General features: G+C 35.3%; 6 protein-coding genes across 11 annotated transcripts; 4 read left to right on the plus strand and 2 right to left on the minus strand.

Annotated features, from left to right (window-relative positions):
- Positions 1-3,512: 3,512 nt before the first annotated feature.
- Positions 3,513-7,943, plus strand: LOC109803049 (transmembrane emp24 domain-containing protein p24delta9). Its single transcript, XM_020364507.3, has 4 exons — positions 3,513-3,876; positions 4,384-4,596; positions 6,827-6,903; positions 7,651-7,943. Exons 1-4 carry the CDS (start codon positions 3,667-3,669, stop codon positions 7,793-7,795), a joined length of 645 nt encoding a protein of 214 aa, XP_020220096.1. The 5' UTR covers positions 3,513-3,666; the 3' UTR covers positions 7,796-7,943.
- A 1,651-nt stretch (positions 7,944-9,594) lies between these two features.
- On the plus strand, positions 9,595-18,949 carry LOC109802449 (pentatricopeptide repeat-containing protein At5g48910). Of its 2 annotated transcripts, none has more exons than XM_020363826.3 (2): positions 9,595-11,435; positions 11,910-13,954. In XM_020363826.3, exon 1 carries the CDS (start codon positions 9,806-9,808, stop codon positions 11,270-11,272), a length of 1,467 nt encoding a protein of 488 aa, XP_020219415.1. In that variant the 5' UTR covers positions 9,595-9,805; the 3' UTR covers positions 11,273-11,435; positions 11,910-13,954. The 2 variants fall into 2 exon arrangements, with proteins under 2 accessions (XP_020219415.1, XP_082929193.1); XM_083073067.1 differs by having other exon boundaries at positions 11,274-11,435; positions 11,910-18,949.
- A 2,636-nt stretch (positions 18,950-21,585) lies between these two features.
- LOC109801794 (Pentatricopeptide repeat (PPR) superfamily protein) lies at positions 21,586-24,438 on the minus strand. Its single transcript, XM_029272227.2, has 2 exons — positions 21,760-24,438; positions 21,586-21,677 (listed from the first exon to the last, which is right to left on the minus strand). The coding sequence occupies exon 1, from the start codon at positions 24,209-24,211 to the stop codon at positions 21,830-21,832; it is 2,382 nt and encodes a 793-aa protein (XP_029128060.2). The 5' UTR covers positions 24,212-24,438; the 3' UTR covers positions 21,586-21,677; positions 21,760-21,829.
- A 557-nt stretch (positions 24,439-24,995) lies between these two features.
- Positions 24,996-32,226, plus strand: LOC109801727 (pectinesterase 31). 2 transcript variants are annotated; one of them, XM_083073068.1, is made up of 8 exons: positions 24,996-25,197; positions 25,661-25,718; positions 28,909-29,152; positions 29,274-29,378; positions 29,993-30,070; positions 30,429-30,616; positions 31,343-31,516; positions 31,834-32,226. In XM_083073068.1, the coding sequence occupies exons 3-8, from the start codon at positions 28,910-28,912 to the stop codon at positions 31,994-31,996; spliced, it is 951 nt and encodes a 316-aa protein (XP_082929194.1). In that variant the 5' UTR covers positions 24,996-25,197; positions 25,661-25,718; position 28,909; the 3' UTR covers positions 31,997-32,226. The 2 variants fall into 2 exon arrangements, with proteins under 2 accessions (XP_082929194.1, XP_020218431.1); XM_020362842.3 differs by lacking the exons at positions 24,996-25,197; positions 25,661-25,718 and having other exon boundaries at positions 28,717-29,152.
- Positions 32,227-32,738: 512 nt separating this feature from the next.
- LOC109802411 (vesicle transport v-SNARE 11) lies at positions 32,739-35,646 on the minus strand. Of its 2 annotated transcripts, XM_020363778.3 has the most exons (6): positions 35,442-35,530; positions 34,753-34,855; positions 34,514-34,572; positions 34,228-34,416; positions 33,176-33,346; positions 32,739-32,918 (listed from the first exon to the last, which is right to left on the minus strand). In XM_020363778.3, exons 4-6 carry the CDS (start codon positions 34,405-34,407, stop codon positions 32,769-32,771), a joined length of 501 nt encoding a protein of 166 aa, XP_020219367.1. In that variant the 5' UTR covers positions 34,408-34,416; positions 34,514-34,572; positions 34,753-34,855; positions 35,442-35,530; the 3' UTR covers positions 32,739-32,768. The 2 variants fall into 2 exon arrangements, with proteins under 2 accessions (XP_020219367.1, XP_020219365.1); XM_020363776.3 differs by lacking the exon at positions 34,753-34,855 and having other exon boundaries at positions 35,442-35,646.
- Positions 35,647-38,100: 2,454 nt separating this feature from the next.
- Positions 38,101-58,840, plus strand: LOC109802752 (hyperosmolality-gated Ca2+ permeable channel 2.3). Of its 3 annotated transcripts, none has more exons than XM_083073066.1 (11): positions 38,101-38,323; positions 39,651-39,970; positions 40,233-40,382; positions 40,952-41,015; positions 41,127-41,336; positions 53,265-53,453; positions 54,975-55,273; positions 55,455-55,752; positions 56,828-57,112; positions 58,098-58,331; positions 58,470-58,840. In XM_083073066.1, exons 2-11 carry the CDS (start codon positions 39,720-39,722, stop codon positions 58,629-58,631), a joined length of 2,142 nt encoding a protein of 713 aa, XP_082929192.1. In that variant the 5' UTR covers positions 38,101-38,323; positions 39,651-39,719; the 3' UTR covers positions 58,632-58,840. The 3 variants fall into 3 exon arrangements, with proteins under 3 accessions (XP_082929192.1, XP_082929191.1, XP_020219744.1); XM_083073065.1 differs by lacking the exon at positions 38,101-38,323 and adding an exon at positions 38,356-38,466; XM_020364155.3 differs by lacking the exon at positions 38,101-38,323 and adding an exon at positions 38,356-38,466 and having other exon boundaries at positions 55,476-55,752.
- Positions 58,841-60,948: the final 2,108 nt, after the last annotated feature.

Below are 60,948 nucleotides of genomic sequence, written 5' to 3' on the forward strand. Positions count from 1 at the left end.
GAGGCGCGGGATGAAGGTCACATTTTGAAATTTAGCTAATGAAGATTTTGAAATTTACCTGGTGCGCGCTCACGTTTTAACAGGTTATTTACGTCGGCCCTAATTGGGTCCGACGTGAATTTTAACATCTACGTCGGACACAATGCTTAGCCGACGTAGATGTTAAAATTTACGTCAGACCCAATTAGGGCCGACGTAAATAATTCAACAAAATTACGTTACATGCCATCGCATTTTTATTACGTCAAGTATTTTTATATCCAACGTAAAATGAGTGACGTAGTATCCTAATTTTCCACTAGTGATATATCTATTCTAAAGTTACATTATAAAGTGCATTGTTTTGAGAATGTCAAAGATAGTGGTGAGAGTACTTATATATCTAAAGAAAGAAAAAATATAAACTAATTGTCTTTTTTTTTTATAAAGATTTTAGTTGAAAGAATTGAATTTATTTAGAAATTTTTTTATAATGTAAATTATTTTTTTTACATTATTATTGAATTTAGTATTTGTTTAATTTATACCAAAGAAGAATTGGATAAAACTAGTTTTTTTTATATAATATTTGAAAGAAAAATAAATGTATAGACAAATATATGTGAGGAAAAAATAAATATGTTGATCATATGTTTAAATTGGTGGTAGAAGGTGGAAGTGGAATGATAAGTTGATCCATATTATTTCCTATATCTACCCTAACATTACTAATATTTCAAATGTTTTTACCCTTAGTATAGTGGACAACTAAGGGTTTTGGGTAACCTAAAGTTGAATCAATAGCTAATGCATGGCTTCCAAAATAGCCAATTTGTACAAGTTGTTTATCCATAAAATATTGTAGGATATACTTAAATTCATCACATTCTTCAATTTCATGACACTTACCAGGATGCAATCCACACCCTTCATCTTTGTCAAGGCTTCCTACCAACATCCCAAACTTAACCATTTCTTTAAAAATGAAATTTAGAGGAGTTTTCACATCCTTTACCCTCTTTATCATAAGTTTTTCTTCACCTTTTTCAATAACATTATCGTTTGGCCTTCCACGACCTGGTAGTGGATTATCCCAATATTAAGACTATCCTCTTTGAAGTTCAACCACCCTGCTTTAACCAAATTTTACACCTTGAAATTCAAAGCTCTACAATTCTTAAAGGAATGATCAACAACACCTGCATGATAATTACATTTGGAATTAAAATTGTATCCACTATGATATGGTGGCTCTATGGGTTTCGTTGGGCAAGGTAATACTAATGATTTTGTAGTAGGAGAGGGAACAACTTGGTATAGGACATATCGATAGGGTCAAACTTAATTGGTTTTCAGTCTTGAGTGTTTTGGAGTCTTGTTTGGCTAGCACTTTGGTTCCATGGTTGATTAGATTGAGGTGGTTTTGTGGTAGGTGTTGTGGGTGAAACATGTGGAGCTTGGTGGACAAGTGGATGAGGATAAGGAATTTGTGAGATAGTAGTAATGTTAGGGTAGGCCATGTGAGGGGTATATAAATGGGAGGGTTTGTTGTTAGGTATCAGGAGAGTTGAACATCACTGCATTGGTATCTCTTTCTATTTTCTTTTCTGAACCACTTGAAATTTCCCTTGAACGGATCATTTCAGTAGAATCAAACGCAATCTTTCCACACCTTATGCCACTTTCAATCCTCTCCCTAATGATGACTATATGTTGGGATACAAACAAGTCCCACATCGATAAAATAAAACTAGAAATAATAACTTATATAATACAAACATACTTCAATGATCGAGAGACCTTTTAGGTAATGACCAAAAGTAAAATCGTGAGGGCTTAGACTCAAAGCGGACAATATCTCATCATTGTAGAATATGTTTGTATAATAACCTTATAAAAACAACCCTCATAAAATATCTCCTCAGACAAGTACCATAAAATAACCCCATCACTATATTAGAGAAATTTGATGAAATATTTTCAATCATCTTATCATAGAATGGTGCTCACAAAGTATCAATAAGCAAAGGTACCATTTCTTTGTTAGACAAAGGAGGCTTCGCCTATGCTACCACCTCTCTCCACCTTTGAGCATATTCCTTAAATATCTCACTGTCCTATTTATACATGCTTTGTAATTCAAATCTATCTGTATTTAAACATGATTTGAGCATATTCTTTTTCTTGATGTTGGCCAATAATATTTATGATTGCATGTTCACATTTATAGTAAGAAATATCCCATTATTTCCTATTTTTATGCCACCACTTAACCACATATTATCTCTTCGATCTCAAAATATTGAGATATTTGATCAAGTCAATCATTTATCTTCTTCTGTTTAATCAATTGATTCTCTCACGTATTTTGATTCTATTCTTTTTTTAATTTTAAATTCAAAATATTATCAAATAAATTTTTTTATTCACAATAAATATAGAAATAAAATATATATAATAAAAGATGGATCATAATTCATTCCATTCTAATATTTAGTCTAATACTAATTATAGTTATACTTAATCTTATGCTTTGGAATAAGAGATACATAATAGTAAAAATATTCATCTTTTAATCAAATAGAAATGTATATGAACATAACAATTTTCAAAATATTTTTTTTTTTTGATGTAGCAATACCTTGCCTATAGAAAATGATCTATTTTTTTTAATTTATATTTTATTTTTATATAGATGAATGCATTGTGTCTATTTTTATCCACTTATTTTTATTTTTTTATTTTTATTTTATTGTTGCATATGATATACTAAATTTGAACTTCATTTTGGACTACCCTTATTTTGCATATTAACATGTTTTCTAATATACAAACCACATCATGTTTGTTTTACACGTTGCTTATTTTGTAAGTTAGCCACAAACATATTGATCTTTACTTTTAATAAGTTAAGATTTAATACATCATTTGGTTCTTAAATATTTTGTAAATTTTTAATTAGGTCCTTAAATTAAAAAAATTATAATTAGACTCATCATTTTTATATAACTTTTTGTATTTTAATTCATGTAGTCAGAAATTTATTTACAATTCAATTTTTTTTACTAAATATTATTTATATTCTCACACCTAAATAACTATATTAGATTATTATTTCATGTCATTATCTATGTTATCAGGTTTTAATTTTCATTTGTTAATTTTTTACTAATTTATAATTCTAATGATTTAAGAGATTATGAGTTTATTTTTAGAAGTGAGAATTAAAATTAATATACATAAATGTTGACATAAAATAATAATTTGATATAATTACCAAAATGTGAAGATATGAAAAAGTATTTTGTAAAACTTTATAAATTATAAATGAATTTCTAAGTCTAAAGACTAAATTATAAAAATATAAAAATTAAGGGCTTAATTATAATTTTTAATTTAAAATCTTAATTAAAAAAAAACTAAAGATCAGATGTATATTAAACTATAAATTTTGTACCAAAAAAAAAACTATAAATTAAATTTTTGTTATATTACTTAAAAAAACCAAGAAATTTCTGTTAGTGGCGGTAGTTAATCGTTAGATATGCATTTCCCGCTTCGAGTTCGGCACAGCTCTCGTCGCTTGTGGTTTTGATTCCCGTCCTTCTTCGTTCCCAAACAAACCCTAAACACAATCCCTATTTTCTTTACCTCAAATCCCAAAATCAAGAAGATTTCATTGCTGTAATGTCCAATCCAATTAATCTTCTTCTCCTTCTTCTCGCCCCTGCATTGATGTGCACAATTGTGAATTCGCTGCAGTTAGAGATGAAATCCGGTCACCCCAAATGCATTTCCGAGGACATCAAGAGCAATGTCATCACCGTCGGCAAGTATCACGTCGTTAATCCCAACCCTGGCTACCCCATTTCCGATTCTCACACCGTCACTGTCAGGGTATGCATATATATGCATGCTCATCATGATTCACTCGTTTAATTTCGATTTTCAATTTTGGAAATTAGGGTTCTATTTTTCCAATTATATATTTTCTTTTATTATTATAAATAGCCTGAAAATGTGCCATGTTTTTGTAAGTATAAAAAATATTATAGAAGAATCCAAGTCTCACGACTACTAGAAATATGATAAACAAAAGTTTCATAATTAAAGGACAATTTTTAAGTTATTTTTTGTAGGATTGAGTTGGACTCAAATATATATTTTAAGATGAAATTAAGAACAAGAACAATTGAATCTCAAAACCGATAGTTTGGTGTCTTTTTTCATTTTGTTTTTTGGTTTAGTATAACTCTTGCTCACTTAGTCAGGCCTAACTTCAATTGCAACTTTATACTTGAGTCGAGTATCGAACCCGGTCCTTGTTTAGTTGGTGTCTAAATGTATGTTATGAGGTTTGTTGATTTTTTCGGAATTTGAAATAATGTGACACTTTTTGGGCAGGTGCGTTCGCCTTATGGGAACGGTCATCACTACGCGGATAAGGTGCATTCGGGTGATTTTGCATTTACTGCAGCTGAGGCTGGTGATTACACTGCTTGTTTTTCGGTGCCACCGGATCTCGACCCCGGGGTAACTGTCACCATTGATTTTGTTTGGAGATCGGGGATTGCTGCCAGGGAATGGTCTGGTGTTGCCAAAAGAAGCAAGATTGAAGTAAGTCTCACCAGTAGTAGAATGTTCCTTCACATAAAATCTGTTATCTGGAAACTAGAATACTATTATGTTAATATATACATTACATACATGTATGAAAAATAGAATATTATATAAATATGTATTGTAGAAATAATTTTTAGTTAAGTTATTCCGGTTAATAACTTATGAACCTCTCTAATTGTATTAATGATAAAAAACACAAAATAAGCATAATTTATAGCAGGTCGAGTCTATGCGGTGAAAAAAATGAAAGTTGTCTTTGATGATGCATCAAGAGAAAGAGTAGTAGCATGAAAACTGTCAATCCTTTCAAATGATTCTCATTCATTTTCTCCAACTCTTTCTTAAGATAAGACAAGATTTATATGTATAAAAACTTAATCTTTAACTCTTCTAAAGTTGAGACTATTTCCTTTTATAGAATAGATTATTTTCGCAACAAGACAAGGATGGTGGTGAAAGGTGTTTCAACGCGATGATTTTAAGTTTGGAAGTTGAAGCACCGTTTAAGACCGGCCACTCCTTTGTTTTAAGTTTCATATATACTTTAGGGAATCAAATGACCAACCTTTTTAGGAGTACTCATGTTTCAGAGCACAAAATTCATGTTTATGTAATGTACCGTTGGAGGAGCATTTTGGAGTCTTAGAAATTCACCACAATTAGTTCTTTGTTATATTAGGACCGATTAAACTAAATGATGTTTATTTGGCATTTCTTTACCTACCGCGTCATATACAAAGAATTGCTTTGTCCTTGTTTAAAGACAGAGAAGAGTTATTATGAACTTGAAACAACAATCCATCTATAAAATGTCATTAGCATGTGTAACATGTTTTAGACACAATACTTGTTAGACATGTCTTGATATGCCTGATATCTCTTTACCATTTCATAATTAAAAATTATTATTTTTTGGTTTGAATATTTCTTTGACACAGTTTTAATACCTTTCTAACATGATTTAGATATAAGTCAAGAATGAGTTAACACACGCTTTTAACTAAATATTAATCTAACACTTCTATTATATATATTTTCTTAAAAAAATTCAACTTATTTATAAATATTGTAATGCTCATAATATTTTTTAATCTATCGTGAAATTCATTTTCATAAAAATAACTTATTATTTTAACTTTTATAAGAGATATGGTTGATTATCTGAGAGTTATTATCATATAATCATATAAATTATAAAGCTTGTTAAAAAGCTTAATTCATTTTATCTTATTTTCTTCTTATATAAGTGCTTGTTAAGAAGTTTATTCAAATTATGCTTAGATAGTGTTCGAAATTCTGTTTCTTGTTTCAATAGAGCACCTTTAATTTGTTTGTTTTTCTCTCAAATATATTTTCATAATTTTGTGGAAGTGTTAATTTTTTATTTTTATTTTTTTGGCATCTACATATTAAATTGTTAGTGTTTACTACCTTGATACATATCTTGCATTTCTGCTCATCTAGTTTAGCCAATGCAAACAAAGAAACAAATCATCTTATGCATAAATCAAATTGTTTGAGCTTGAACATAGGTAGATTCTGCTTAGCAATCACCTGCAATTTCATCATTAGCTCTAATTTCTTTTTGAATTTATCAGCTAAATTAGGAAGAGCTTATTAATGTTCTGTTATGTTTTTCTCAAGCAAATTGGATTGGCAACTTGTATGTGAAGATTATATTTAGTCAATCAATAGCAGATAGGGCTAATATCATAATGCTCTTTGTTGTTTACCTTGTTCCTATTTTAAAAGTTTAATTCTTTGTTTACTTTTCTATGATAAAGTTACACATTTATATTGTATAAAAGGCCAAGTCAATGGAACTTCTGAGAATAATTTAGGTTGCACGAATAGGGATAAGGAAAAAAGGAGCTAGCAGAACCTGTTAGAGAAAGGTTATAGGTCATTTACTCATATTTAATGTCACACCATGATTGGGGATCCATATTTTACCTCATTTTGCCCAGTTGTTTCTAAAGTAAGACGTTAAAGCACACTTGTATGAACAGTTAACATGTATGTTAGTGTGATTGATCATTCCAGACTGTCACTAATATATTTCCTAACACCTGAAAGATTTATCAGGAAGGAAGTTAATAAACATGTGAATAAGTAAGCTAATTCTAACACTTCAACACCCTTGAAAGGGAAAGGGATGTTTGATTTACAGATCTAATTATATGGTCTTGAGTGTTTTCTGAAGTGTTGTTTCTTGGCATCTTAGGTCATGGAGTTGGAGTTAAAGAAGTTGTATGATACTGTCTCATCTATCCACGATGAGATGTTTTATCTTCGTGAAAGGTATAAACTCATGGTTTCTGCATACAAGTTTACTGGTGCTATTGGTGTCTTTGATTTAGCAAACAATGTTTCTCCATTTCATCTGATGGGAACTAGGTTTTACAAGGCTCATTCAAAGTCTTTTTTAAATGCAAAGTATATGAAACATATTGTTGTTGGCGCAGAGGAAATTGGAATATTTTTCAGAGACGGATCTCTCTCTATATGCCTTGCATTAACTATTGCCAAGTGTTTACACCGTTTAAGAGTGATCTGATCCATGTCGTCATGCAAAACTATATTCTATTAATTGTCTTATTATACCCAAAAGAAAGGTTTGGATGAAATCACTTAACCTATTAACCCTTTAATCCCAACCAATTAACAAAACCAAAATAAGGAAGGTTCAAGAAAATCTGTGATACAAGTGTTTTTTGTTCACCAAGGGTATAACAGATTGTTGTGGTCTTTCTTAATTTAACGTGCCATAACCCTAATCATTTCAGCTGAAACTTTCATTTTTTCATGCTACAAACATCCTTCTTTTAATGTCCTACCTTCTTTACTTACATGTTCTGTGAGGGTCATAAATGTGACAATAAGCCAAGGAGGGAAGCGTATATAGATAGATGAGACCCCTATTTATGTTTAAACTTTGTAAGGTTTGACTTCACATAGTTACACACTATTGGAGACTAATCTTTAATTTTATTCATTCTGAGGAGAGTTTTCCTAAACTTTGATGGCATTTACTCAATGTGGATATAGGGAGGTAGAGATGCAAGATCTTAACGACGAGACTAACGCCAAGATGTTTACCTTCAGTTTCCTTTCAATTTTGGTTTGCTTGTCTGTAGCTGGTTTGCAACTATGGCATTTGAAGTCATTCTTTGAGAAGAAGAAGCTCCTCTAAGATGGATTTTATTCATTTGATTCTTTTTTCCACTTGACTGGCTTTTCCTAAGGTATCCGTATACATAATTAGATTATGTCAATTAATAATAAAAGTGATGTCATGCTTTAATATACACTATTTTTTTAGGTATATCTTTGCACCTCAACTGATTTTTATTTTGTTCTTTCTGTATTTATTTTTTAACTTTGTATCTATTTTATTTTTCACTTATTTATTTTTAGAATGTGTAACTTCTATAAACTATCATAAATAAAATTGTCCACAGATGAAAAATACTTATAACAAAAATTATGGTCATGTTTGAATTTTTTTTTTATTTTTCATTTTCATTTTCTATTCAATATACCCTCTTTTCTTCTTTTAACATTCTATCTGTACCTTTATATTTATCCAAAATAATATAAATGGAGCCATGGAGTCCCTTTCTTCCACCAGTAATTCGTAATGATAATTAGTAGTCGCTACCAAATTTTGATTATATTGATGGTAAGCAACATTGACTTGGTAGATTTTAGTTTTTCTTTTTGGATTTTTTTTTTTATTGTTTTAGTGGACCATATTCAGCATCATCTTTTTTTTTTCTCCATTTGTGATCTAAAAAAAAAGACTATTTTTAGGTTGAGTTATATTATTGTCTAAAAAGGTATACAATTAGGTTAAACCTATATTTCTTCCTCCCCAGCTCCGCATATACATTTACAACTCATTTTTTTTTTGGTCTTTTTTTAATATTATTTCTATTTCAGTGTTTTGAAAACCAGACTGAACCGATCAGATCATAAATCTGATGAAGCAATCTAGTTTCTAGTTTAAATCAATCACAAAACTAAGCCTAAGAAAAATGGTTAAATAAAAAAGTTGGTCAAAATTCAGTAAATATGCACTCACAAAAAACCTCATAGCAGGCCATTAAAAAAATGTTTAATCCAATGTTGTTTATTTTTTTAGAAAAAGTTAAAAAAAAAAATTAATATAAAATATATATTCTTTTCTTTTCTATTCTAAATGAATACTTGTCATCTTTGAAATTTAGAGTTATATAGTATATTTGATTTAAACTCGTACTTTTCTTTAATGATATATGTGATGGAGTACGAAGCCGACGAGGTGTTATGACATAATGAAATTGTTTGCCTAGAAAGTTAATGCAAAGTCTTCAAAAGCAAGTAATTTTTCTTAATTGTAATAATTAAACTAGTCCATTAGATGCGAGGAAATCTCCTTAAAATGGGTTATCAACTAAATAAAATTTAAATGACAAACATGAATTAAACTCACATTTATAAAGATATAATTTCTTCTAAATTCTTGATCACTAGTTCTAATTCACTTTTTTTTTCCAGGAAAGTTAAATAATATATTAAATTGGTACAAGATATAAAAACCCATATACAAATTATAAAACGAGTAAAATACAGTAACCAGATGTTTTTCCTACTGCTTCAATTGGTTACTATATATTTATATCTTTCATAGATTATATATAAAAGATAACCAACCAATCACCAATAACTAACCCATCTAAACGAGCATTAACTAAGACATGCATATTAATTTAATCATTATTTTAACTCATTGTTCTAATTCAAATTAACAATTTATAATCTGAATATTATAAAATCCTGTAAAATGATTTTTTCAATTTTTGATATTATAAAATTATAATAGTGCATTCTTAATACTAATTTATAAATTATTTAATTATTTTATTAATGTCAATTTAATCATTATTTACCACTATATCGTTGAAACAAGGCAGAAAGTAGAATAGTAGTTGAAATTATTCACATTTCTTTCTTTTTCTAATCAAGAAAGTATATATACACAATTTTTTTCTTTTAAATTATATCATTCTCACATATAACATCTTTTTGCAAATTCTTTGTTTTTCCCATTGCCTCTACGTGATATCACCGAAACACAGCCAGATTTTATGTTGCATCTCGATTCTTGTGATGTTGGGTATCTGATCCGAGTAACACTGGTGCGTAGCAGCAACAAATAACAATGGGAACCGCCACTGTTGCGTCCACACTCGCCCACATGGCAGAGAGGTGCACGTGCATGCGCGACCTCAAGCTCCTCCACGCGCATGCCTTCCGCACGCGCCTCCACGACCACGCGGTGGTCCTCGGCAAGCTCTTCCGCTTCGCCGCCGTGTCGCCGCTTGGCGACCTACGCTACGCCCACCGCATGTTCGACCAAATGCCCCACCGAACGACCTTCTTCTACAACACCCTCATCCGCGCCCACTCTCATTCCCAATCCCCTTCTCTCTCTTCCCTCTTCTTCAATCTCATGAGGCAAAACGACGTCGCCCCGGATCAGTTTTCCTTCACCTTCTTGCTCAAGTCCCGCTCCAGAACCACCCCTTTGACCCACCCAAATGATATACACGGTGCCGTTTTGAAGTTCGGGTTTTGCCGCCACTTACACGTCCAGAACGGCTTGATACACTTGTATGCCAATATGGGCATGGCCCTTATGGCAAGAAGGGTTTTTGAGGATGTTTTGCAGCTGGGTTTGGAGGTTGATGTTGTGTCCTGGTCGGGGTTGCTTGTGGCGCACGTAAAGGCTGGTGAGTTGGATGTTGCACGGAGGGTGTTTGATGAAATGCCCCAGAGGGACGTGGTTTCGTGGACCACCATGTTGTCGGGGTATTCGCGGGCGAGGCGGCCCATGGAGGCGTTGGAGTTGTTCGGGGAGATGAGGCGTGCTGGGGTGTGGCCGGATGAGGTTACCATGGTGAGTGTGGTCTCGGCTTGCACGAGTTTGGGAGACGTGGAGACGGGGAGGATGGTTCACTGGTTTGTGGAGGAGAATGGATTTGGTTGGATGGTTGCGCTTTGCAATGCGCTTGTTGACATGTATGGTAAGTGTGGATGCTTGGAGGAGGCGTGGCGGGTGTTTCATGGGATGACGAGGAGGAGCTTGATCACGTGGAACACGATGATGACGGTGTGCGCGAACCATGGGAATGCTGATGATGCATTCAGGTTGTTTGAGTGGATGGTTTCTTCTGGTGTTGTGCCTGATTCAGTGACACTTCTGGCGCTTCTGGTTGCGTATGCTCATAAGGGGTTGCTGGATGAGGGGATTAGGTTGTTTGAGAGAATGGAAAGGGACTATGGGGTTGAACCTAGGATTGAGCATTATGGCGCTATGGTTGATATGTTGGGGCGTGCGGGGCGATTACAGGAGGCTTATGATCTGCTTACAAATATTCCAATTCCATGTAATGATGTTGTTTGGGGAGCTCTGCTTGGAGCCTGCAGGATTCATGGTGATGTTGGCATGGGGGAAAAGGTTATAACGAAGTTGTTGGAGTTGAAACCAGATGAAGGGGGATACTATATTCTGCTTCGTGATATCTATATTGCTGCAGGCCAGACTGTAGAAGCCAATGAGATGAGGCAAGCCATGTTTGCTAGTGGAGCAAGAAAAAACCCCGGTTGTAGTTGGGTGGAAGGATAAATTTTAGGTGTGGATCCAAGCAATCATCATGCAAGGCAATAGTGATACCCTTTGTGTATTGCAGGCTGTAGAGTTGTTCGCATGGAGTTCTCCATAATTCTGATTTTTGTCACTTCATTGTGATTGCGGGCAGCTAATCGGCAATTGGAATGGATGAAAAAAGGTATAAATATGTCTTTAGTACCTCAATTTTTAAAAAAAATTATTTTTAGTCCCTAAAATTTAGAAATGATCTTTCTAGTTTTTGCAATTTCAAAAAAAAAATTGTTTTAGTACTTAAATTCAAATTTTGTTAAAGAATTTGTCAAATATCATTACATAAAATCTACCAATCGGTGTTTTTATTAGTAAAACATCATATTAAACATAATTAATAGTGTATTACTATCTTGATCTGTCATTTTCAAATATATTCTTGGTGATCTAAGGAACTAAAATAAGATTTTGAAAAATTATATAGGTTACAAACAATAATTTTAAATTTGAGAGACAAAAACAAATTTATCCTAAATTTAATGAACTAAATATATTTAAACTGTTAAAAATATTACTTTTAGATGACCAAATAATTTATAACTGTTTTTATTGATTGTTCTACCTCAAATTCAACTCATTTGATAATTTCTTGGAGTCTCAGAATTTCTGTTAAGCCATTGGCATTTGGCGCTGATGAAGATTTTTGGGAGGTATTTATTTCTGTATATATCTCATGAAGCAGCAAGTGGGAAATTATTCTTGCAAAAATGAAAGTTGACGGTTTTGTTTAGACAAGCATAAGCTGGTATGAGACTCTTAAGCAATGTGCATCTACCAAAACTAGGTATGTGGTTCAAAGTTTGAGACCGACTGTATTTTCTTTTGAGCAACAATGGCTAAATACAGATACTGTAATTAGTTATAATATAATGACCCAATACAATGTCGTGCTGCTGATTCTCGAGGGATTCTCACGACCCAGTGTGACAGACCTATCATTCACATTTTGCTGATCAGATTTGTTTTTCAACTTAAAAGTTTTCTACAAAAGAATTATGATATTTTACTCGCCTGATAATACAATGCAATAAGCACTTTTTTAATCTGTTTGGTGTGAAGCCCGTGTTATAAACCTTCTTAATGGTTCATAGTTGTTTATACAGTCTTATTTATTGTTGTAGTTCATTTTTGCTTTCCATATTGACATTTGTTGTATGTCCCTTTCAGATCGGTCGTTATATCTTCCATAGTTTTAAAAACCGGACCGGTCATCGAACCGGTTAAGGTACTGGGTCAGTGGGTCAAAGGTTGAACCGGTGGGTCACTAGTTGAACCGCATGACTCGATTTTTATTTATTTTTATTAAAAAGTATTCATATTAAATATATTTTATACTTATAAATTTTAATAAATTCATATCTTATTTTAAATTTCAATTTTTCTATCTTATTTAAAATTATTTTTATTTTTATTTTGTAAAAAAATACATAAAAAAATTACATGTTAAACGGTATATTAATACAAATTAAAAATATAAATAATATGTACATATATAATATGCTTGCAATTAATATCAAAAAATAATATATGTAATATTTACATAGATATTGCATTATTAAATATATAATTTAAAATTAATAATATACTATAAAAGTTATTTAAGTTGTATATATTGCAAACAAATATATTAGAACAAGTAGTCATTGTTATATTTAATAAGACTCTTTGCTTTTTCATTAAGAGATTCAATTTTCATTATTATTTTTGTGATTTATGATCCCTTAAAAAAATGTAAAAAAAAAAAAAAAAAAAGTGGTTGAACCGGTTTGACCCACCGGTTCACCGGTTGAACCGAAAATTTGACCGGTTCAATCTGGTTTGAAACGGGTCGACTGCTTAACCGATCCAACTTCAGATTCGGACCGGCTAGACCACCGGTTCCCGGTCCAACCGGTCCGACCGGCCGGGTCGGTCCGGGTTTTAAAACACTGATATCTTCTACCAGGGGAAAATTCGGACAAGGCAGTTGGAACATACCAATGCATTAATGTATATCTTCTGGGACGTTTTTCTTTTAACTATGTAAAATTTAAATAGAAATGGGCATTATTGATTATACAAGTTTATAAGAGTCTGTTTCCAAGTTTAATCCGTTGGTCCCATTGTCTTTTACAATATTTAGAAGACTTGTCGATAGACTCCTTAATCAATTTTTTTTTTTTTTATTTCTATAAAAGCTTCTTTCCCCTACTCATTTTCTTATTTTATTAATGATAATAAATAATGGTATCAGAATACATAAGTGGAAAACCTCTACATCAAATAGCATTCCACAGCACCATATCTTACCAACATTAAATACATAGTTTTTTTTTAATATAAAAGTACAAGAAATAGAAACCAATGACCTAATGGAATCAGCATATATTATATTTTTTTAATCATACAATGTTGTATAGTGAGGCATACTCAGGCTAATAGAAACAATGATTTAGTAAACCATATCCTAACCAAGTAGGCACCTAGCTTAAACACTTGCATGTTACACAGCCAAAGCTAGGCAGACAAGATAAGGATTATGGTGGGTTTGCGACCAAGTTATTCATGTTTAGCTGTATTGTTTCATCTCCACTTCCCTCATTCACGCAACCAAAATTGTACTCGGGATTTGGCCACACGTGACATGAAAAATATTTCATGTGGACCTGCACATATATAATGACCATGTTATAAAAAAAATTCAATTAGAGGATACAAGATTATATTCATGCAGTTAACACGAGACTAGTCATTATTTCATAGAAGATGATCAAATAAATAAACACCAAACATTATGTAGCAAGAGTCAGTTGTCCACCAATATCTTGTTTACATGTGTTTAGAAGAGAAACATAAGAAAATATAGTCTATGCACCAACAATATAAAAATTATTAAAAATTTATAGTCATCCAATTAGAAATCACAATGTATAATAAATTATTGACTACTTAAAAGACATACCAACCATGATTTGATTGATTTCTAATTGATCAAAAAATGTGAAAATAAATTAAACTCAATAAAATTGCAACCAAGTTCAATGCATAATCATTAAATTCAAAATAAAATTGAATGCAAATAATAGTTACCTTACCAAAGAATTGTATTCAGATAGCAACATAACATCTTGATTTATGTTCTTCAATCAACGGATACCATATCTACACTGCAATGGTAGATCTACAAGTATATTTTCTGGGTAAAAATACACGTGTAGAGATATCATACAAATAATAATGCCCTAAAGAAGCTGCACAGAGAATGAACCAGGAGATTAATATCCAATTGCAGCCTGACAACAAAGACGTGAAAGGTCGGTCGTATGCAATCATATCAATATTTGAACATGTGTCTGGCAAAAAAAGTAGAGAACTAGGCTATTTACTTAATGGCCAACAGCCTTTGGAAAGAAATATCATATTTAAAAGGCATTTGAAAATCAAAATAACTTTTTATAAGAATAATAAAATAAAATTCCTCAACATTTAAGGCCGATAAACAACACTAGGAAAACAGCTTTCCTTATTCTATAAAACACGAAATAACTATGTAATGTGTGTAAAATATAAATTATCCTACAACAAATTGATTTGACTCTCATAAACTAGCCATGACAAACAACTGAAACAAGGAATAATTGGTACAAAAGTGGAAATGCGAGGCTGGAAATTTAGTTACATTGTATGTTTGAAGTTTAAGAGAAACATGGACAATATGTCAGCAGCATCTCCATTGATGTAGAATAAACCTAAAGAAATCAGACACTGCTAACAGTTAGGGGAGAAATGAAAGGCATTGTATAATTTTATACTTCAATCCTGATATTAATGTCACGTTACAATTATTTCATTCCAAAAATCAAATTAGTCTTAAAGAAATATTTCCAAGTCAAGATGTACAAGTAGATGAAGTGTGTAGATAAATGTTAGAGAAAAAAGACATACAAGAGTTCCAAAGGAGATAGGTACCTTTATGATATTATGATAGGAGACCTGTGGTTAAACAGGTCTATGTTAGGAGGGAAAAGGGAGGCAGTTAGTTACTTTTAATAACTAACTGATAACAGTCTGTGGGGACTGTTATATTGTATAAATAGGAAGACATAAGGGGAGAGAAGGGGTGTGGAACAATATTGTAATCTGGGAGAGTAGGCACTCTCGAATTTGCCTAGTGTACGGAATCCGATTGAATGTTAGCGTCGCTCAGCAAGGGGGTCAATAAAAACCTTGCAGATATTCTTTTTCTCTGTTTCATCCCTTCACATCTCTCTTTTTACCAGTTGATTCTATCAACTGGTATCAGAGCTGTTACGAACCTGAGGCGATCGAGGATGGAAAAGAAAATGGAGTTCCGGTTGGAGCAGGTGGAAAAGGGCTTGCAGGACATACAGAAACGCACGGCGGAGGAAACTGAATGGCGGCGTAACATCGAGGGGGCTATGCGCGAGATGCTGGAGCAGTTGAAGGAAATGCGAGCGACTATGGGGACAGTGGGAGGTAACGGCCGCAAAGGGGACGAAGTTTCGGTGGTCCCAAGAACGGAAAAGAATGGGTGGAAGTGGTGAAACCTGGAACTTCCGCTGTTCCAGGGGGATGACGTGTTGGGATGTGTTGGGATGGGTCGGAAAGATGGAGAGATATTTCAGATTGAAGGGGGTATTGGAGGACGAGAAGGTGGAGGTTGCTATGGTGGCATTGCAAGGGAAGGCAGTGGCGTGGTTTCAATGGTGGGAAGGCAAAAATCAAAACGCTTCGTGGGTGGGTTTCAAAGGGGCATTGTTGAGACGATTTCAGCCCGAGGTGGTACAAAACCCTTTTGAGGTGTTGTTGGGCCTTAAGCAAGAAGGGAGTGTGGCGGACTACAGGGAGAAGTTCGAGGCCAATTCTGGGCCTCTCCGGATTGGGGACACCAATTATTTGAAGGGCATTTTCTTGAATGGTCTCAAGGAGGAGGTTAAGGCGGAATTGAGGTTGCATCAACTCAATTCATTGGAAGAAATTATGGATATGGCTCTACTGATAGAATCCCGAAATTCGATCTTAAGGAAGGAGGTGGGTGGATCGTCGACCACCACTAACAGAGGGGGATGGAACAAGAACCTTTATGGTAGCCGGAGGGACGAAGAGAAGAAGAAACATGATGAACCCAGGGAGACGAAAGGGGAGGATAATCAAAAGGGGGAAGGAAAGACCAATTGGAGGAAAATGACTGATGCGGAGTACCAAGAAAGGCGGAGAAGGGGGATTTGTTTCCGATGTGAAGAGAAGTATTCACCGGGACATGTGTGCAAAAACAAGTAAATCCGAATAATGTTGTTGGAGGAGGGAGTGATAGAGGAGGATGAAGAGGAGGAAATCCAATGGGGTGGTAAGCCGTCCACCACGACATTAGATTTTCGGAGTATGGTGGGAATGACTTCAAAACATTCGTTCAAATGCTGGGGAAAGATAGGTGATAATTCAATTTTGGTTTTGGTGGATTGTGGGGCTTCCCACAATTTCATTGCTGATTCGGTGGTAAGGAAATTGGGGTTGGTGGCGGAGAAAACAGAACCATATTGGGTGAAGGTAGGGGATGGTCATAGTGTGAAGGCGCAAGGGTTGTGTGCAGGGTTGGACATAGAAGTACAGGGGGTTTCTTGGAGGCAAAATTTCTATCTGTTTGCCTTGGATGGTGTTGACGTGATATTAGGGATGGAGTGGTTGAGGGGGCTGGGAGAAATTAAGGTTAATTTTGACAAATTAACCTTAAAGGGTAGAGTGGGAGGAGAAGTCTATCAAATCAAGGGTGACTCTTCCTTGAGTGTGTTGGAAACACCATTGAAAGGCACCCTCCGGCAATTGAAGGAGGAGGAGGAAATCTTTTGGGTGGAATGTTGTGTGGCTGAAACCGAGCCAGAGGAGAAGATGAGAGCAGTTCCAGATAGCATTAAGCAACTCCTGGAGGAGTTTGAAGAGGTTTTCAGGGAACCCCAGGGACTGCCCCCATCAAGAAGGCAAGACCATGCTATCAATTTGAAGGAGGGGGCAGAGATTCCTAACCTCGGACCTTATAGGTATCCGTATTATCAAAAAAATGAGATTGAAAAATTGGTGCAGGATATGTTGCTGACAGGGATTATTAGACCTAACATCAACCCTTATGCTAGTCCTATAATTTTGGTTAAAAAGAAAGATGGAAGCTGGAGGTTTTGTGTAGATTACAGGGCGTTGAATAAGGTAACCATACCAGATAAATTTCCAATTCCAGTTATTGATGAGCTTTTGGATGAACTGACTGGAGCCACCATATTTTCCAAATTGGACTTGAAATCTGGCTATCACCAAATTCGGATGAGAGAGGAGGATATTCACAAGACTGCTTTTAGAACCCACAAAGGGCACTATGAATACTTGGTAATGCCTTTCGGCCTTACTAATGCACCCTCAACATTCCAGGGGTTAATGAATGAAGTATTGAGGCCAATTTTGAGGAAGTTTGTTTTAGTATTTTTTGATGATATATTGGTTTATAGCAGGAATTTGGAAGAACATCAATACCACTTAAAACAGGTGCTGACCCTACTGAAAGAAAATTCGTTGGTGGCTAATGGGAAGAAGTGTGAGTTTGCAAGGCCTCATATGGAGTACCTGGGTCATGTCATTTCGGTCAAGGGGGTGGCAACAGACCTTTCCAAGGTAAAAGCCATGCTTAAATGGCCTCAACCTATGAATCTTAAGGGTCTGAGGGGGTTTCTGGGTCTGACCGGATATTATAGGAGGTTTGTTCGGGGATATGGGGTGATTTCCCGACCTCTAACTGAGTTGTTAAAAAAAGAAGCATTTGTATGGAGTGAGGAAGCCACCACAGCTTTTGAGGCACTTAAACAGGCCTTGGCCGAGTTGCCTATTTTGGCAGTACTAGATTTTTCTAAGCAGTTTGTGGTGGAGTCAGATGCTTCCAGCCAGGGGATTGGGGCAGTGCTGCTTCAAGAGGGCAGGCCCTTAGCCTTCATGAGCAAGGCTCTTTCTAAAAAGGCCTAGAGAAAATCAGTATATGAAAGGGAATTAATGGCAATTGTAGTGGCTGTTCAGAAATGGAGACATTATTTGATGGGAAGAAAGTTCATTATAAAAACTGACCAAAGGAGCCTCAAATTTCTTAATGAGCAGAAACTATTGGGAGAGGAGCATCACAAGTGGACAACCAAGTTATTGGGATTTGATTTTGAAATCCAATACAAACCGGGTTATGAGAATAAGGCGGCGGATGGTCTTTCAAGGCAGATGATGTATGCTGCCATAACAAGGGTGGAAATGGAAGAGTGGCAGAAATGGGAAGAAGAGTTTTTGGAGGATGCTGAAATACAAGTATTAATGCAAAAACTGGTCACAGCCCCGGACCAACAGAAAGGGTATGAATTGAAGGAGGGAAAATTATTTTTCAAAGGCAAATTGGTTTTACCCAAGAATTCTTGCAGGATTCCTCTCATCATCCGAGAGTTTCATGCTTCAGCTATGGGAGGCCATGCGGGAGTCTTCAGAACCTTCAAAAGAGTATCGACTGCATTCTTCTGGAAGGGAATGAAGAAGGATATTACCAAATTCGTGGCTGAATGTCACATTTGCCAAACTAATAAGTATCAGACATTGGTGCCATGGGGGTTGCTGCAACCATTACCAATTCCTACGCAAATTTGGACTGACTTATCCATGGATTTCATTGGGGGCCTTCCAAGAGCTTTAGGCAAGGATACTATTTTGGTAGTAGTAGACAGGCTATCTAAGTACGCCCATTTCTTACCCCTATCACACCCTTTTTCATTCAGGAAGTGGTGCGGCTACATGGGTTTCCTGAATCCATTGTCACTGACAGGGACAAGTTGTTTTTGAGTCAGTTCTGGTCAAAATTGTTTAAATCCCCAGGCACAAAATTGAAATATACTTCAGCGTATCACCCCCAATCGGATGGACAAACGGAGGTGGTTAACAGGTGTTTGGAGGATTACTTGAGGTGTTTTGTGGGGGATAAACCCAAGCATTGGCCTAGGTGGTTAGCTTGGGCAGAATTTTGTTTTAACACTCATTATAATCAGTCTTCGGGGATGACTCCATTCAAGGCTGTGTATGGAAGGGATCCTCCTGCTATTTTCAAAGCTCAAACTTTTCCTTCCAAGGTGGAGACTGTGAATGTAATGGCAGAAGAGAGGGACGAAATCTTGGAGGAATTAAAGGCTAACATTGGAAAGGCACAGCATAGGATGAAACAACAAGTGGATAGGAAAAGAAGGGACGTGAAATTTGAGGTGGAAGATTGGGTTTATCTAAAAGCCCAACCGTATAGGCTCAAGTCGCTGGTAAAGAGGAGAAATGAGAAATTGAGTCCTAGATATTATGGTCCTTTTCAGGTGGTGGCTAAGGTGGGTGAGGTGGCTTACAAGTTGCGGTTACCAGAAAACAGTAGGATTCATCCAGTCTTTCATGTCAGCAAATTAAAGAGGGCCGTGCCAATAGAAAAACATGTGCAGCCCCTTCCGGAAGATCTCTCTATAGATTGGGAATTGCAGTCACAACTAGCTAAACTTTTATCATACAGATACAACAGAACAGGGGAATTGGAAGTACTCATCCAATGGCACAACTTGCCTGACTGTGAAAATTCGTGGGAAACAGCAGCCAAGATTGATGCCACATTTCCACAATTTCACCTTGAGGACAAGGTGATAGCTCGAGGGGGGAGTATTGATAGGAGACCCGTGGTTAAACAAGTCTATGTTAGGAGGGAAAAGGGAGGTAGTTAGTACTTTTAATAACTAACTGATAACAGTCTGTGGGGACTGTTATATTGTATAAATAGGAAGACATAAGGGGAGAGAAGGGGTGTGGAACAATATTGTAATCTGGGAGAGTAGGCACTCTCGAATTTGCCTAGTGTACGGAATCCGATTGAATGTTAGCGTGGCTCAGCAAGGGGGTCAATAAAAACCTTGCAGATATTCTTTTTCTCTGTTTCATCCCTTCACATCTCTCTTTTTACCAGTTGATTCTATCATATTATCAACATATTTCATTAACCAGGAAACCAGAAGACCAGTAGGCCCAAGATTTCATACCACCATCACTATAGGGAGGCTGTATCTACTGAAAATATGTTACCACCAGGGTCCATCTTGAAAATCTCCCGTAGAAGTTGTGGCACACCAATAAATGGTACCAAACCTGGACAGAAGCTAATTTAGTGTCTATTCTTCTGGTAGATAACTAAAATATTTGATCATGGAAATTAATAAAAGGAAGAGTGTAAATGGTAGATGGAAAAAGAAACTTCTTATATTGAGCTGTCTGCTAGCTAGAACTGTCACATGGCTTTTGAGTCTCTAGGATTGTGCCCCTAAAGGCCAGAGGTTCCTGAAAAGAAGATCTTCTATTCAGTTTATTTACCCTGCATTTTGACATTTCTTTAAAACTGATCTTGTTTTAGATTAACTCTGTAGTCCTCATAGTAGATTATGGAAAGGCTATCTTATGTTAAATTTCATCTGTGGTTAGCTTTCGTTTGTTTGGTGGCAGGCTTTTTTTATCCACATTTTTCCTCTTTTAGTATCTTCTTTTACCTACAAAATTAACTACGACATCCAAAGACAAATCATCCTATTTTATTGTAAAATACCCAATAACCATGTCCTAATTGACTGGAACCAATAGATAAGATGGGTGGTTTGGAGTTTGGACTCCTCCATATCCGGGCTTTGTTAAACTCGATGTTGAAGACAGTACTTTAATTAATGCAAGAGATGGAGTGGGAGGATGAATAAGATGCATGGACCATGATATGGTTGTCAGTCTGTCAATGTATATTTTCATTGGCATGATATAAAAAATCCTGCTGAGTTTATGTCTATTAGATGCAATTTGTACCTTTGCTTGGAAACAAGCTACAATCATGTGTAGGATTGGGTGGGGAACCTTTGGCATACTCTGAGAGAAGGAAATCAACGCGTAGATCACGCGGCAAAGATTGGGTCACATCAGGACAAAAATCACCAGAGTCTGGAAAATGCAACGGGTAAGGAATGTCTAGCCTTGCTACTGTGTGTTGTAGGATAAAAATACTTTTTGTTTGTTTCTAGATAATACAGAAGAAAAATCTCATTAGATATAGAAGAAAGACCCCAAACCAAATTTAAATAGCAACCAAACTCAAACTACTCTAGTTCAAACACAATATTCATGTAATATTAAACCACACAAGTAGAAACAAGAAAAAACTTTATTGAACTTTGCTCAATTACACTCCTTTTAATTTCATAATTACATACCGTTTTAATTCTGTATAAAGCATAGCCAGACATACATGCAATGGCATACTGGTAACCAATCTGCAATTCTGCACAGCTCTTCTCTTTTCAACCTGCAGAATGAAATACATGCAATAACTACTTCAGTGATACATCTTAGCAAATAAGTCAATAGGAAATGTGATTCTGCTTTACCTTTAGGTACTGATTGGATACACCTTAGAAATTGGTATAAATCCAAGCACAAACAGTCTAAACTGGCTGACTATTTACGAAATTTCACCTTTCTAGCTTTTATAATACCACGTTTTAAAGCTGAGATGATATGCACATCTGGTGTCATTCCCTTTAAAGACATTTCATTAAGCAGTATAACAGCTTTCTCCATGTGCCCTCTGTTACATAAGCCAGAGACCAAAGCAGTGTATGTTACAGTATCTGGTTCTAGTCCACTGTCAATCATTTTATCAAAGAGGCTAACTACTTGTTGAAAGTTATCTGTCTTCATTTGTCCATCAATCAATACAGTGTAACAAACAACATCCGGATTTATTTCCATTTGCTCCATATCTCTCAAGATGGTGGAAATATTTGATGGTGCTGTCTTTCCTATTCCAAGAGGAGATAAATGCCTTCTTAATTTCGCTTTTAAGCTTCCATCAAGTAAAACTGTGTAGGTAATGACATCAGGCTTGATCCCTCTCCTCTTCATATCCAGGAAGAGGTCATGGGCATCCTGCAAGCAATTCATCCTACAATAACTATTTATCATAATTGTGTAAGTTACAACATCAGGTTTCAATCCTCTACGAATGAAAAAGTCAAACAAAGAACGAGCATTCTTCATATCCCCAGTCTGGCACAGAGCAGCTAAAACTTTAGAATACATTATTTTGCTAGGTTCCACATTCGACAAAAACATTCTCTCCAGCATCATAACAGCTTTCTCAATGTTACCTGCCGTGCAGAGTTTAGTGAGTAGCTTAAAACAGGAAGCTTCTTTAGCCATATCTCCTTGGTTTGACAGCTTAAGGAAAATTTCATAGGATTTTTCGACAAGGTCCACTTCACAATAGCCATTCACCATGGCAGAGTATATTTCAACACTCTTATCTTCCAGACATTTAAAATACGCCTCAGCTTCTAAAACCTTGCCTCCTGAACACAAACCTTCAATGACCATCTTGTGTGTAGTAGAGTTTGGCTTCACACCATGACTCTCCATATACTCCAAAAGCTTCACCACCTCATGAGCATGACCATTTCTCGCCAACCCAGCCACCAGTACATTATATGTGACAACATCAGGTTTAAAACCCTTTTCATTCATTTCCCCAAACACACCAAACGCATTAACAAGATCACCCTGAAGGCAGTAGCCATTGATAAGTGTCGTATAGTGCTTGATATCCAATCCCACACGCTTCCTCTTCATGTCCTCCAACATCTCAATCGCATCCTCCACCTTCCCCAACTTACACAAAGCATGAAACACAATATTATAGGCGACGCCATCGAGAAACATCCCTGACTCCCTCAACTCCTGGAACTGATCCACCACCTCCAAAGCCATCCCCATCTCCCCCAAACAATGCAAAATGTAGCTAGCAATGACGCAATTCGTCTTCACACCCCTGGAAACCATCTCATCGTGCAACGCCAAAGCCTTAATCAAATTACGACTCTTACAATAGCCATGAATCAATGCGGAATAAACATAGAGATCAGGAACCACCCCTTGTCTCTGCATCTCATCAAAGACACCCTGAGCCTCATCCAACTTCATCTCATTGCAAAACCCGCGAACAAGAGCGGTGTAAGCATAAACCTCCAAAGGGGCATTCCCCTTCCTGAATGCCTGCAAAACCTCATACCCCAAATCAGACCTATGGTTATTACAAAGGCCCTCAATGTAAGCAGCATAGCAAAAGGAATGAGGGACCACTCCAAGTCTCTCCATCTCCTCAAACACACAAAGGGGTTGTTTCAAGTCACCTTTTTTGCACAAAGCCTTGATAACAATGGCATAAGTGTAACAATTGGGAGTGAAGCCAAACCTCTTGAGCTGTTCATAAGTGGCGAGAGCCTTGTCGAAGTGGCCGTGCTCCACCAAGCGGTTGAAGAGGAAGTTGCAGGTGAGGACGTCGGGGAGGAGGCCGCGGCGGCGGAAGTGGAAGAGGAAGTCGATGGCGGCGTCGAACATGTTGAGGCTGACGCAGGATTTGACGAAGCAGTGGAATGCACGGAGGAGGTGGCGGTGGTTGGGGTGGTGGAGGTGGTGGAAGAGGGTCTGGAAGAGGTGGGCGAGGGGGAAGGGAGGGGGGTGGGTGAGGAGGTGGAGGAAGAGGGAGTCGAGGGTGCGCGGGAGGTTCCAGAAAGAGAGGATTTTGATGATGGCGGCGTAGGTGGAGAGGGTGTGGGGGAAGCCGGTGCGGCGGAGGTGGGTGAAGAAGGAGAGGGCGTCGGCGGGGCGGTCGTGGAGGCGGTGGAGGGTTTGGAGGACTTGGAGGGTGGAGGAAGGGGCGTCGTAGTCGGAGTGGGAGTGGGCGAGTGCGGTGGATGCGAATGGCTTTGAAAGGGTTTTGGTATTGATGGGTTTAGGTTTGGGTTTGAAGGGAAGAGTGAGAGCACGAAGGCGCATGGACATGGAGAGAGGAACAACATGCGCCGCTGCTAACTTAGACCGCTTTTGTTGTTGCTACTTGCTTCCTAAAGCACCGCTTTCAACTCCAACCGATTTTAAAAAGAAAAAAAACTCCACCCCATTTTTTAATATCTGCAGTTCTTTCTGAGTGTTTAAAATAACACTTACTTTTTTCTTTTTTTCGGTAATAAGCAAGTAAAGGAAAATGGATTCAAGAAGGAGAATCCGAAAAGATAATAATTCTATCTTTCAAATTACGATCATGTTTAACTGAAAAATCTGCGATTTGATTTGCTTTTCGAAATACATAAGAGCAAGATACCTCATGGTACCAATAATATGGATTATCTTCTTTACCAAAGAGTAGCTATCATGAGGTTTGGATTTAAATAACACTTACTAATACACGATTTATATTTTAGTTAGTTAAATAAAATAATATTTAATTAATTATAAAATCAACAAAAATAATAGATATAAAATATAATAACATTAACAATAAATTAAAAATAATATTAAAAAATATATTTTAACTTGTTATAAATTATTTAAAAAATTGTAAATAATATTAGACTATATATTTGAATATTTATTTTCTTTATCAATAACTAAAATTTTTAATTCACTTTTTGATATAATTCCTAAAATTATTACATATAATTGATCATAAGAAAAAATTAATTTTAAAAAATGCATCTCAATATACTTTAAAGATTGATCTTTACTTTTGTTAACATTTGAAGCCTTATTTGACCCAATGAGGGAGGTTAGTAGATCATTTCCAAGCTTTATACCCGAAGGAGGGGGATGGTGTTCCTTGGTATCCTCCCAAATGTTTTCTTTCTATAAAAACTTATCGTTTGTATGAGATTGAGGCACTCTTTTCAATTGAGGAGATTCACGATGTTGTTTTCTATATGAGGCCCTTCAAGACACCAAGACTCGATCGAGGACCTGCACCTTGTCTTCTTTCAATCAAATTGGATATTGTGGGTCTTTCTATATGTGAAATAGTACACAAGTGTTTTTTTGATCCTAAATACATGAAAGATATTAGTGATACATTACTTGTGTTGATCCCCAACTGTGATGCTCCTATTAATATGACTATATGAGTCAATTTTGTCCTATTAGTCTTTGTAATGTTGTTTATAAAACCATTACCAAGATTATTGCAACTAGGATGAAGTTGATTATGTCGGATTTAATTGGTCTCAATTAATGCAATTTCATTCCTAGCAACACATAGGATTAACCATGTTGTCATTACTCATGAGATTTTTCATTCCATAAGAAACAAGGAAAGAGTGTTTTATGGCTGTAAAAGTAGACTTGGAGAACGCGTATGATCATCTACGTTGGAACTTTATCTTAAATACTCTAAAAAGGGTGGGTTTTGGAGTACATTTTTGTCAGTTCATTATGGCTTACGCGTCTTGTGTTAACATGTAGGTACCATTTAATGGTGTTCCTTCTGAGAGTTTCTACCCAGCTAGGGGGATCCGCTAGGGTAATCCACTATCACCCTTCTTATTTGTGTTGTGTATGGATAGGCTTACACATTTGAATGAGCAAGAGGTTGCATGTAATACATGAAAACCTATTAAATTATCTAGGAATGACCTGCGTATCTCACATTTATTTTTTGCGGATGACTTACTTTTGGTTGCAGAGGCTTATGTGAACCAAATGGATTTGATTAATATTTGCTTAAATTCATTTTGTGCTTCCTCAGGTTAACGAGTGTCTGTGATTAAGTCTCATCTTTTGGTTTTTGGGAATATTCCTTGCTTTCTAGTCATGGAACTAAGTCATATCTCGAGGTTTTGTCTTACTAGCGACTTGGGGAAATACCTCGGGGTCCCTTGCTCCATGGGAGGAAAAAGAAAGCCACGTATCAATTTTTGCTTGATAAAACTCAACATGAATTGAGTAATTGGCGAGCAACAAATCTATCCTTTGTTGGTCGGTGTACTCTGGCTAAGTCCGTTGTGGTGGCATTACCAACTTGTACTATGCACATATGATGCTCCTTCCAAAGCAAGTTTGCCATAAGTTGGAGAGCTTGACTCGTAGTTTTATGTGGGGTGATGTTCAAGATAGTCATAAATGCCATACTATTGCTTAGCATAAGTTTTGTCTGCCAAAGCAACTTGTTGGACTTGAGTTGTGAGACATGTGCTCTTATCATGAAGATTAGTTGAGGTCTTATTAACAATCCTGAGGCATTATGGGTACGTGTTTTAAAAAGTAAGTATGGATGTGGTACACAAAACATCACCATTGTGTGTAGAGGTTGTCATGGGTTACACTTGTGGAATGGTATTTCTTTAGTTTGGAATGACCTATTAAGGGGAGGTCGTTGGGTTATTAAGAATGGGCGCATGGTTCCTTTTTGGACCGACAAGTGGCTCCCTTCCAGGTTTATTCTCAAGGATGTTGCTATCTATGAGCCATATTGGAGGACTTGGAGCTACCATTGAGTTTTTATATATGCAAAATGGCTCATGGGATATTACCCTGTTCCATCATTTCCCCTCCCCCTCCCCCAAGTTTTCTATTGAGATTCTCGGTATGCTTCCACCAATGGAGGAGCTTGGTCTTGATCGGTTTGCGTGGGATAGATCCTTGGATGGTACCTTCTCTACTAGATTTATGTATGCGCTGCTGTGTGGTTTTGATGTGGTGGTAGGAAGTAGTTTTTGGCCATTTTTCTAGAGGCTACTATTACACCCATGTGATTCACTCTTTGTTTGGAAGTTACTCAATGATGATGTCCTCACCAATGGCTTTCGTGAAGTGCGGGGGATAACAAATAGTGCAATCTGCATGACTTGTAGTTCCCATGAGGAATCATCCCTTCATATGGCTAAGGACTGTCAGCATGCACACCTAGTTTGGAACATAGTCTGTCCCCATCTCCCTAAGCTTTTCTTTATATCTCTTAGTTTGAAGGTGTGGATTTAGGATAATCTTAGCCGAGTGATTGAATATAGGGGCTTGCCATGGTTTTTCATTTTTGTTGTCTGTGTTCATGTGTTATGGCAGCACATGAATAAATTCATCTTTGCATGTGAGGCCTTGCAGCCCCAAGGTATAGCACATGAGGTTTGCCAGCGAGCGTTTCATAGTCACTAAACATCAAGTGGTGTGCTTTGGTTACAATTGGATTGTTTGCTTTGTCGAACTGCATGATCGGTTAAAGTCTTCTAGCAGCCACCACATAGTCCCGAGATTAAGGTTAATTCAAATGCATTAGTTATAAATGGAGGTCGTAATGCGGGTTGTGTTGGTGTGTTTCACAATGAGGATGCCAAATGGATCCTTAGTTTTGTTCGTAATATTGGTTTGTTTAGTGTTCTGATGGTACGTAGGGCTATGGGGGATTCTTTCTTTGCTAGAAAATGCTTGGAGTCAAGCATATCGTTTCATATGGATTGAGAGTGATAACAAGTTGGCTGTGCAATTTGTAACTCCTGGGGTGAGTGACACTCACCCGTACCTTACCATGGTCTCTATTATTAGATTGTGGATTCAAAAGGAGTTACATGTTTGTGTTTTGCATGTAGTTCGAGAGGGTAATAATGTTGCAGATTTTCTAGCGTCTAGGGGGGTTTCATTGGGATCCTAAATTACATATTTTAGATTTCATTCTTATGGGTTAGTCAATCTTCTTATGAAAGATACTATGGGGTGGTTCGTGTTTCGTGCCTCCAACATAACGAGGAGATTAGTCACTGTTATGTGCAGTGTTCAGGAACAAACAAAAATAAAATAAAATCTAATTGAGGTCTAATTGCATTTTATAATTCTAAACTTATTATTTTACTGAATATTATCCCCTCTCTCCTGAACATAAATCCTAAATAAACACACATTCCTTTTAATTGTATGTCAAAATAGCAGTAGAGGTATAATATATACACACCCATACACCCCTTCCTTTTAATTGTCTGTCAAAATAGCAATAAAGGTATAATATAGTAGTATTAATGAATTAGCATGCTAACCACAAGGTTTAACTACAAACTTTGGTTGTTGTTGAATTATGGAACAAATATACAACCAACACATTTTCTTAAGTGTAAAATGCATACATGTTAAACATGTTATTTTTATTTTTAGATTTATGTGAGATATACAAGATCGATATATAAAAAAAATAATTAATTATTATATTAATTGTTTAGAAGTTTAGATATTGAATTTTCTTAATTTAACATGAATCATTTAGATAATTTATCAATTTCAAATATAATCCCGAGATATCTTATTTTTATAAAATAGATATAATAAGATTAGTAATTTCAACTAAATTTTAATTTAATTAATAAACTACACTGTAATATAAAGTTAAGGTAAAAAATTTAGAGGAAAATTATTTAACTTTTCAACAACGCCTTATGATAAGAAAGTTACAACATGCTATTTATTTATTTTAAAAAATATCCTTGACGCCGAGGAATCTAATGAAGTGCAGTTAGTACTTAGTAGATGAGATTGAGGAAACCAAAACGTGCCACAGCAACACTGTAACTGTTGACACCTCACTTACCTTTTAGACAGCAAAAACCAAACAACATTTTATTCTCATTCATTCTATGAACGTTACTCTGAGATTTGAGTGACTCACTTTTCGTTTCGTGCGTTAAATATTCCGTTTTCTTTCTGCCACCAAAATCTATCCGCTCTCTTTACAGAATGGCAGTTTGCATATTAACGGTGGCACAGGACGGAACCGCCGATTTCCGAACGGTGCAGGAGGCAATCGACGCCGTGCCGCTCGGCAACACTTGCCGGACGGTCATTCGTATCTCGCCGGGAATCTACCGCCAACCCGTCTACGTCCCCAAGACCAAGAATTTCATCACTTTCGCCGCTCTCAGTCCCGAGGACACTGTGCTCACATGGAACAACACTTCATCCGGAATTGATCACCACCAAGTACGCACTTTTAAAATCTTCTCGTCGTTTCGGGTAGTGGGTGTGTGTCAAAATTGTTAATTTGTTCTGATCGTTTCTTCGTTTGAATTGTGGGTGTGTCAAAAAACGACTTTTGTTGCAGCCTGCGAGGCTGATTGGGACCGGGACGTTTGGTTGTGGAAGTATCATTGTGGAAGGGGAGGACTTTATTGCTGAGAACATTACTTTTGAGAATTCTTCTCCTCAGGTAATGCATTGCTTATGTCATGAAATTTCAGTGTTTTCAAGGTTTTTGCTTGTGGTGTGTCTCAAGCATTGAATGGATCTAAGTACCTCCGAGAATTAATCTTTGGCTCCCGACTGGAGATACACTGGATTCATCCAAAATGTTAGATAAAATTAATATACAGTGACATCTCCTTGTGAGATAAGGTTTTTGTTGTTGTCAAGGTTTTTGCATGTGCTTGTTTCTTTGTTATCACTTGTTCACTTTGATGAATAAATATATTTTCAATTTGGATCGTTTCCCTCCCCTTTGTCAGTAGTTGACAGTTGATACATGTAGATGGCCTGTTATTGCCTTGCTATGAACGTGTTGTTTATTTGAGAGAAAGAATAATGGTAATTTGAAGCTTTTCCATTTTGAATCGGCCAATTGCTGAAGATAGAGAATACAGATCCATTAACAGTTATCATTTTCCTTGTCTCAAATATCTGGTTGTAAATTCATTAGATGGTTTGGTATTGGTGTTTTATACACCTACATCATGTTTGATGGAGACTAAATATAAATATATTTAAAGGCAGAAGCTGTGAAATATCTTATTCATTGCTCCTTCCTTTTCCTTCTCTTTCTGGCAGGGTTCAGGGCAAGCAGTTGCAATTAGAGTAACGGCAGATCGATGTGCCTTCTACAATTGCAGGTTCCTTGGATGGCAGGTAGGTCCAGAGGTCCTCTGTCTTGTTGTCTTAGTTTAAATAGGTTTGGTCTTCATGATTTTATGTGTTGGTGATATATGTATGTGAATTGCTGAAAAAAATTTAAGACCTCAAAAACTTCACATTATGATCTTTAAAAATGCATCGGTTAAGTGATAGCTTTGATGGATGTATTCCAGTGCAAGTTATGATTGTCACTTTTCTGGTTCATTTTCTTGAAAAGAATGGTATCTTAAATTAACTTGGGGCCATGATCAGCAGAGTAGCTTGTCTTATGTTCAAGCAACCGATTCTGTTTCATTAAGGACATTTTATCGAAGTTAAAAGTGGATAAATTTCTTCAATGATTATGGTGCAGGACACACTGTACTTGCATTATGGTAAACAATATTTGAAAGATTGCTACATTGAAGGAAGTGTGGACTTCATCTTTGGTAATAGCACTGCCCTTTTGGAGCACTGTCACATCCACTGCAAGTCTGAAGGCTTCATAACCGCACAGGGCAGAAAATCATCTAAGGAAACAACTGGTTATGTATTCTTGAGGTGTGTAATTGACAACTTTATAGTGTTAACAATCTCATCTACCACCTATTACTGTGTTTTAGTCTTTAGAAGTTCTTTAACTGTTCAACAAGGAAAGAGTTTGTTCTTATGATCATGTTTTTTCTTAGGATATGTTTGGGAGTGGGGTTTTATATGGAAAACTAGAAAAGGAAGGGAAGGCAACCCATCTTGAGCGTTGTACTGAAGAAAATAGGGTGGAAAAATGGATTTGAAAAATTGACGATGGAGCTAAAATTTACCCGCTTGAGCAATGATTAGTTTAACATATTCTGACCTGTCTGAAATTCTGATGTATCTCAACTCAACCACGTAATTAGATGCCTCCATATTTTGGCTCCAGTTGGTTTTCTGACAGGATTCTATATCTTTCTGTTCTAATATGTCTTATGTATAAATCTATGTAAACAAAAGAATTTACTGCTATAGCCTAAATGGGCAGTGACAAAAATCACAATTTTTATTGGTGATTGTAGAGGCAACCATGACTGAAATTCTGATGAGATTTGGTGAGCAATATGGCTGTGGTAATGGTTGGTGAAATTGTGAATGCGTTGGTAATAATAGTGTGTTGAAAAGAATGTGTTTGATAGGAACATGATCTAAATAGGTCGTAAGTCTCCCTGTTCACGAAACCTTCTTATATCGTTTTGGACCATTTGATTCCTTACAAGTATTTTACTTGAGTGGTCTCTGGTGCCATTGCAGATGTGTTATCACAGGTAATGGAGGAAATTCATATGCATGCCTTGGACGACCATGGGGACCTTTTGGAAGGGTGGTCTTTGCATACACGTACATGGATCAATGTATAAGGCATGATGGCTGGGATAACTGGGGGAATGTGGAGAATGAGAGAAGTGCTTGCTTTTATGAATACAGGTAGTACATGCGAATTTCTATTTTGATTGTTTTATGATTTGCAGGATATGAAACAGTTCTAGATTACTGCAAGTCTGCAACCATTATAAATATAGGTTTTTGTTATATTCAGATAGTAAACTGCTTCATGTTTCCAGAAGATTCAAACTTAAGTAGTTTGATTTGAATAAATAATTTAATGTGTTCTACTGACATCATGAATATGCTGGAGGTTGTGTGGCATCCATATTTAATGGAAACACTTTTTACTTGCCTTGAATGCAAAATTTCTTTGTTGAGTTCAAGAAGTTTGATGTAAATTTATGATATAACTATAGGTGTTTTGGACCTGGTTGCTGTCCATCGAGACGAGTAACATGGTGTAGAGAATTGTTGGATGAAGAAGCTATGCAGTTCCTCTCGCATCCTTTCATTGATCCAGAACCAGAGAAACCTTGGCTGGCTCAAAGGATGGCCCTCAGGATTCCATATTCTGCTTGAAAATTACTGAGGACATTTAATGAGAATGTTCCAAACAGTCAATCACACAGTTTATACGATTATCTTGTTGGCTTAAGAAAATATGCCATGTTTTCATCCGTGAAGTGTTAGTGATGAATTGGAAGTGCTATTTGGTGCGTTTTCCTTCATCGAAGAATTTTGAGTGTGTAATAAATAGAATAATAAGAGCTTCAGTTCCAAAATATAGTGGTTTCCATTGTAGGAATTCATTATTGAGACTCAATTTTAAATATTTTGCAAAATCAATCGAGGCCAGAAAATGGGCATTCGGATCAGTGCAAATTCAAATAAGATCACATCGGTTATTGAGTTTGAATGATCTAATGTTATTCAGACTCATTGGTTGAACCGTCTAGTACTATTCGAATTAACGTGGTTTTACACGGTTTGAAGCAGTTTAAACCGGTTCATGATGATTTTTAATTTGGTCGATTTAATTTTACCGATTCGATTGGAATTTAATAACGCAAAGTATTAATATCTAGATATATTATTAAACCGTAAATAGGAGGATTGTAGGTGGAAATAATTTCTAATTTTTGCACATTTTTCTGTTGGTATCAATTAACTAGAGCAGAACAATGGTAATTGAGGAAACAAAGGAGGACAAAACATCCCTCGAGTTTGTCATTTTCTGAAGGAGTCATTGTATCACTGCTATTAGGTATGTCACCACTGTCAATTTACTTGTAATAGAAAATTGAGAATGGACCAAGTCTCATGACCAAATTAGAAATGATTTGGAAAGCTATTATGAAAGTTTGAAGTATAGAATCAAGATGATAACAACAATCAGGACCACACCAATGGTGCTCAAGATGCACTTGTTCCTGTTCATCCTTATTGACATGTTAGACAAAATTTTCTTGCTCCTGCTGATGTTATTGTCCACTCCATGAAGCTACCATGAGGAAATATAACCATCAATGCAAGTAAAACCCATGAGCAGAAAATATTAATAAAACTATGAAACGCAATCCACAAATGCTAGATGAGAATTGGCAAGTATAAAACTCGGATAAAACTGAGCTGATTTCTCGCATTACTAAAAGTCCAAAGGTATAAGTAAAACAAATGCTGCATGCCAAACTAAGTTAACGCAATAGTAAAGTGAAATTCTGAAGAGCATTTTATTAACAACACAAAACACAAAGTTACCGAATCATGTGTATGCAGTAGAGATTGTCTCTGTGAATGCAAATCTTGAAGAATCGAAACGCCAAACTCTTCTGTTTCCAGCATTGTTCTTCTACTGTCCTTAATTCTGTCACCAGACTTGTTCAACCTTTCAGTTGATACCATTAATCTTTCTCTATGATCAGCTGATGCCTATTATAGTCATATTAGCAATAGGTGTCAGATTTGGCGGTGTCAATCCAAGAAACGTGTTCAGAAATGAAGGTTGAATCACCTCAATCATCAAAATCAAGTATCATTGTATCAGCCGGTAAAAATATCATTTCCCACAATAGATCTGAAGGTATCACCATTTTGTACACCAGAGTAAATTCTATATTTGTCCTTAAAAATGGTTTATATTGTTTTTTATGTATGCTTCACTAGAAGATGTACGCACGATGGCAAAAACACAAGTTGTTCTTTTCAACTTATATATAATTAGATTACTTCTATTTCTCTCTTTGTGCTTCTTGATGTGGAAACTGATATATATAATATAACTGATCTTCTGTTTTGACTTCTTGAATAGTTGCAGTTCACACATCAAAAGAATACTACAGAATATTTATAAATGTTCAAAATTTTCGGTGAAGATGACAGTCTAAGCTTCATTCACCTTGATGCATCCTTAATGAAAGAAGCTAAAGCATATCAAGCTATTCAACATAAGCAAATATAAAACAGAAGACAATAAATACAGAAAAATTGCTTATTGGTCAGTGAGGGTCAAGTACTAGTATCTAAGTCCATATATTCTAATCTTGACGACCCTCCCATTCAAATAGCTTTAAGACATTCCTTATTTTATGAAACAACTAATTGGTCAGTAAGGGATTAGTAGTGTTAATGTGGCAGTAACATGGACTGCTTGAAAAGGCCACTTTAGCAATAGTAAGCCACTAACCAATTAGTGCATATAAACAAAACATAAAGGAAAAGGAAGAGCAAATTGTTGCCTCGCAGTGGTTTCAGAGGACAATGAATTGTCCTTCAACATCAGTAACAAATGTTAAATAAAAAATGAGCCATACCATCATAACATTTGTCGTGTTGGATTCCAACAACTCATCCCGTACAGAAGGGTTTAAGTCACCAGATACAATTTTCTTCACTTCTCTTTTAATGATGTTCAGATCTGCTTTGTACTCCCGCACCTTAGCAAGAAGCAGAGTCTTAAGGTCCGGCTGTAAACTTCTTGCCTCAAGGTCCATTTTTCGAATCTACAAATTCATAAGCGTGACGTGACCAAATTAGAAAACCAGAATACATAAGAAAGGAAAGTATCTTTCCAACCCAAAATATAAGTGAAGAGGATACCAAAGCTTCTGCCTCCTCAATTCCCTCCTTTATTTCTGAAATTTTTTGTTTCTTTTGCTCTACAAATGGAACAGAAAATAACAAATTAAAAAGTATATATATACACATTGCTCTAGCATGAAATCATAAGTTTCAATCATTCCTCTTGATCACATTTTCAATGTTTGTCATTTTTCTGTTAAGAAGGTATATGATGAAATATTTTAAAATCCATTGGATTTTCTGGTATTCCAAATGACCTTATCTAATAAAATGAGTATTAGAATTCCCATTATTATATGTTGATAACAACGAAGATGATGACTGGAATAAAGTGCAGTAAATGTTCCCCCACCTAGCACCCTGTAAGTGTAACAAAAAGATAAAAAAATGAGGAGGGGCATCAAGCATGAAGAAGAATGCATTTGAAATAACTATGGTACCTACCAGGAACCATTTTATAGAAGAAGAAATTGCTCTATAATGGGGGCAGAAACACACAAGTCTTCGAAAATTACAAAATTTGAGCATTATTTCAGGTTTTTTACTATCAACGAGGACTATTGACATAAACCAAATTCTTATAAATAGATAGATATGGTTTTGATCATTGAAAAAATAATTACATTAGCAAGAAATTTACAATACTCACACATATTATTCAACTTCAATCGAGTTAAAGCTCATTGGTATATTGCATTAAACATATGATTCACTTTTGACTCGTTGCAAAATATTTGCATTATCGTCCACTCATGTACTGACGCAATATGTAACTGAGTTTTACAATGATCAAAACTACCAACAAAGTGTCAACACATGATATACGTAAACAACTTCTACACTTGCAGAACTGTTGATCAAAATTAAACTCTTAAACAAAATATATTTGAGGTGCGAAAAGTGAGGAAAAATAAAAATGGCATAGAAGAAAAGGAAATTGAAGTACCTCCATCGAGAGGAGCAGCTGCTATGCATGCTTTTGATAGATTAGCTGAAAGTTGGCAATACTGCCGCTCATATCCCTCAAACTCCCCACTCATTTTCTCCAAACTCTCTTCAACTCAACAAAATTTCAATACGCAAAGTCACCTATCTATATATCTATGAATATAATAATAACAATTGAGCATGCAGCTGAGGTTGCCGGAGACACAAAAGGAACAGCGCAGGTTAAGTAGGATGACGATGACGATGACGTTGACAACGCTGCATGTTTCTTTGTTGAGGCTTGACGTGGATGACTCATGTTGCGCCCTCTTCTACGTGAATGCATATCCGCAAAACACGTGTCAAGTTTAATATTTGGTGCCTCCACCTTCATTTTTGTTTTTAGAAGAGAGAAATGTGAAGTAGCGTGACTAGAGATACTACTATTTTGTTTTTATAAAAATTGATATGATACGAAGGAGTTATATTTTATCTATAAAAAAAATATAATAATAAGAGAAAAATATAGAGAAATGCATGATGTCATATTCCAAAAGATTTGAGTGTCTATATACCATTTCTCATATCTTTAATACTCCAGTTTTATACATTATTTATTTTTCTAATAGTAATATTTTTGTGTGAGAGAGAATAATTTTGTTAAAATATAATCAATCATCAATCTAATCTAGAGAGTGATTTATTGGTTTAATAGTTAAACTGAAGGATCACTTGTTAAATTGATAAATTGATCTATATTAATTTTTCTTAAAAAAATTATATAGTTAACATAATTTAAAATAAAAAATATAATAAAATTATATTTGTATATTATATTTGCAAGACATAACATGCATTAGCTCTAGTTTACTGAACATTGTGTTAACACTACAAGAAATATCACATATAATAATAAATAAAAAAATGTCATTATATTTTATATTAGTATAAATTTATTTCTTATAATTACACATAATTTTAGTATTAATTTTTGAATGAGATTTAATATTATATATTATAACACTATAATTTATATTTTTTAATAATATATTAATATATATTATATATATAATGTAAGCAAAAATATTTTCTAATAATAAATATTACGTTATTATAAAATATATAATACTATATGATATTTTTTTAATAATAATATCTTAATGTGAAGGAAAAAGTTTGAGCCCCCTTAAATAACAAAGCTCTTATCTTAAACTTTTATTATTTTAAAAATCACTTTTGCATCCTAGACCGATTTGTCACTTTTTTTTATTACATAAAAAAGTAAATTTCTATTCGATTTTAATTATTTTTCAATCCCAATAGTCAATCATTTATGTTAATCTACCCATTTTGGATAAGATCAATTGTGTAATTCAATTTTTACAATACAAAAGATTATGGTTTCTAAATTAATCGCAAAGGATTTCTTTCTCAAGAAAGTGGAAGAGATTTCTTCCAAGAATTGATATAATGTTCTTAAGTTGAACATGAAAAATGATTTATGTTTTTATCTTTTCATGACATTATAAATTTATTTATATTTACTTTGTAAATTTTATGTTGTATAATTTTATTATTAAATGATTATTAGTAATTGTGTTATAGTTCTTAAGAATTATTATTATGATTTTGTGTGTTGAAAATAAATAGTGATTTTAATTGAAAGAAAAAGATTTTTAATAATTTTTAATTTAATATTACGTTGTAACTTTGAAGTTAAAAGACAAATTAATACAATAAATCTTTTAATTAAATTTGTAATTGTCAATGATGATATAATTTTTCTTTTAGTTTAGGTGATTCAAAAATTTTAACCCACTTTTAATAAGCAAACTACGTCACTATTTTTTATTTTTATTTTTTGCAAGCTAGTGGTGGATAGACAAACCGATTGATTGGACCACCCAATTTGACACTCTTAGTTGTACAATGATCACATTATACATGCTACTTCTACACCTACAATTGGACCAACCAAAGTGGTTTCTAAGTGTAGTACCTTGCAACATAGTCTTTTAATTACACGATTAACATAAATATTGATAAGAAAATGTAATATTATAATAGATTCACTAACATATTCTCTAATATATTTTATTTTTGAATAACCATGATAAAATAAGTAGTGATTAAGTGATTAATTCCCTTTTCAATATAGTCTATTTCACATAATCAGAATTTAAACTTTAGACATTTTAATTAAGGGACACAGACCACTATTACTTATTATTTATGTCAATTAATGTTATTCTATTCTAACATACTCATATTAATGCATTCACTTTTATTAATTATAATTTATTGAAAATTACAAGAATCATAAAATAGGGGTATGAAATCCACCAAATCTTTTTTTCAATAAATTTTAACTAATTAACAAGTATGTTTAAGGAAATGTGTTATAACATTTCTTATCTTAAATAACTTATACACTTTTTTTATATTACAATATAATGTCTCTAAGTTTTATTATATTTAATATTATTTTTACAAGTTTTTAAAAGATATTTATTTGGTAGTGTAAAAGAAAGATATTTATCTAGTTTTACTTTTTTAATTAATAATATATTTAATGCATCACACAAAGGTAAGTACATCAATATAATTTACTTTAATCCCGGTTAAGTAGAAGGAAAAAACGTTGATAGTAGTTCTCAAACTCAAAGATCACATGTTCTTTGAAAGAAAAAAATGAACAGAAACTCATATTTTCACCCCCAAAACACGTATTAAGGAACTTTCGCATTTTCGTTCCCGAACACGTACCACTGTGTCAAAAGCAACGTTTATTTGTGTATTAAGAGAAAGATGGCGAAGCCAACAGAAACAAACAAACGAGGCATTGACACGTGGACGTGAGGTTTCATGATCGCCACCAAAAAATGCGGGAGAACAACCTCGGTAGTTTATTTTATTTTATGTTGGGACCCATGTTCTCGATCTTGTTCATGTTCATGTTCATACACAAATTCCTTGTATAAATTTGTATCGTTATTTTTGCGTGCAACACTCAATGATTTTTCTCTCTTCTGCTTCATAGTCAGGTTCTCTCTACACAAATTCTTCGATTTTTATCATTTGGTCTATACTCTATATGATCTTTGTTTCATTATGAATCTACCAAAGATTTGTAAAGCAACGTATCCTTCCATGTTCCATGCTAAAATGCATATATAGATAGATATAGGATCTATGGAGCAATTATTTGAAGTACATTTTTTTTTTGAAACAGCACAGCTTAGGATTTTGTTAGAAACGGTCAAAGGTATCTATGGATGCAGATCCGTTTCGTGATCTCTCAATATATCGGCGCAAACTCGTTGAAATATTATACGAGGAAACCCGTTGATAACGAGCCTCTCGAACTAGTAGTTCTAAGACTTGTCCTGACAGCGTAGATTAGTCCATTGTCAGTTTTAAAACACTGTGTATCTATGAAAAAAAAATGTTGAAATATGAAACTGCAATCTTGTACCAACCTTACACAGTTCTACCTTCACGTTGAATTAGTGGATGTATGAATTAATAGAAGTTTTTAAGACTACATTTGACAAAGATATAATCTGCCCTTAACGCAGTTCTCGGGGTTTGTGACTCTATAAGCTTTCTTTTTGGTTTTAGTTTATCTATAATGCTCATCGAGTCATTATGTTATCGTATTTGCCTAGAATAAGAATGTCTCGAGGTTTTTGTTTATAGATTTTCAACTTAATTGAAGATTTGTGTGCAAGATACTTGTAAAAGTTCAATAATTAATCAGTCCATTGCATTGCTAGTATATTGTGCACTGTATAGACTCAAATGTTGATGATGGCGCAAACTTGATGGCTGAATGCAAATGCAATATAAGGACATTAACATAAACACTAATGCTACATACAATACTTAACTTTTGAAAAGTCCAGAACTTAATCTATCTAGGTAACATTCTCTGCTATCTAAGCTAACAGCAGAAGACCACTCATCATATTATCTATGCACCAAGCATAATAATATTGGACTTGAGGAGATATATTGAAAAAAACTAAAATCACACGTCAACAAGTGCATTTGAATGGCTAGTATTCTTAAAAAAAAAATTAAGTGACAATGGTTGCTTTTTTTTTCTTCTTTTTTCTCCTTCTTCTGTGAGGTGATATTGTCTTGTTGTGATTCCACTTTAATATAATGGGCTGGTTCAAATTTATTCTTTGGATGTGCATTCCTTATTCATTTTATTTGATTTCAGGAGTCAGGACTACAATTGTGTTGTCAGGTGTACTGAGTTGATTTGCTGGTTTTGAACCAGATTTCAATAATGATTCTCTCTGCTCTTCTAACATCAGTTGGAATTAACTTTGGCCTATGTTCTATATTTTTCACCCTCTACACTATATTGAGGAAGCAACCTTGTAATATTACCGTCTATGCACCACGCTTAGTTTCTCAAGGAAAACGTTCGTTACCTACTACTGATTGGGTGAGAAAAGCATGGGAGACCTCTGAAGAAGAATTTTTATCAACAGCAGGCTTGGATGCTTTTGTCTTCATGCGAATATTTGTATTTAGGTGACTTTTATTGATTATATGCTTTTGTAAATCTGATTCAAATGTATATTCATTAGTTAACTTGGACTGACTTTTAATTTTTTCGCCAATATGATATAATATATCCATATGTAACCAGAGTTACGGACTACTTTAATATCTGCATTTCTTCAAAATATGTATTGGTCTTTGTATTTCCTGTCATCAAGCTGTATGTTATTTGAAGGGATCACTCTTTTTTTTTTGTTTACTGATATTTTCCCCTCTTTGTGGTATTGTGCAGTTTAAAAATATTTACTTTTGGTGGAATTGTGGGGCTACTCATTCTTCTTCCAATTAATTGTATGGGGAGTCAGCTTCGTGATGATTCTGTTTTTCAAAACAAGTCTTTGGATTCCTTCAGTATTTCTAATGTTAACAATGGTTCAAACAGGTGAATATTATGGATCAAGATGGTTTTAACTCTCTAGTCTTTAGGTATCACTTATTCATTAGAAATTGCGGGTTGCATTCAACAATTATCTTCTCAATCATTTTTTCATTTCTCAATTAAATGTTATACCATTGTGGTTTCAAATCTTCATCCGATCTTCCTGTGTCCTCACATGAATGGAAGAGGAAGCTCTGCTAGCATGAATGATTTACCATTGTCATTGATGCATTTACATTGGGAAGTCTTAAGAAAATGGATTAAAAGTCTAACTCAACCTTACAAAACTGGCTTGTAATGTAAGGATTGTTCCTCATTTATATACACTTAAATTATCTTATCTCTAGTTGATGTAGGACTTGGATTTTTCCCAATAGGAAGTCCTGGTTTTTAAGTACTTATTTTCTTCCCCAAAATATGCAAGTCCATCCTAGCACTTATTACAAAAAATTATTTGTTTGTTGTTGTAAGTACTCAATTTGTGTGAATGAAAGATTTCTTCACTAGTGTTATTGATTTTTATCTAAGTTATAACATGGTAACTCTGATCGCTAGATTTGGCCTTTCTCAAGGTTATGGATCCATTTTTGTGCCACTTATATTTTCACTGGAGTTGTCTGCATTCTTCTTTATTATGTAAGTTATTTCTGTTCAAGTTGGCTTTCTACATGCATCAAAATTTTCCAGTTCTGATAATTTATAAAGATAGTGATTGAATTTCAAGATTGATGTTAATGTCATATACAGGAGTATGCGTATATTTCATCAAAAAGAATTGCTTGCTTCTATTCATCCAAGCCTCAGCCTCATCACTTTTCTATATTAGTAAGAGGTATTCCTGTTCCACTTGGAAGCACCTGTTCCGATGTTGTTGGACGCTTCTTCCAAGAGTATCACCCTTCAACTTATCATTCACATGCAGCTGTTCGTCGAAGCAGCAAACTTCAAATTCTAGTTGTAAGCACTTTTATGGGGTACTAATTGGTGCAATCTTTTCTCTTGAAATTTGATTAATTTTGCATTGTTTATTTTTCTGTTTTGGTGCCTCAAATTCTTAATCCAGAAAGTATATGTTTCCTCAATATCTACAATCCATTAAGAGAAAGCAAGATGATGGACATTAAAAGAAAACAACTAGAACAGACAAAAAAGGGACGAAAAGAACTAAAGCTGGTGAGTTCATACCAAAAATAAACTCCTTGAGAACACTCATGAGAGAAGCCAAGAAAACAAGCCTATCCCACAAATTCTTACTCAAATAAGATAAACCTTTGCTGCACTATTACAAAGCAGTGGAATTTTCCTTTCTACTTCTGAAATGGGTGGTTACAAGGACGTAAGGAAAACAGTGAAAACAACACGAGAGTGTTGGTACTTTTTTTTAAACACCTTATTGTTGGATGAAATCCCATCCTGTCAAATAGTGTTGAGATTCCCCTTAATTGTGTTAGGTCCAGAGTAGGCTTAATAGTTACTCACAGCTAAAATAAGAGATGAGTAAAAAAGAGACAAGGGAGAAAATAACCACAGTAAAAATATTATTTACTGAAAGGGAGGAAATTACAACACTTCTCTCTCTATAACTTACTCCTTTGAATTAGGAGACTACTACTACCGAGAACAGATCTCAAGGTGTATAAGAGAGGAAGAGAGAAGAGAAGAAGATTTGGGATGAAAATTATGGTTTTCAGCTTCCCTATTTATAGGAAAGTCCCAATGGCATTTTCGTAATTTCTCCTAAACTTTTAATATTATTTTATTATTATGTGGGACCCGCTTTTGATTTAAAAATCAAAAATCACCGAAAGTGTTTTCGGTGCTGGCCGCCACAGCTGTCTAACATTTCTCCCACTTGAAGATTATGATTAAGTTAATCATATCTTCACACCATTGATACTTCATGTTGCTTATGTCTTCAATAGGCCAAATAAGGATTGACACCATGTAAACTTGTCAGTGTTGACAGGCTTTGTCATTACGTCTGCTATGTTGTCTTTTGTATGGATCTTCTGCATATCCACTTTTCCTTCTTCTACTACTTCACGAACAAAGTGATATTGAATTCCTATGTGCTTTGTCCTGGAATGAAAGGCTGGATTCCTTGCAATGTGCAAGGCACTCTGACTGTCACAATACACAGTAATTTTCTCCTGCTTGTGCCCGAGTTCTTCCAGTAACCTTTGAATCCAAATTGCTTCCTTGCATGCTTGCGTAGCTGCCATGTATTCAGCTTCTGTAGTAGATAGAGCTACAACAGTCTGTAACTTAGACAACCAGCTCACTGCTCCTCCAGCAAGTGTAAACACATAACCAGTAGTAGATTTTCGTTTATCCAGATCTCCTGCAAAATCTGAATCAACATAGCCTCTGACAACAAACTCCGATCCTTCAAAACATAATGCAACATCTGAGGTTCCTTTGATATATCTAAGGATCCTCTTTACAATACTCCAATGCTCTCTACCAGGATCTGCCATAAACCTACTGACCGCTCCCACTGCTTGTGCAATGTCTGGTCTCGTACAAATCATGGCATACATAAGGCTTCCCACCGCTGATGCATACGGCACTCGAGACATTTCCATCCTCTCTGCTTCGTTGCTAGGACTCATACTTGAGGATAATTTGTAATTGACAGGAAGTGGGGTCGAAATTGGCTTACAGTCTTGCATGTTGAAACGCCGCAAGACTTTCAATAAATAATTCTTCTGAGAAAGCCAAATCCTCCTGTTTTTTCTGTCTCGGTGAATTTGCATCCCTAAAATCTTGTTTGCTGGTCCCAAGTCCTTCATATCAAACTCCCTAGCCAATTGTGCCTTTAATTCTTGGATCTGATCTTTGTTGGGGCCTACCACCAACATGTCATCCACATACAACAGCAAGATGATGAAATCATTGTCATCAAACCTATTGTAGTACGTACAATGGTCTGAACTCAGTCTGTTGTAACCAAGGCTAATAATGAAGGAATCAAATCTCTTATACCAACATCTTGGCGCCTGTTTTAAACCGTACAGAGATTTGGTCAACCTACAAACCAAGTTTTCTTTTCCTTGTTCTTTAAAGCCTTCTGGTTGGAGCATATATATTTCTTCTTGGAGTTCCCCATGAAGAAAAGCAGTCTTTACATCAAGTTGCTCAAGATGTAAATTAAATGCAGCACACATAGCCAGAACAACTCTGATTGTGGTTAATCGAACAACTGGCGAGAATATCTCGTTAAAATCAATGCCCTCTTTCTGAGCATATCCCTTAACCACCAATCTTGCACGATATCTCTCCACTTGATCATTGCCATCACGTTTGATCTTATAGACCCATTTGCAACCAATGGCTTTTCGACCTTTTGGAAGATCAACAAGTTCCCATGTTTTATTTCTATGTAAGGCCTCTATTTCTTCATGCATTGCTGCCATCCACTGAGAAACATCAGAACTCCTCAACGCCTCTTGAAAGGTTGATGGTTCTCCTTCTTCAGTTAAGAGACAGTACGCATCATGACTTGCCATAACATAGTCTGAATGCCAAGATGGTCTCCTTCTCTCACGTCTTATTTGTTGAACTTCTTCATCATTGGCTTCATCTGGTTCTTGTTCCTCATGCTCTTGTTCTGCTTCAGAGGTGTCATCCTTTTTAGACTTTCCTCCTATCTCCACTATACTGGTGTCTTTGATAGTGCTGTCATTCTCCTGCTCCTTTTGCAGTTCAGTTTCTGCAAAGACTACATCCCTGCTGACAACAACCTTGTGGGCAGTGGGATCCCACAAGCGATACCCCTTAACATTGTCAGCATAACCCAAGAATATACATTTCCTGGATTTTGGGTCCAGCTTTGTTCTTTCTTGGGAGTTGTACATCACGTACACCGGACATCCAAACACATGTAATGAAGAATAATTAGATGGTTTTCCACTCCACATCTCCATTGGTGTCTTTAAACCAATTGCTGTTGATGGTGAGCGATTGATCAAATAACAAGCAGTTTTGACTGCTTCTGCCCAGAAAGACTTGGCTAATCCTGCAGTTCTCAACATAGCTCTTGTCCTTTCTAGAAGAGTTCGATTCATCCGCTCTGCTACCCCATTCTGCTGAGGTGTATGAGCAACTGTAAATTGCCTCTTGATACCCTCTTGCTTGCAGAATGCCAGAAAATCACCATCTATATATTCTCCTCCATTGTCTGTCCTTAAGCACTTAATCCTTTTTCCAGTATCAAGTTCTACTTGTGCTTTAAATTCCTTGAATACTGGGAACACATCTGACTTCTTTTTGATTGGGTACACCCACAATCTCCGGGAATAATCATCAATAAATGATACAAAATATTTTGCTCCTCCCATGGAAATTTCTGGTGATTCCCAAACATCAGAATGGATCAAGTCAAGTATGTGTTTGCTCCTTGTAGTTACTTTGGCAAATTGTAATCTATGTTGCTTGCTTGTCACACAGTGCTCACAAAATGGTAAGGTTACCATTTTAAGCCCTGACAAGAGATTACGTTCCGCAAGAATTTTCAGGCCTCGCTCTGACATATGTCCTAGTCTACGATGCCACATCATCGTTGCCTCTTCTTGACTTATTGCTGCAACTGATGCATCTGCTTCTTGCAACGTTTCTCCCAAAAGCAAGTATAGATTTGATGTGATCTTCTCAGCTTTCATCACCACCAAATTGCCTTTAACTACCTTTAAGATTCCACCTTCAACGTGGATCTTGCACTTGAGATCATCTAGTTGCCCAATGGACAATAGATTCTTTTTCAAGCCCTTCACATGTCGTACCCCTTGAATTGTACGAACAGTACCATCATACATTTTTAATTTGATAGTACCAACTCCAGCAATTTCCAAAGCATGATCATTTCCCATAAATACGGATCCTCCTGAGATTGATTCATAAGTGCAAAACCAATCTCTATTTGGAGTCATGTGCCAGGTTGCACCTGAATCCAATATCCAACATTCATGGAGTTGTTTTTCGCCTCTAGAACTTATTGCTTCACTGTACAATATTTCTCCATCTTCTTGGGTACTAGCAACACAACCTTGAGAGGTTGACGCTTCAGAATTCTTCCCTCCTCCACTCTTCTTGTGCCAACAATCTTTCTTCATGTGCCCTCTCATGCCACAATTATAGCATTTGAGGTTCTTCCTTCCTCGAGATTTTGATCTACCATGATTTTGACTCCCACTGGAGCCACGTTCCATTGATCTTCCTCTCATCATCGTCAAAGCTTCTGCTTGCTTTGAACTTTCCAGTCTGTCTTCCTTATTCTTTCGCCTGGACTCTTCTTCAAGAATAGCTCCGGCAACATCCTCAAAGGATAGACGACCAACAACATTATTGTTTGTTATGTTGATGATGAGTTGATCATATGAATCTGGTAAACTCTGAAGTAGAAGCTCCGCACGTTCATTTTCCACTATGTTGAAATCAGCTGTTGAAAGCTGAGCAAATAGCGTATTCAGATTGTTGATGTGGTCCGTCACTGCTGTGGACTCACTCATTCGAAGAGTGTAGAGTTTCCTCTTTAAGAATATTCTGGTGTGAAGTGACTTGACCTCGTATAATTTTACGAGCGTGTCCCAAATCTCCTTTGCAGTTGTCTTCTCTGCTATGCTCGACAAAACTGAATCAGCCATTGCTAAGTGCAAATTGGCAACAGCATTGTCATCCATTTCTCTCCACTTTTCATCAGTAATATCTGATGGCCTGCCTTCAATTGCTTTAAGACAGTTGTCTTTTCTCAAAATTGCTCTTATCTTCAATTTCCACAGGGAAAAATTGTTCCCGTTGAACTTCTCTATCTCAAACTTTGCTGCCATAATTTCTTCTATTAAACCGACTTAAGTAACTTCCACTAGAATAGTACCGCCTACTGGAACAATGATAAAATCCAGTAACAAGAATAATTCTTTTCTGATGTGACTGATCAGACAATACTGCAGCCACAGAGCATACTAAGAAATTTTCTCCGATACTATACCAATGTACACCACAGCGGAATAATAAACAACCTAGTGGCTCTGATACCACTGTTAGGTCCAGAGTAGGCTTAATAGTTACTCACAGCTAAAACAAGAGATGAGTAAAAAGAGACAAGGGAGAAAATAACCACAGTAAAAATATTATTTACTGAAAGGGAGGAAATTACAACACTTCTCTCTCTATAACTTACTCCTTTGAATTAGGAGACTACTACTACCGAGAACAGATCTCAAGGTGTATAAGAGAGGAAGAGAGAAGAGAAGAAGATTTGGGATGAAAATTATGGTTTTCAGCTTCCCTATTTATAGGAAAGTCCCAATGGCATTTTCGTAATTTCTCCTAAACTTTTAATATTATTTTATTATTATGTGGGACCCGCTTTTGATTTAAAAATCAAAAATCACCGAAAGTGTTTTCGGTGCTGGCCGCCACAGCTGTCTAACAAATTGTTATTTATAGAAGTTAGTACTCTGCTCTGTGTAACTTCCTTTGGAATGTTCCTGATCTTCCATCACTATCTTCAAAACAACTGCATTTAATTTTTTAAAAATATTAATTAAAATAATTAAAGAAATTAATTAAAAGTTAAAGGTTCCCTTTCAAGATACAAAACCGTGCTTAATTGAATTAACTTTACTCTTGTGGTAGTTAGATTCAAATTAAACACATTAAATTTCATAATAATTCATTAGTGCTTCCCACAAAACTTAAAACTACTTCTGTGATTTAGATCTTCTGTTCAGAATTCTATAATTCTAACAATTAGTATCTAAGATGAGCAATAATTTAAGCTTTAAGGTGTAATGACTCCTTGGCAAAGTTAAATAACTTACCTGAAATGTATATTGGATATGAACTGATCTGGAAAGCTATGCCAGCCACATGCCAGCACATGAGCCACATGCCAGCACATGCCAGTCACCATTGTCAACAATGACAACCACCGAATTTCTTTTTCCACAAAGCAACCACCACCCCCTCTGTTTTTCTAAATTGCCAGCTTCTATGATTTGTATTTTCTTTGTTTCTGATTCCTATAAATAGCTATCAATGTAAGCTCTCATGGCACTGATCAATCAATATCATTTCTATTACTCAATTGAGTATTTTCTCTCTTAGAGAGTTCTTTCTTTGCATTCTGTGCCATTTTTGGTACCAGAGCAAGGTTCCGAAGCTTCCTACGCCTTTGGGTTTATTAGAAAAGAGATTTGGAACTTTCCGGTCGCCGGAAAATCCATTGGAAATTCGGCCAGTCCCGAAAACCCACCCTTAGAGGCCTTTTCTCGAAAAACCGACCCCGTAGAAGCGTCCGGAAGGTCCCAAAACCTTGGGAACGATAGTTTGTATCGCCGGAAACCACCCGGAAAGTCACCGGAAAATTCGTCGGAAAAGTTCGCCGGAAAATTTGACGGTCACCGGAATTTCTGGAGGTTGAAGACAAGCTGACGTCATCGCCACATAAGCGCCACGTCATCTTTAATCAGCCACTCAGGAGACGCCACGTATAAGTGGTCAACGTTGACTGAGAACCCTCATTTGCCACCTCTGACCAACCATATTCTGCCACGTGTCTTCAGTGTTGACTTTGACCAAAGTTTCATAATTTGCAAAAAAGCCCCTGTAAGTTTTGAAATTTCACTTTTACCCCTGTACTTTCTGAATTTATATTTTTGCCCCTAAACTTTCTAAAATTACAATTTAGCCCTTATATTTTCAAAATTCCAAAATTGCCCTTTTCTACAAAAACCATTTTACCCTAACCTAAATTCCCATATTACCCCTTTAACCTCTTAAATTACCCCTTTATTCCTATCCACCTTCACCATGGTTCGTGGAAAGCAAAACGATGTGACCATTCGAGATATCGAATTTGAGGAAATGAAAAGGCAACTGCGAGAGCTTCAAGAAACAGTTGCAAGTCAACGAGTTGAACTTGAACAGCTGAGGAATAAACCAAATCATGAGTCAGACAACAGTGATTCCTCATCTTCTTATTCCTCTAGAAGTCACCAAGTGTCAAGGACACAACAAACCAATCGTTTTCATAATTTCAAGGTAGATATACCTGAATTCGAAGGGAGATTACAACCTGACGAATTTATGGATTGGCTCCGAACGGTGGAAAGAATTTTTGACCTGCATGATGTTCAAGATAAACTCAAGGTCAAAATGGTGGCTATCCGATTGAAGAAGCATGCATCCATCTGGTGGGAGAATCTCAACAAGAAGCGTGAAAGAGCAGGGAAGGAAAAGATCAAATCTTGGGAGAAGATGAAGAAGAAACTCACAAGTAAGTTCTTACCTTTCCACTATAAGCAAGAAAACTATATGATGCTTCACAAACTGTCTCAACAGTCACGCACAGTAGAAGAATATTCCCAGGAATTTGAGTTGTTAGTAATGAAATGTGACCTTAAAGATGACGAGGAACAAAAAATAGTTCGTTTTATTGGTGGACTAAACATTGAAATAGCCAACCAAGTCCAATTACAACAGTACCAGGACTTAGATGATGTAGTACAACTTGCCATCAAAATTGAAAAACAACTCTCCACCACTCTTCGAGACCAACCCTCCACATCCAAATACCCGTTCCGCCCTTCCTACTCTAAAAACCCTTATCAACCATCCTCATCCAAAAATCCTTTTTATAACAGTAAAGCCCAAAACACCCGGTCCAACACCTCCAAACTACCAGCCCAAAATACCAAAGACAACAACTCCAAACCTGCCCCACAATCCAAATCAACTATAAAATGTTTCAAATGTCAAGGCTTTGGACATATTTCTTCCGACTGTCCCAATCGAAAGGCTTTCACCATCATTGAAGAAGAACCACATGAATTATCAGAGGAAGAATCAGAAGCAGACATTGAACCTGTGTATGACGAAGACTGTACGCCTGCCGATCATGGAGAGCTATTAGTGGTAAGGCGAAGTCTGCACACAGCGCCAACAAAAGACGATCGCTGGCTCAGGCACAACATCTTCCACACTCGTTGCACCAGTAATGGTAAAATCTGTGACGTCATCATAGACAGTGGAAGTTGTGAAAATGTAGTATCCAACTACATGGTGGAGAAACTCAAGCTGCCAACTCAAGTCCATCCACACCCATATAAACTTCAATGGCTCAATAAGGGAAGCGAAGTCAAGGTTTCCAAACAATGTCTTGTTTCATTTTCCATTGGTTCAAAATACAAAGACAAAGTTTGGTGTGACGTCATCCCCATGGATGCTTGTCACCTCCTCTTAGGAAGGCCATGGCAATATGATAGACGAGCTCAATTTGATGGCTACGCCAACACATATTCCTTCACCAAGGATGGAGAAAAGATCAAATTAGCTCCACTGCCTCCCGAAGAAACCAGTCAGGATAAAAAGAAAACAGTTCCCTTAGTTTCTTTAGTCACCAAGGTGCCTAAAGATGAGGTATGTAATCTGGAATTTATATTAGTACTTGAACAGAATTGTGGAACTAAACCTTCTGCAGAGATTGTTCAACTCTTATCAAAATTTCCAGATGTTGTTCCCAAAGAAATTCCTCCAGGACTACCGCCTATGCGTGACATACAACACGCCATAGACTTTGTACCAGGAGCCGTGATCCCTAACAAGCCTGCATACAGAATGAGCCCTCAGGAACATGCAGAGGTACAAAAGCAGGTTGAAGGATTATTGAAAAATGGTTTGATTCAAGAGAGTGTCAGTCCTTGTGCTGTCCCTGTTATTCTAGTTCCAAAGAAAGGTGGAACTTGGAGGATGTGCATGGACAGTAGAGCTGTGAACAAGATCACCATCAAATATCGCTTTCCAATACCACGGCTCGATGACATGTTGGATCAACTTCATGGCGCCACTATCTTTTCAAAGATTGATCTTCGCAGTGGCTACAATCAAATCAGAATTAGACCAGGTGACGAATGGAAGACTGCTTTCAAAACCCGAGATGGTCTATACGAATGGACAGTCATGCCGTTTGGATTATCCAATGCTCCCAGTACTTTCATGCGACTGATGAATCAGGTACTAAGGCCTTTCAATGGAAAATTTTTAGTCGTTTACTTCGACGATATCCTGATTTATAGCAAAAGCAAGGAGGAGCACTTGAAGCACTTACAGAAGGTGTTAGAAGTTCTACGGGAGCAGAAACTCTATGCCAACCTTGAGAAATGCTCATTTTTAACCAATGAAATTATATTCCTTGGTTATATTGTTTCTAGTGACGGTATCAAAGTGGACCCCAGCAAAGTCGAGGCGATTAACAGTTGGCCAATTCCTCAATCCATTCACGATGTCTGAAGTTTTCATGGATTGGCTTCTTTTTATCGCAGGTTCATCAAGAACTTCAGCACAATTGCAGCTCCACTCACCAACTGTATCAAAGGTGATAAATTCCAATGGTCAGAACAAGCTCAGGAAAGCTTCAATGAATTAAAGCACCACCTGACCAATGCTCCAGTATTGGCCCTTCCTAATTTTGATCAAGTGTTTGAAGTAAATTGTGATGCTTCTAACATTGGTGTTGGTGCAGTTCTTAGCCAGGAAGGCCAACCAATAGCTTTCTTCAGTGAAAAGCTAAATGATGCAAAGCTAAAGTACTCGACCTACGACAAGGAGTTCTATGCCATTGTACGAGCACTTCAGCACTGGAGTCATTACCTGCTTCCCAAAGAATTCATTCTTTACTCTGATCACGAGGCTCTCAAGCATTTGAGTTCACAACAAAAGATCAACCGCAGGCATGCTTCATGGGTTGAGTTCCTTCAAGCCTATCCATTCCTGATCAAACACAAGTCAGGAAAGCAGAACTCTGTTGCTGATGCCCTAAGCCGACGTCATTTCTTGCTCACTACTCTGCAAACAAAAGTCATTGGCTTCGAGACCGTCAAGGAATTATACCAAGACGATCCAGATTTCAACATTGTTTGGAAGTCTACCGAAGATCAGCCATTCCAACATTACCATCGTCATGAAGGTTTTCTATTTAAAGACAACGTTTTATGCATTCCTCGTTGCTCTTTAAGAGAAGCCATTATCTGGGAAGCACACGCTGGAGGATTATCAGGACATTTTGGTAGAGATAAGACTGTATCTATCATCAAGGAGAATTTTCACTGGCCTAAGCTGGAGAGAGATGTCATTCGCCACATTCAACGTTGCAGAATCTGTCACCTAGCTAAATCCAAAAGCCAAAACACTGGCCTTTACTTACCATTACCGGTACCAGCTGCACCCTGGGAAGACATCAGCATGGATTTTGTCCTAGGACTTCCACGAACCCAAAGACAAAAAGATTCTGTTATGGTGGTTGTGGACAGATTTTCAAAGATGGCACATTTCGTTCCATGCCAAAAGACTAACGATGCCGTTAATATTGCTGATTTATATTTCAGGGAAGTTGTTCGCCTACACGGAATTCCTAAAACCATCACTTCAGATAGAGATGTTAAATTTCTGAGTCACTTTTGGAGAACTCTATGGAAAAAGATGGGTACGAAGTTGCAGTTCAGTAGTGCTAGCCATCCACAGACAGATGGTCAAACAGAGGCTATCAACAGGCTACTAGGTAACTTACTACGCAGCTTTGTAGGTAAAAATCTTCGCCATTGGGATCAGATTCTAGCTCAAGTGGAATTTGCCTACAACAATTCCACTAATCAAGCTACTGGTAAATGTCCTTTTGAAATCGTCTACGGTGCACGACCTCTTACCCCTTTAGACTTGGTTCCGTCTTCAGACAAGAGTCAATTCAGCGCTGATGCTGACCAGAGAGCCAAAGAAATTAAACAGCTTCATGAGCAAGCCAGAATTAGGATTGAAAAGCAAAATGCAAAGTACAAAGCTCAACGAGACAAGCACCGGAAGCAACAGGTATTCAAGGAAGGCGATCTAGTGTGGATTCATTTGCGGAAAGAAAGGTTTCCAAAACAGTCCAATGCCAAGCTGTCGCCACGAGCTGATGGTCCATTCCGCGTAGTCCAGAAGATTAATGACAATGCCTACAAGATCGAGCTACCAGGTTCTTACGGTGTTTCTGCTACATTTAATGTCGCAGACCTTTCACCCTACTTCGATGAGGAAGACGCTTAGACTCGAGGACGAGTCTTTTCCAACCCCGAGAGAATGATCTGGAAAGCTATGCCAGCCACATGCCAGCACATGAGCCACATGCCAGCACATGCCAGTCACCATTGTCAACAATGACAACCACCGAATTTCTTTTTCCACAAAGCAACCACCACCCCCTCTGTTTTTCTAAATTGCCAGCTTCTATGATTTGTATTTTCTTTGTTTCTGATTCCTATAAATAGCTATCAATGTAAGCTCTCATGGCACTGATCAATCAATATCATTTCTATTACTCAATTGAGTATTTTCTCTCTTAGAGAGTTCTTTCTTTGCATTCTGTGCCATGAACTTGACACCACTTGGTCATAAAAGGACTCTGGTGATCAACTTTTCTAAAATTCAAGTTGTTATGCAATGGCTCATGTATTTTTTTTTTTATATCTATAACAGTTATAGTTATATTTCTATTGCAGCCAACCCTATGGGTTGTCTTAGGAGGTTCTATTAGATATTAAATCTTGTTTCCTCAGATAAAATGTGAAGTTTGTAGTTCCATTGATGTTTTGGTAGGCTTTGCATAAGTAGTTTTTCTTTGCTATCTGTTTAAATATATTTTTTTTATCAATTAAATATTTTATTTTGTAAGAATTCTCTCTTTTCAGAGGCAGGGGTGGTGATGGGTTTGGATTTGAAAATTTTATATAGTGAAGGTTTTTGAACTTCCTAGAAACACTTGGTTGTACCTCAGTACATTTTTTTTTTCTTTCAGTATTACCTATAGGCCAATATTGTACTCTTTTATTATTGAAAGTTTATTCCTCACAGACTGATGCTGAGAGACTGTACAAAAGGCTTACCCAACTGAAAAATAAAGATAATGCTCCTCAACGGCATAGACGTGATGGATGTTTGGGACTTTTTGGCCACAAAGTTGATATGTTAGATCATTATGAAAAGACATTGGGAGACATTGCAGATAATGTGAGAATAGAACAAACTTCATTGGCAGGAAAGGTAACTAACTATCATGTCTAGGCATTAATAACCTTCAGGACTTCAGTAATAATTAATTCTGTTTCCAATATGGATTTTTATATCTGGTGTGGTTTACACCCTATCTACAACAGCCAAATAATTGGATAATCATTTTCATTAAATAATCAATTCAAATCAAATCATTTGTAAGTGAAAATATTACCAAAATTGTGTTATAATTTTTCTGATCATTACCTACCCATTTGACACCAGCTTGATGCAGTGGTTGCACAATATTTATACAACTCCATGTCTCCATCTTCAAATTGCGGTTCTATTTTAAAAGAGATTGGAAAAATAAAATATAAATAAGGGAGAAAAATAGGAGAACCAGATACTGGCAACTCCTGACATTAGATGAATGGATTTCAATATATTATCATCAATATAGGAGTTAGTTATCGAGAATATGCCAAATAGGATATAAAGAATATTTAGAAATTTTGCCTCTCGGCAAATTTTGCCCCTTTTTAAGAAATTTTTTCTCAAATTATGTTCTAATTTACAAAATATTGCAAATTTTCCCAACATAAAAAATTGTGATGTATTAAAGAAAATTTTGTCACAAAATTGTCTTAATTGTTACAGTATAAAGGAAAAACTCACAAAATTGTCTTAATTGTGACATTTTTTCTGCATGGGGAGAGTTTATGATATTTTCTAAAAATTGAGGGGCAAGATCTGTGAACAATTGTTTGAGAGTAAAACTTTCATGATTGTAAAACTTTGGTGAAAAATGTGTAATTAAGTCATTAAAGATGTTTTCGGTTTGGGTGTGGAACAACGGGTGCAGGGTACTCGGGCAAAATTTAGATATCCAGGATCACCGTGCGCTAGCCTTTTGAAAGTTATCATAATGAATCAAGGTATATGGCCCATCTGTTTGATTTATAGACCCTTAAGATAGCATTATTCATAACCAACACTTGGGCATCAACATGTTTTGACCAAGAGAGAAATTGTTCACAGTCATTAGCTAGTGTCTCGTTCAATTTCAAAAAAAAGTATATTCTTCTTGACAATCAAACTGTGGCTCCGAATCTTAGGGTCTGATACTTGTAGTCGTAGTTTGATTGTCAAGAAAAAGATACTTCTCAAAATCATTTGGCACAAATTTATCCTGAAAAAAATAAAAGACCAAAATAAAAAACCTTAAAGATATATTCGGTTTGGACGTGAAACATCGAATTCCAAAATTGTCAACCATATGCTGAACTGAAATTTTTTATTTGTCTTGTTTGAAAGACTTAATCTACCCATTTATTGCTCAATGCCAAACTTCAACCAATAAAATCAAACTAGTTGTGTGACTCGTGATCAGGCTTGGTTTTGATTTTGTACCCTTTGCTTTCTCCTTTAAATTATCTGTTGACTACTAGATTTGGATTTTTAAAAGCTTTGTGCATTGATATTCTATCCTACGCTAAATATAATATTTTTTATGGTTAATTTGAAAATCTAATATATCCAGTTGTTTAATAACTGCTTTCAATTTAAAAGGAAGTTCCAGCAGCCTTTGTCTCATTTAAGTCACGGTTTGGTGCTGCAATAGCTTTAAACATTCAAGAAGGTATTGATCCCACAGACTGGATTACTGAGAAAGCCCCAGAGCCTCATGATGTTTATTGGCCTTTCTTTTCTGTCACATTCATTAGAAGATGGATCAGCAAGTTGGTAGCTTATGTTACCTGGAATGTTCTTACAATTCTATTTTTAATCCCAGTTGCTTTAGTACAAGGTCTTACCCATCTTGATCAGTTGGAAACAATGTTCCCTTCTCTGAGATGCATATTGAGAATGTAAGTTGGAAATGTTTCCCGTTGAACTTTTCCTACTTATCATGGTAGATTCAGATCAATATATAAACATTTGTGCATTTGCATTGCATGAGAAATGAGAATTATTTTTCAGCCAAAATTTAAGTGCACATCTTTGGGAAAGACTAATGCCCGTTGTACGGATTTTGCAACTGAAGTACAGTTTCCTAATGTTTGTTTGCAGGGCAGTTGTCAGCCAAGTTATAACAGGATACCTTCCCATTTTGATTCTTCAGATGTTTCTGTTCTTTGTGCCACCTATTATGATCATGCTTTCATCCTTGCAAGGATACATATCATGGAGTCAGATACAAAAAAGTGCATGCTGTAAAGTATTATGGTTTAGCATATGGAACATTTTCCTTGCAAATGTATTATCAGGGTCAGCTCTCTATCGATTGAATATCTTTCTTGAGCCCAAAGAATTTCCCAGAGTACTAGCCGAAGCTGTACCAGCACAAGTAAGAATAATGACTTATTTCATTAGTTACACAAATTTGTGCAATATTTTCTAAAGGTATCACCATGTTGAGGGACTACTTTCCTTAAAATGACAAAAGTGAACTTGATACTGTGAGGAAAATCTTCCATGTTGTAATCTTTCAAGGCTTATCAGCCATTCTCTTTTCTACATGGTGAGATGTTTTTCCTTGTGTACTATATGTATTTTCCTGATGTTTTGAAAAATCATTTTAGTTTCATGAGAAGTCTATAATTTTTTTTTTGTGATGAAGTTATTAAGAGAACAAGAAACCCCAAGAAAAATGATGATAAAAAGACAATGTCAGTTCAAAGGAACTTCCCTTACCTGTCTGCAATAAAAATGAGCTGAAACCTAGAAAGAAGCTAGGAAAATTGTTATATCTCAGAAATGCATGGGTGAGGGAGGATTTGTGACGGTCCTTTGAGAATATTTTATTCCGATATTCCCTTCCAATTTCTAGAAATTTATATTAAATGATTTATGAAGGTTTTGGTGAGAATAAGGAGAATACAACAAACCACTGTTTATTCTGCCCTCTAGCCTATATTGATGGAGTAGAATGTTTGCTTATTGAAGATTATATTTTTCGCTTTCACTTGTTATTGATATTTTTTTCCTTTGATTATAATAGTTATATTCTATTCATGGCAGCTTCAGTGAGTTTTAATTTCAGATTTGTTGCAAGATTAGACATCTTTCTTAAGAAGAGTGCTACAGCCTCCGAAAAGTATCCGAAACATCGGCCGAAAATTTAAAATATTAATATTTTTGTTATTAAATAATTATTTAATTTAATATTTTATAATTTAAATTAATTTTTTAAAGATTCGGAACGTATTTTGGAATACGTTGTTGGAGGTTGTAGAATTTTTCCTTTCTTAAATGTTGAGTTTCTATCTCTCTGTTTTCTTTTCACTCACTATAAATAGTTTTTTATCTACTACTACTTTGCATTGCATGTATTTACTTGTAGGTATTATGTTGTGCATAAGATATTATTGCATGAATTGGAAGATAGGAAATTCATATATTATATTTCATATTTGGTGCAGGCATCATTTTTCATAGCATATGTTGTGGCATTCGGATGGACTAATATAGCATCAGAACTCTTTCAATTGATTCCACTTCTTTACAATTATATTAACATATTTTTTGTTGGAGATAGTGATGAATCTGGTGATGATTTTGAGGCACCATCAATTCCTTACCACAGCGAAATTCCCAGGATTCTTTTCTTTGGTCTTCTTGGTGTTACATACATCATCCTTGCTCCTTTAATACTTCCATTTCTCTTAGTCTACTATTGTTTAGGATACATCATTTACCGCAACCAGGTGTGTAAATTGTTTTTGTTTTTCCCTTTCCCACATATTCATTTATCTTCCTTGTTTGTTGTTTGCTATGTATTTAATATAACATGGCAAAAATATTACCTGTTTATTTTAAGTGGCCACTTAGCAAACTTGAGATGATGCAATTAAATATTATCAATGATATTGATCATAATAAAAGTTTGTCAGACATATGGTGTTACTGTGTAGCAACTAAAACTTAATGATGTGGCTTTTTTTATAGGCTTAATGACACTTGTTGTCACTCATGTTTAATAATTTTGTAAATTTTTCCACCCAACTTTTAAATTTGCACCATTTATCATCCAACTTTTAAAATTTTGTATATTTTATCATTCTATTAGTTGATCGTCTAACATTGTTACTTGACCATTGACATGATCAATCCACATCTAAAATCAATGTGTCATGTTATCATCAATCCACATTATGTCACATCATCAATTCATATCTGTGATATGTCATGTTAGTAATCAATGTATCACATTAGCATGTGCAATGTAAAACAAAGATAAAATGATATTGTACAATAAAATTATCTATATCTTGTGATATCATTATTGTTTGATCTCTTTCTCTTAAACATTTATGTTCTTCAATGGACTAGAAATGGAATCTATAAATGAGACTCTTCTCGGAGAAAATTATTGTATGGGTGCTATGTGTTATCAGTCAACATGTTGTCCACTACTTTCCCTGCCCTCAGTCCCCTAAACTTTGCATAAAGGCTCGAGAAAAAGAAATTGAACATGTTTCCATCTAATGCTTATAGTTGCTTCAATGAATTTAAATTATTTTCTTCTGGTTTTGGTTCTCTCTATTATAATTCTAGATGCAAAATAGGGAAAGTTCATAGCTATATAAAGATGAAACTTGGTAGAAGGCTTCATTGTGTATTTAAAAAAATTTGTTTCTCTTGTGATTACTAAAGTTCTTATGTAATATCTTGAATATCTTTCTATGACAGCTCTTAAATGTTTATGTGGCCAAGCACCAGACTGGAGGAGAGTTTTGGCCTATAGTGCATAACTACACAATTTTTTCATTGGTGCTGATGCATATTATAGTAATTGGGATATTTGGGTTGAAGAAGCTTCCAGTAGCATCAGCCTCGACTCTACCCCTTCCTATTCTCACACTTCTATTCAATGAGTATTGCCAGAAACGGTTCTTTCCTATTTTCAAGGGTTATCCTGCTGAGGTACATTGGTTGACAATTCATTCTAGTTTATTTGATTTTTTTTGTTGATTATACAGCAGATTGTTCTTGTTCCAATTGTGAATTGTTTCCTTTTTCTTTTTCCCTTTATGCATTTTGATGAAACTAAGTTTCCTGCAGTGTTTGATCAAGAAGGATAGACAAGACCAAAATAACCCTAACATGTCTGAATTTTATGATAAGTTGGCCAATGCATATAATGATCCAGCTCTTATGCCAATCAAATACTCAGGAAGATTCGGTAGTCACAAGCTTCCTCTACTTCAATCCTCAGATGTTTAAAGTTGATAATTTCCTAGGCTTCACTTGTAACTAACAACGTATATAGAATCTAGCAGATGGTTTGTGATGCTGGTGTAAGGCAGCCTACCTTCAACTTCTAACTCTTTTTTTCAGTTTATATTTGATGATACTCTATATTGCATGTCCTCTTGATTTCTGCATGAGATTTGTCAGCATTTTTTTTTATATTTTATATTACATTAATTACATATTAGAGAACTCGAGCCATTTTGCAAATTGCATTCTCAGTAGCTAAATATACGCTTTAAATACATGTCACATCTCTAATAATAATACTACAATATTTATTGTATCCTTCAAAGTTATAAAATTAGTGAGTGTTAAAAATTAGTTGTTAATTATTGTCATAGTTAGAGAATTCTCTAAATAATCTCATGTACCACATACCAAATTCACCATGTCACTTGTTATATAATGGGTTCTCTTTAAAGAAAGTCTTGTAATAATATAATATAAAGGAAGCGTGTCTTTGAAAAGTTCACATAGTTATTCATCACCCTACTAATGAGATGTTTGTTTGAATTAGAATGGAGTAAAATGCAACATCTTTATCTTTTACGCATTGTTTGGAATGCAAGTAAAAAAACAAAAGGAAAAGAGAATAAAGAAAACACATTTATTGTAAATCTTTCTTTTGTTTGGTATAAAAAAAAAATTAGAGAGTGAAGAAAGAATGTTTATTGAAAATCTTTTTTTTTTTGTTTGGCTTGAAAAAAATCCCACATTAAAATTCTTTCTTTCTATTTTGGGAAGAAAATAAGAATAAAGAGAGGAATATGGTTAAAATTATAATTTTTTCCTTTGTATTTACGAGAAATAAAAATAAAAGCATTATTTTATAAAAAAATTATTTTATTTTTAATAATGAGATAAATAATTTCATTTTTAAATTTATCCTAAATTTTACCACGACTTTTTATTGATTTTATTTATTTTATATTTTATATTTTTTTACTTAAGGGTATTTATGCTAGTTTAATGTATATTCTTTTCTTTCCTCTCACTTTTTTTTTATCTCTTTTTCTTTTCTACCAAACAATTAAATAATCATCTCATTTTCTATTCTATTTTTTTTCTCACTTTCTTCCATTAACCAAACAAAGTGAAGAAAAAAAAAAGAGTATAATTAAGGGGACATTTAACACAATTAGTTGAACATAGTATATAATATAGATTGGTTGGTATTATGGGTTATTTTATATTTATATTTTGTAAAGATATAATTTTTTATCAGAGGAGTATGATCTAATTTTATTCATGATATTTTTATTTATAGAGAAAATTGTCATACAAAATCAAATATTGATATTATCTTATTCTAAAAACAAAGAAAAAAATTCTAAAATAATAAAAACAGATTAAATCTAAATATTTGAAATATAAATAAAATATTCTTATAAAAAACCAAATTATTCTCCTAAAGATATTTAGGCATATTCCCAACACTCCTTCTTGACTGAATATCTTTATCACCTAATTTAAATTTGAATTTCAAAATCTATCTTTTCTCTTTTTGATCAGTTTCTTCTTTTTTTGATTTTTATTGCAATCCTTCTTGAGTGAGACTACTTTAGCATTTGTTTCGAACTTCTCTTTTGAAGGTGATTTTTCATCATCTTCATTCTCTTCTTGATCATCAAACTTATTTTGAAGACATGCATCTTTGTGCTCTTCACTTATATTTTCATTTATAATTGGCTCCTCCTTCTCCAAATTTAAAGCAAAACTCTTGTCTTTAATATGAATATTGAACACTTCTTTGTTGTTTATATCTTTAATCACATAATTTTTATCTTCAAATAACACTTTATAGCCTTTTCCCAACAAGCAACACTCAACAAATTTTGATTAATATCAAGGACGTATAAAACATCATATATTAATTTTAAACTTGAATGACTTTTAATAACAATTGTTCCTTTGTCTTTTACTGTAAAGTGTTCTCCATTCCGCATTTGGACTTTAGAGATACCAGTTTTGTTGAGTTCTTTGAAGAGTTATCAGTCATAAGTCATATGGTTTGTACAACCACTATCAATAATTCAAGCTTTTGAAGGTTTTTTGGTCATAAAGCATGACATTGAAAGTAGTTATTCTTCTTCCTCTTCTTGTTGATTTTCAACAATGTTGGCTTCTTTTGTTGCTTGCATACATATTTTAGGTGTCCTAATTGTCCATACTTGTTACATTTTGATTCAGGTCTCCACCAACATCTCTATTGTGGTTTATTAGTCTTTTTGCAATAAGGACATGGTGGAAAAATTTGAGTGCTATTATTTTGACTGTTCTCTTGGAA

Source organism: Cajanus cajan, chromosome 4 (genome assembly GCF_000230855.2).
Source record: "Cajanus cajan strain Asha chromosome 4, NIPB_CcT2T_4, whole genome shotgun sequence".
Taxonomy (NCBI): Eukaryota; Viridiplantae; Streptophyta; class Magnoliopsida; order Fabales; family Fabaceae; genus Cajanus; species Cajanus cajan.

Bases quoted from the DNA above. Each gene is read 5' to 3' on its own strand.
- LOC109802411 (XM_020363776.3), bottom strand. From the start codon at position 35,535: ATGAGTGGGGAGTTTGAGGGATATGAGCGGCAGTATTGCCAACTTTCA. The intron at 34,417-34,513 runs GTATCCTCTTCA...ATGAATTTGTAG, and splicing joins TTGAGGAGGCAGAAGCTTTG to ATTCGAAAAATGGACCTTGA. The intron at 32,919-33,175 runs GTAACTTTGTGT...TCCTCATGGTAG, and splicing joins TACTGCATACACATGATTCG to CTTCATGGAGTGGACAATAA.
- LOC109802752 (XM_083073066.1), top strand. From the start codon at position 39,720: ATGATTCTCTCTGCTCTTCTAACATCAGTTGGAATTAACTTTGGCCTA. The intron at 39,971-40,232 runs GTGACTTTTATT...GGTATTGTGCAG, and splicing joins ATGCGAATATTTGTATTTAG to TTTAAAAATATTTACTTTTG. The intron at 55,274-55,454 runs GTAAGTTGGAAA...ACTGAAGTACAG, and splicing joins CTGAGATGCATATTGAGAAT to TTTCCTAATGTTTGTTTGCA.
- LOC109802449 (XM_083073067.1), top strand. From the start codon at position 16,598: ATGTTGTTGGAGGAGGGAGTGATAGAGGAGGATGAAGAGGAGGAAATC.
- LOC109803049 (XM_020364507.3), top strand. From the start codon at position 3,667: ATGTCCAATCCAATTAATCTTCTTCTCCTTCTTCTCGCCCCTGCATTG. The intron at 4,597-6,826 runs GTAAGTCTCACC...TTGGCATCTTAG, and splicing joins CCAAAAGAAGCAAGATTGAA to GTCATGGAGTTGGAGTTAAA. The intron at 6,904-7,650 runs GTATAAACTCAT...ATGTGGATATAG, and splicing joins ATGTTTTATCTTCGTGAAAG to GGAGGTAGAGATGCAAGATC.
- LOC109801794 (XM_029272227.2), bottom strand. From the start codon at position 24,211: ATGTCCATGCGCCTTCGTGCTCTCACTCTTCCCTTCAAACCCAAACCT.
- LOC109801727 (XM_083073068.1), top strand. From the start codon at position 28,910: ATGGCAGTTTGCATATTAACGGTGGCACAGGACGGAACCGCCGATTTC. The intron at 29,379-29,992 runs GTAATGCATTGC...TCTTTCTGGCAG, and splicing joins TTGAGAATTCTTCTCCTCAG to GGTTCAGGGCAAGCAGTTGC. The intron at 30,617-31,342 runs GTGTGTAATTGA...GTGCCATTGCAG, and splicing joins ACTGGTTATGTATTCTTGAG to ATGTGTTATCACAGGTAATG.